This window comes from Sprattus sprattus, assembly GCF_963457725.1.
Source record: "Sprattus sprattus genome assembly, chromosome: 15".
NCBI classification, from domain to species: Eukaryota; Metazoa; Chordata; class Actinopteri; order Clupeiformes; family Clupeidae; genus Sprattus; species Sprattus sprattus.
In genome coordinates, this window is record NC_137913.1 from 17399205 (window position 1) to 17471293 (window position 72089).

Here is a 72089-nt window from a genome sequence, read left to right on the forward strand (position 1 = left end):
GTTAAAGATAATTTGAGTTAGTTTGTTAACAAAAATAAATTTATAGATTTAAAATATCCTTCTGTGTTTTTTATTTATTTGTTATTATTTTAAATTTCATGAATAATTTTGGCGATGGGTGCCCTTTTTTTGGTTTGAGCACCTGCCCAACAAAATGTCTGTGCATGTGCCTGTAATACATAATAACAACACTACTACTAATAATAATGATAACACACTGTATTTGTAAAGCACCTTTCATACACAGAATGCAGTTTAAAGTGCTTTACATTCGGAGCATTAAAAACAAGTAGATGAAAAATGGTAACAGAAAAAAATGCAAGAAACAGAAACAAACACAGAAGAAACAGAACAAAAAACTGAACTAAATTCAAGCAGCCAAAAATGTAGACGAATAACTGAGAAAGTAGAGCAAAATTGTACAAAACTGTAGGAATAAATTCAGCAGCAGCAGAAGAAGAAGAGAAGGCATGAAGTGCTTTATATTTGAAGTAAAGAACCAGGACAAAATAGAAATTGTGAGAGTGAATAGATGCTACAGCAGAGATTAATATTGTCATACTGACAGCTTTCACTGGCAGGTGAAGTGGGAGACTGTTCTGGATGAGTTCCAGTTTCTTTGTATACTGTTTTTGGGAGACAAGTCAAAAATGCATTGCATTGCAGTAGTCTAACCTACTAGTGATTAGTATCTCAGCATCTTGTCTTAAAAAAGACTGCACCTTGGCAATGTTTCACAAGTGGAAGAAAGCCATCTGGGTAACTTTACCAATATGGGGTTTGAAGTTTAACTTTGTATCTAAGATGACACCCAGGCTTGTTACTTTTGATTTGACTTGGTGTGATCAGTGTCAGATCCAAAGAATCCACACATCTGACATGGTGAAACTGCCCTCTGGCCCACAGTGAAGTTCTTGAGTAGCTTAAATTGATGCACTGAAAGTCCTTTCTGTTTACTGCTTACTATTGTAAAGGAAAACTTGGAATGGGATGATAACAACGGTAACAAGTATCAATCTGACCACAAAAAGCCAAGCGAAGTAAGTATAGTTGGCAGTTACATGTCTAAATCATTTGAAGTAAAATATACCAAGTGTTTTATAACAGAGTTAGAGCACAACACTGAATATATAGAAATCAGGAGAATTATTCTTGCTGCTCTCCCAACTTGACACCAAATGACCAAGGGGATGATACAGGAATATCCAGAATTTACACTTTACTTACAATTCCCTGAACTCTATCTAAACTCTGTTTTGTTCATCATGAGTTGTGGAGATTACATCACTATAAAGGTTATGCTTGAAAAAGGCCGTTACCCAATCTATTGCAACATAGATATTACAAAACAACTGACCAATCAGACGGTTATGTATCAATACTGTCATAAGAAATTGTGGTGAAACAGAAGAGAATTTCAAATCATTTATCGTTGGATGCGTTGAAAACAATAACAAAATGTTGCCAAAATACAATTTATTTTACTTTTCATGGGTACTTTCGTTGTGTAAAGTTTTATTTTGATAGGAGTAAAGGAAAAGAAATACATTTTTGAGGTGTATTTCTGCCATGCATTATTAGCGCACATCTCAGATTGATGAGAATAAAACATATTTCCTCAACTAGGATTTGTTATGACTTTTAGTATGTGGTTCTGGACACCTCATAGGAATGATCTATAGCTGAAAAAAAATCTTTTACAATTAATTCTATTTTTTGCTCCAAAATGAGCTATTTTGCCTGGCCTAGAATGGCAAAAAGTCTTACTTTGCAGCTTTAAAAGGAATATGAAGGAATGGGGCTTCCATGCCTGTTTGTTGAATATTACTATGCAGTTCAATTTAGGCCTCTCATATGTTAATCCTGGATACTCTGCCAGGTGGAAGAACCTTTAAATGACAATGTCAAGGATCCCTCTTCAGGCAATTATTTCCAATGTTGCACTAATCAAACAAACATATCTTGGAGAAGGCAAATCCAGTCATTGGTCTATCTCTTAAAATTGGGAAGCAAACACAGAAATTGTGCAACATACAAAAAACTGCTTTAATATTAAAATGGTGTGCCTTTGATACTGATTTCAAGTGATGAAAGATTTAAGACATGGGCAAAAAATGGAGTCACTGCTTTCTGTGCTCTGAACCCTACCTGGTTCAGAGGAGTCCATCACGGATGAGGAAGGGCAGACAGAGTGTAGGACTGAGTTATGTTCAAGATAATTTGAGTTAGTTTGCTAACAAAAATAAATATATAGGTTTAAAATATCCTTCTGTGTTTTTTATTTATTTGTTATTATTTTAAATTTCATGAATAATTTTGGCGATGGGTGCCCTTTTTTTTGGTTTGAGCACCTGCCCAACAAAATGTCTGTGCACGTGCCTGTAATACATAATAACAATACTACTAATAATAATGATAACACACTGTATTTGTAAAGCACCTTTCATACAAAGAATGCAGTTTAAAGTGCTTTACATTCGCATCATTTAAAACAAGTAGATGAAAAATGGTAACAGAAACAAATGCAAGAAACAGAAAGAAACACAGAAGAAACAGAACAAAACACTGAACTAAATACAAGCAGCAAAAAATGTAGACGACTAACTGAGAAAGTAGAGCAAAATTTTACAAAACTGTAGGAATAAATTCAGCAGCAGCAGCAGAAGAAGAGAAGGTATGAAGTGCTTTATATTTGAAGTAAAGAGCCAGGACAAAATAGAAATTGTGAGAATGAATAGATGCAACAGCAGAGATTAATACTGTCATACTGACAGCTTTCACTGGCAGGTGAAGTGGGAGACTGTTCTGGATGAGTTCCAGTTTCTTTGTATACTGTTTTTGGGAGACAAGTCAAAAATGCATTGCATTGCAGTAGTCTAACCTACTAGTGATTAGTATCTCAGCATCTTGTCTTAAAAAAGACTGCACCTTGGCAATGTTTCACAAGTGGAAGAAAGCCATCTGGGTAACTTTACCAATATGGGGTTTGAAGTTTAACTTTGTATCTAAGATGACACCCAGGCTTGTTACTTTTGATTTGACTTGGTGTGATCAGTGTCAGATCCAAAGAATCCACACATCTGACATGGTGAAACTGCCCTCTGGCCCACAGTGAAGTTCTTGAGTAGCTTAAATTGATGCACTGAAAGTCCTTTCTGTTTACTGCTTACTATTGTAAAGGAAAACTTGGAATGGGATGATAACAACGGTAACAAGTATCAATCTGACCACAAAAAGCCAAGCGAAGTAAGCATAGCAGTAACATGTCTAAATAATTTTAAGTAAAATATACCAAGTGTTTTATAACAGAGTTAGAGCACAGGACTGAATATATAGAAATCAGGAAAATTATTCTTGCTGCTCTCCCAACTTGACACCAAATGACCAAGGGGATGATACAGGAATATCCAGAATTAATACTTTACTTACAATTCCCTGAACTCTATCTAAACTCTGTTTTGTTCATCATGAGTTGTGGAGATTACATCACTATAAAGGCTATGCTTGAAAAAGGCCGTTAGTACCCAATCTATTACAAAATAGATATTACAAAACAACTGACTAATCAGACGGTTATGTGTCAATACTGTCATAAGAAATTGTGGTGAAACAGAAGAGAATTTCACATCATTTATCGTTGGATGCGTTGAAAACAATAATAAAATGTTGCCAAGATACAATTTTTTTTTTTACTTTTCATGGGTACTTTCAGTGTGTAAAGTTTTATTTTGATAGGAGTAAAGGAACATTTTTGAGGTGTATTTTTGCCATGCATTATTAGCAGATTGATGAGAATTAAACATATTTCCTCAACTAGGATTTCTTATGACTTTTAGTACGTTGTTCTGGACATCTCATAGGAATGATCTATATGCTGAAAGAAATTCTTTTACAATTAATTCTATTTTTGGCTCCAAAATGGGCTATTTTGCCTGGCCTTGAATGGCAAAAAGTCTTACTTTGCAGCTTAAAAAGGAATATGGAGGAATGGGGCTTCCATGCCTGTTTGTTGAATATTACTATGCAGCTCAATTTAGGCCTCTCATATGTTAATCCTGGATACTCCGCCAGGTGAAAGAACCTTTAAATGACAATGTCAAGGATCCCTCTTCAGGCAATTATTTCAAACGTTGCACTAATCAAACAAACATATCTTGGAGAAGGCAAATCCAGTCATTGGTCTATCTCTTAAAATTGGGAAGCAAACACAGAAATTGTGCAACATACAAAAAACTGCTTTAATATTAAAATGATGTGCCTTTGATAGTGATTTCCCCCCCAATTTAAGTGATAAAAGATTAAAGAAATGGGCAAAAAATGGAGTCACTGGCTTCTGTGCTCTGATATTAAAGGGGTCACTGAAGAACTTCCAGACTATGATGGAAGAGTATGGTCTTGAACATCAATATTTTAAAAGATTCCTTTGAATGCGACATTGCTTTGGCACACTTAAGACATAGATATGTCAAATTTAGAATGATGAAAATCTTCATATCTGCATACAGCTTTGAATGCAACTCTAAAACAGTATCCAAGATATACAACTGTTTCTCACATAGAAAATCACAAGAGTCATCAGAATCAGAATCAGAAATGTGTTTATTGCCAAGTAGGTTTACACCTACCTGGAATTTGTTCTGGTGAGTAGGTGCATACAGTCAGTGCCGCTGCTAGCCATGTTGGTGCCCTAAGCATAACACCTTTATGATGCCCCCCCCCCCAAGTAGATGAAAAATGGTAACAGAAAAAAAATGCAAGAAACAGAAAGAAACACAGAAGAAACAGAACAAAAAACTGAACTAAATACAAGCAGCCAAAAATGTAGACGAATAACTGAGAAAGTAGAGCAAAATTGTACAAAACTGTAGGAATAAATTCAGCAGCAGCAGCAGAAGAAGAGAAGGCATGAAGTGCTTTATATTTGAAGTAAAGAACAAGGACAAAATAGAAATTGTGAGAGTGAATAGATGCAACCGCAGAGATTATTACTGTCATACTGACAGCTTTCACTGGCAGGTGAAAACTAGGAAGATTTTTCAGTTGCCTATTTCTGGTGCCCCCTCAGGACTTGGTGCTCTACGCACAGCGCGTAGTGCGCGTTATGGGAGCGGCGCAGTAAACATTAGAATATTCAGACACAACAAGTATTACACATAACATAAAATATACAAACAGAATAAGTACTATACATAACATAAAATATACAAACACAATAAGTACTGCACATAACATAAAATATACAAACACAATAAGTACTAGGGTTAAAAAAAAACACAATATAAACCATACAATACAAATGTATAAACAATCTATATAAGGAAGTAAAGTGGAAAAGTGAAAAGCAGAGTGCAAAATGCAGTGCGGATGTGCAATGTGCAATGTAGTGTGTGATAATGTAGACAGACTTAAGGTGGGGGGTGGGAGAAGAGTCCAAGTCAGTTGGGGGTCTTGGGCCTTGTTAAGTGCTTTAGAGTGAACTAAATAGTCGTAATAGTTCTTATTATCTTCTCTTTGTTGCAAAACACAATAATCTCTTTTTGTCAGATACAGAGATTCAATTGGGTGTAGTCACATGTTGAGAGAGCCACATATCTGTCTGTCATCTGAATAACTATATCAATCTTTGTTGTATGCATTTTATTGTATTGTGCATTAAGCATTCATTTTGGCTGTTGATATATATTGTATGTCTCTGGAGACTGCAAGCAGTCCTTTCTGTGGCCTCTCCAACAGTGGCGATCGATAGGAGAGAAAGAGAAAGGAGATGAGCTGGGCGGAGGAGATGGACCTCGCAAACCCCCTTAGTGAGTTCAGAACGCAGATTCAGGAAGGACTGGATTTGGTGGATGGGATGTTCTAGTATTCAGACAGAGAGATAAGCTATAGCTACATTTCAGATTTTCCAGTATTTATAGAATTTGTAAATCTGGGGACACCCACATATTTCAGTAATGTGCCAGTAAAGTTTTACTTTGTCATAACAGCTGGTACTATACGTCATCTACAGTTAAACGTTGTTGGGAACCAATTGCTATATTGTGACTAATTATTGTGAGCTATCTTATGTTTCACAGATTGGTGTGACTCATGCTTAAGACCTCCTTGTGATTGTACGGATGGCCACCAAAAGAAAGAGAACATGACAAAAAACATATAAACCTTGGCTAGTGAGGCCAGTGATGATGAACAGGAGAGAAAGAGGAAGGATATGAGCTGGGCAGAGCAGGTGGACCTTGCATACCCCCTGGAGGAGTGTGAGTTCCAATGGCAGATAGAGGAAGGACTGAATCTTTTATGAGACAGAGTATGGCTAAGTTTCAGATGTAAAGTTATATATGGAATATGTAAATTAGTAGGAAAGATGCCCATTTGTTTCAGGAATGTGCCATCAAAGTTTTGTCATAACAGCCACTACTGTACACAGTCTACAAATAAACGTAGCAAGTGCTATATTGTGACTAATTCCTGTGAGCTATCTTGTATTTCACAGATTGGTGTGACTTATGCTTAAGACATCCACATCATCATACAGATGGTCACCAAACTCCTGAGAAGCAATCACCTAGGGGCGTATATTATATTCATTTATTTTTATCCTAAACTGTTGTGATAAACTGCATATTTTCAGTTTAAGTACATTGAGAGCAACTTAACATCAGAACAATTTCTTGTGTATGAAAATGTACTTGGCCAATAAACATGATTCTGATTCTAAAGGGGAGGAAGAGGAGAAGGTGTCCATAAATGACGCCTAGGTCCACTGGAACACATTTGTCTTCAGTGAGCAAACAATGAGATCTTCTGCTTCATAAGATCATGTTTTGAAAATTACTTGGTTATCTAAATAGTTTACCAGAATTTGTGATTAAGAGGTTTAATGTTACCTTTACTCTTCATAGACACACAGGGTATTGATTCTATCTGGCTACAGCTGATGTCTTCATTTCCTACATCATGTGAATGTTACAGAGTGGCTGGACTCCAGGCCACCAGGGTGGCTCCACAAGGCCCAGGAGGACATGAGTGCCTCAAAACAGATTCACATCATATCAAGTCATACAGTATGAGTGCCGTAAATCGGCCGATGCCGAATAACTAAAAATGCCAGATATCGGCCCCATTAATCGGCCCACCGATTTATTGATCTAACACTAGTTAGCGTGTTGTGTTAACTTAGTCAATCATTCTTAAGATAAATCTTACCAACCCTACCTTTCTTGGGGGACAGACTGTCAGCCAGATCTCTCCAGGCATCCCTGTCTTTGTAGTGGGTTCCAGGTGTAGGCAATTCTTGTCTGGTCAGTGCCAAGGTCACGGCGCCAGCTGTTTCATGGCTTTCCTCTCCTTCTATTTCTGTGAGGGTTCCATGGCAGGGCTTGTTGGTTGGTGTTATCTACAGGCTTGTGCAGGGTGTGACCGATTCGGTACCAGCATCTCCTCATGGTACCTTTCATTGGCTAGAGTCTAATCTGTCTTCTACCAGAGGGACGTTGTTGCTCATGGTGCTTGGAAATTCTGGTGAATTCATCTAAGTGTTGAAAAAATGTGTGTACTTTCTTAGAGGTGGTTATTGTTGTCATCCACATCTCCACAGTGGGGTAGCCAGTCCCATGCTAAACCCTCCTCCTTTTGCAACCGGTCTTGGGACCGGCGATTGCAGAGTTCAATATTGCATTTTGATGTGTAATAAATAGCAGTTTTCCAATCTTCACCATGTGTCTGTTTGTCTATGTGTTTGGAGGTTAAGAGTTATGAAGTAGAGAAAGTGGCCCGTGTGTGTGGCCCGAGTGTGTCTGTAGTGCTGAACATACCTGCTGAATGTCAGTTTAATGAAGGCACACCCAGACAGGTACTCCCGTCTGGCACTGTGACATTCTCAGACTGATTCTTAGATGGCCTGCAATGCCTACAAAACACTCTCATCTCATCATTCATCAAACAAACCACATACATTCTGTGTAAACTAACTAACTAAAGAACTAAACTAAAGATAAACTGAATGACTACAAACAACCAGGGGCTTTTTTTAAGGAAAACCTCTAAAGCAAATGATGTTGTTAATAAGGTATCCTTCGTTCAATTACCCACCACTATTTATCACACAAAATACCTCACATACACACATAGCTATGTCTGAAATACCATATTGCTTGCCTTCTTTTTTTACATTGTTGTGAACTTACACCATATTCATTTGAATGAAATGGACACAACAAAGAAAAGCAGGGAGGAAACAGCCCAACAAATATCTGTATCGGTAACCTAAAGGTAAGACGTGAACCAACTGGAATAAAACATTTAACATGGGACTTTCTTAGTTTATTTGACAGCTGTAATGTGTCCATGGTCCAAAAAAAGAGAGCCTAGCCACAACTGCTTTAAATACATGGGATGATTATCTAAAATCTTTGCAATGTTTCAGTTACTGTTGTTTGAGACCTGGCCCTCTCTGACCTCTCGGAACTTCTTAGTCCACATACTTTAAATGTAATGTTCACAGTATAGTCTATATCTGTAGCCTATACTTGTGGGTTCACATTGACAATAGCATATTGTATTTTGGAAGTGTATTACAGAGTGGAGCTTACCAGATGTTTTCATTAAATCACTAACACTGAGGCTGTTTACATGAAACTGGACATTCAGCTTCAAGTGAATTCAAAGTCCTCTCAACTCTGCATTTCCCTCATCATGTTTAAGACACTCAATTAATGAGGCATTTGATTGACACACACCTAACATAAATGACAACCGTTTTGTCATGACAACCATCTCTTCCAACAAGAAAACCTTTGTAACAGCATGTAAAAACATACCAGTGATTTTTATTTTCATATGCAGTAACAAAACCAACCATCATTACTTTACGAGCATCTAATCAGTCTCTCTTGAGAGAGGACATGGCAGTTACATAACACCACAATCAGACACAGAAAAGGGGCCAGCCGGAGTTGAGTATGCAGTGCAATCAGGCCAACCAACATCAATGAATAAATTCCTCCAGTATACTGTCTTAGATAATATATACTGCACAAGTACATTACTCCAATCGATAGTGGTGATAAGAATATCAGTCACATATACACGATCCTTCTTTGCAAATAAAGAATAATATTTATTAATTTATTTAATCATATATTCATTTCAATACTGCATGACACTTAGGTGTGGCTCCTCATGTCCCATGGGTATCTGACATCTCCAGAGATTCAGTATTGCGATGAAAAATGTGTGTGTGTGTGTGTGTGTGTGTTTGCATTTGTATATGTAGGCCTGCATAAGTTTGAAAGTAAATATAAAACGATAATAAAGCACTCATTTGTTTTAAGGGAATGTGAGTGTGTGTTTGTGTGTGACCAGTGTCATGTCTAAGGAAGAACTACTGAATCCATCTGACTTAGAGAAGCTCATTACTCATATTCAGCTTTAGGTCTTTTTTGCAGATGTTGAACCGTTACTGTTACAAAGCCCTTACAGAAGAAAGGAATCAAATGAATGTGGTTTTCTTTTTCCTCAGTGTTAGAATTATAATATGGCTATCCATGAGTATGGAAAATTAGTCCAGGTGTGAAGCAAAACTGCTCAATTAACCTTTCTTGAATACAAAAACCATCATAACAGAAAATGATTGATAAAAAAAAACTATAAAAGTGAAATAAAGTTAAAGAGAGACAATGGGCAGAGTAATGTGAGAAGGATTACTCAACTGACTTATTATTGTCATTCAAACTGCATGTGTCTTTAGCATGTCATATAAATCACACAACTTTCTGAACACTTTACAGTGTGCCACAGTGCTAGAGTTCAGAGGCTTTAATCCAATGTAAGATCAATGCATCAGCGAGGAACAAGTAGAATCTCAGAGACCTGATCATTCATGAGCATTCATGAGAGGAACAAGTAGAATCTCAAAGACCTGATCATTCATGAGCAATGCGTGTCTCTGTACAGCATAATGAGGTTGACTCAAGAACTATTTAGATTTCTCCTGACCTATGGGTGGTCCAGGTGTACTGGTGAACACGGGGTCTCACTGCAGAGTTGTTAGCTGTCACCTTCAACATGCTGTATAGCAAAGGCTAAGTGTGATGCAGTTCAAAGTAAAACACAAATTCATATCAGATATAATCACCACTTGTACAAGGCACATGTAGCCTAGCGGTCACACACTCTCCTCTTTTTCCTTGCCCGGGAACACATATTATCATCAAAGAATTGAACATTTTTAATCACAGCATTAAAATCATCAGGTCATTTTTGTATGATTGAGTTTTGAATCCATTGGTTTCGAATGGACATGTGAAGGCTACTTCTTCTAACAAACTGTTTTGTTAACTGACGTATGCATAAGTGAGGCTTTCTGTAAGGCTCAGATCTCTGAGATTCTATCTTAGCTGGGCATTAGGAGAAGAAGGGAAAGAAAGTGAGAAAGCATGCTGTATACTGCTAGGATAACTGTACTATGTTGTATATCTATTTACGAAGGCTATGTGAAATAGTCAGTTGTAAACCTGAAGGCGACTTCTTACACTGATGATCTTTTCTAAGATATTCAGAGTGCATTGTGAGTTGTCAGTACAAAAAAAATGCATCAAATTGCAGATGGGGGCAGAATATGGCAGTCAGCTTGCGGCATAACCTTTAACCTGGAACAATAAGCCTGCAATCCAAAGCAGGTGCTCAATTTACATTCCACACAAGGATAAAGGGCTCTTTAGAAAAAAGCAGTGCTCATCACAACAACAACAAAAAAAGAGAGAAAATTCAAGACCTATCAATATGTCAACACGCCACACTAAATCCTTGTGGCTCGTGATTTTCTTTCTGTACATTCCTATTGCAGTGTATCGAGAACAGAGCCTGTGAAGTGCAATCGATAATAGTGGTCCTATGCAGCCCATAATAATCAAAACAATAGATAAAAACAATCTGCAAGTTGCCGTAGACACAGTGGAGTCTATCCAGGCAGGAGCCAGCTCATTGGACGAGGGTTCGTGAGGCTCTGCCCTGTACTCTGAGTCGTATTGCAGGAGGTTTTTACTGGTTAAAGTGACAGCGTTGTGATTCCATTGGACAGCTGACTGTTGTCCTGAAGCTGTGAGACGGTACTGGAAGGCCAGGAAGGAACATTGAGAGGTCGGGGACTGTTGCAGGCAGGTCATTCCCCGTTCCCTCAAGCACCCTTGGCCAGCATATGTCCCACGATGCACTTTGACCTCTGCAGTGTGTGGGCTATACAGGAGGTGGAGGAGGGGGTCTCTGAGGCACAAGATGTGTTGCTGCAGGATAGGGTCTGGATAAAAGACAGACAGACAGACAGAGACAAAGAAAGACAGAAAGACAGGGAAACGTGTTAATCATGAATAATGCTGAAAAACTGTTACAAATATTCCATATGTTTACAGTCTAGTCAGAATTAGTAGACATTACATAAGACATAGACAAACCAAAGTGTTTAACAGCTGTATCTACTGGGCGATAAACTTACTTGACAGGTGGCCGAGTTGGTCTCGGGGCATAAGATGGTGAAGAGGTGGTCCTATCCGTCTGAACAACCTGCAACACACACACACACACACACACCGGGGCAAACACAAACGTTAGCAATTCAATTCCATTTCAAAGCCAAAGCCTGATTCTGTAGCTTTCTCATTACAAGATATTGCTATCATTGAGGCACAGACCACAAGGGGTCTTCTCTAACACCCTTGATTTGGCAACATAAAACACGTCTTGACCACTATAATGTTACTCCAACAAACCACTAGGCAAGTAATACAAGTCAATAGGCTAATAAAAACTCTCAGTTCTTTCATTAAAAACTCAAAACTCTTATTTTAGCAAATAAAACTGAACAGTAGTGAGGTGAAAAGATCTATAAACTGACAGAGTATGAAGAGTTTCGCCCATCAACATTAATAAGGAGAGTAAAGGAAAAACTGGACACGACTAGCATGCTCCTGCCACCATCACCAAAAAAGCCCTCCATTCAAAGCATACGTCTCACTCCAAGCAATGATGAATAATATGCTCTTAGGGGACATGCCAGTGCGACATGCCAACAGAATTAGTCTGAAGCGCCACGGTGAACAACCAGATGCACATTTTGTCCCATGATTCCTCTCTTCACATGCACTATGAAACACAGTGACATGCTGGCATTTAAAAATAATAGAACATGTTGGTTTCAAATAAGTATTGGGGGAATTCAGCAAGGACTTACATTCAGAAGAAATTAAACTCAAGCCATAACGTTTCTAAACATTGATCACACACTGATGGGCTGCTCACTACGGCGATGCTTAGAAAGGTGTGAAACAGAGAACAGTTCAGTAGGATTTCTAAGTCAGGGTTTGGCCTTAAAGCCCATGAATGCAGAGCAACCGAAGTGAAGAGGAGAGCTGAAATGGACGGACAGGCCAGGGAAGGGAGAAGTAGGAGGAGGGCAGAGGAAAGAAGCAGGCCCCTGGAGGAAGCTGCAGTGATGCTAAAAGACAACCTCGAGGAAGAATACGTGGGGATTGGGGAGTGGGGAGTGGGTCGTTTACCTCTTCTGGTGGTAATAACTGAACTTGGTGCTTTTGATCAGATGCAGGAGAGAAGAGAGAAGCTCAGTCAGATGCTTACATAGAGGGTGTTACTGGTTATTCATGACATATGGAGACATGGGAGATCTCCAGTCAATGGAGATGCCCTGTTGTCCTGTCAATGATTACTGACCAATATCAGTTTCTTCGAAGGCAGTTAGTATAGTATTATAGGCAAGTTAACAAACATGTACATACAGTATCTTGAACACATTAGTTGTAAAAGGAGCTTCTGTTAGATTTGAAAAGAGTGATAGCTAGATTCTTCTTTTTATGACTCTTGTTCTGATATTAGCTTGACAAAAATAGTGCCAGTGTGAGTACATTGATGTTAGTTTGCCCAAATCCCGTGTGTGTAGAGGTAGATGTGTGTGGTAACTCACTCCATTTTTAACAATGTTGGGATTTCCTCTTTGGGAGGGTGGGACTCGGTTGTTGACCTGAGGGACCGGTTCAGCCCTGTTGAATAGAGAGAACGAATGAAAGATTCCAGTTGGCCAATGCAGGAGACGGTCACACATAGCTCCCACATTTGTCATAATTCTGTTTGCACCATTCATATATTTACCTCACTTCATTGCATTAACAGTAGAAAGAGTGAGATAAAGTTAGTTGCCTTATAGCACACCAATTCACTTGCTGAGTGAAGAGTTATATACGTCGCACCCAAGCGGTATATTTAGTACAGACATGCTATAATCTACAGATGAACAGTGTCTTTTGTGACAATGTCTAACCGCTGTTGCCCTAAGACACAACTTGAGATACTAGGCTTATATAAAATAAGATAAGATTAGATAAACTTGTATTAATCCTGTTAGATTACTTTATATGCTACCTAACAATGTGATGTACTTTATCTCTACATTGACAATATTCTTTGACCTCGCGATGAAATGCATCTATAGAGATAACCATAATTACTTCAGCTGCTGTCAGATCGTCTCAAAGTGAAATGACCCGGTGTCAGCAATAAGAGCTAGTCGAATTCTCTTTATGCTAGGTAAAGGGGCTTTAATGCTTAGGTTACACTAGACCAACCTTCATGAAGGGAAAGGAGATAATGCCATCCCAAAAGTCCATATGGCAGCACAATTAAAGACCTGCATCAATAAAATCTGCTTATTATGTTGGCTAAAGTGATTCTCTTGGCACTGCGGTTGTCTTTTCCAAAGTGCTTGTGAGTTCTCCTTCACGTTTTTCCTTGACCTCATGACGTTTACCCACCGAGGTCAAGGGTAAGTGGTTATGAAGGGACATGGGACGTTTTGACTATTGGAACACACCCTCTAGAAAATTCATGCAACCTCAGCCCCTGTTTTACCTGGGCATCACATCACTTCCTGTACTCACTCGTAGCCTTGTGACCGCTTCCGTCTAAAGAAACGTTGCCGGAGCTCGTTCCGTCTGAAGAACACAAACAGACCCAGCAGCAGCAGTGGCAGAATCAGAAAAAAGAACACCAGGAGGCCATCCCTCGTGGAGGTGTCCTTATCTAAATAGAGAGATGGAGAGAGGGAGTGTGAAAGGGAGTGAGAGAGGAGGGGAGGGACATCTACAGTCTGAACAAGCCCTGGAGCAGCTACTGCTAAGGGTTTGGAGCTGTTTTTCTTTCCGCCTCTTATGTTTTTAGGTCTTGGACCTTAGAACCTAAACCTGTACTGGCTAGAACCTAGAACCTGTACTGGCTCAGGCAGCTGTGTCCTACCGTTCCACGTGGGGCCGCTGTCCATGCTGCCCCCATAGCCCTCATCCTTGCAGAAGGGAGGAGCCCAGCCATAATCACAGTGGCAGTTCTTAATGTTGTTACAGACCTGCAACACGAACACAAGCTTTTACATTTCAAAAGTTTCCAAGATTTGATTTTACTAATTCAAAACTTTAAAAAATGTAATAATGTTTTGCTTTCCTGATCTTTTAAAATGAGAGGTATAGAGACACAGGGAGTGAGAAAAGGAGTCCTACCCCATGGCCATGGCACTTATTCTGCATGTCGCAGTCATACTTGAGTTCTGCCACGTCTTTGCACTCATAATTCAAGCACACCTGGAGACAAAAGACTGTGTGAAATCACACTGCGTTGGCAGAACACAGAAAGAGTGCAAATCATGAACTATATTCAGAGTGGAGCTGTATTTATCTGGCTCTACCGTGCTTAAATATTATCACACATCCAAACAATGTGCCCCCTCTATGGAATCAGAGCCTGAGCAGTGCACTTCTTGTCAGGCAAACTGGCACTGAAACTGATGAAAGAACCACAAGACTGAATAGGAAATTTAACCAATATTCATCCGAAATGTGCCATGCAAACTCCTCATCTATGGTCTTCAACAAATACTTAATTTTTAGCCTGCCTTAAGGTCTACTGTAATTTATTGCTTACAGCCTTCAAAATATAATTCTTCCCTTACTTTGCAATAACAAAATTGCATTATTTCAGTTAAAGCCTGCTGATGTTTACAGCTGAATACACATGCAAAAAAAAAAAACAGGACACCGTTTCAGTTGAAATATAAATACAACTCCATTATATAGCTCCTGGAGTTATAAAAGACGTTACATTGTAAATATATGTTTTATCAGAGGGTATGTGGTAAAGCCATATCAAAATGATGAACAGTCCCATAGGCCATTGCAATGGCAAAATGTTATGGCTTATCTCCTATAAGGTTTAGTATGCCTGATTTACAATCTCTCCATAGTCTTTTCTGCTTTATTGGCGCAAGCTTCAAGTTGATCCAACCACTTGAAATCATATTGATTGATGCAGCAAAGCTACATCCTAGCCAAGCTGGAATCCAGTAACTGAAAAAGTTACAGGCCAAAACAAACAGAATGGCTGTAATTTCATACCAAGCCAATGAAACCTTTCAAATTGGTCAAGTATGCGACGTATAAATGACATATAAAAATACATATATGAGGTATAAAATGTACAGGTGTTTTTGACAGTGTGTGTGGTGTGCCTCTGGCGTCTGTGTGGTGACGCCACCTCACCTTGTTCTCCCCACACTTGGTGCCCTCGCTCACCATGCCCGGGTCGGGCACGTCTGGCCCCAGCATGAAGTCCACCCCCCAGCACTTGGTGCTGGCGATGGGGGTTTTGATGATGGAGGGGTCGATGCCAAACACCGTACCCGAGTTCACATTCTCACACTGCAGCTTCCCACACTTGGCATTTCTGCAGGGGAACAGGTACACACACGTGACTAATACCCACGCACACTGCATACCCTATGTCCATGTGAATGCGTCTACACACGTCTACACAAACAGCTTAACACACATGTTGGTACTGAAAATAAAGTATGAACGTGAGGAGAACATGAGTACGGGTAATATCCCCCTCAAGGAACACATTATCTCTTAAGTGCATGCAATGTCAAGTCCACACAGACATACCAGCCATGACATGCCTCACTGCACATGTTCCCACTGGGCTATGCATATTTATAAGGGAGTTTGAGCTAGGGTAGGTGTAGTTTTATATTCTGACCTGGTCTCACATTTCCTGTAACCCCTGTCGTGGTAGCCACAGTTCCCGAAGCGGTCGCCTTTAAAGTTGACAAACTCAAAGCATGCATCTGGAGCTGACTTTGCCTCTGTGAAAATACAAATGCACAAGTGCACAGCGACATATGAACAAAATCCTGTGTGCTGTGCGAGGTAAAAAGCATGTTAGGGTGAAGGAAAACGTTGTTGCCAGAAGAGGGCGCCAAATTACAGTTATGGCACAACATAAGCACTGAACGAACTAAACTCTGACAGGAACAAACATGAGTATAATAATACTAGTGAGTATACACAGCATATGATTCTGAGCATTGTTTTACAGATTGCACAGAGGACATTTTTAATTTTTACTGTCTAAGACATTATTATTGTACATATACATATAATATAGTCTGGACACTGACAATTTTTTCGACGCTGCCCCCCCCATTACAGATAACCAAATACAATAAAAAGAGGATTTGGGAAGGTATGAAATGACATGGCAGGACTCACTTTGGCCAAACAAGGTCTGGCATTGACCATCGTAGTGCTGGCACATGCCGTTGTAGCAATATGATTGGCTGTTCTTGCAGAGGTGTCCGTTCTGCAAATACACATCAGCCTGACAGACAGGAGACGAGCCGTTGCAGTACTCAGGTAGGTCACACTCGTCTGACCGGCTGCGGCACTCGTAGCCACCTGGCAGGAACTGAAAGAGATGGAGAGGGAGGAAGATGGATAGAGAGAAAAGAACCCACAGAAAGATCCGGGAAACAAGGGACAAAGAGTTAAACAATTGGACACAAAGTCGCTGGAAGAAAACACAGACGAAGAAAGAAAGACATAGACAGTAATAAGATTAGAGGAGAGGAGAAAGGAAGGGAGGAGAGGTGAGAGGTAACATAAGGGAGCTGGTGGTTACTGACCTTGCAGTTCCTGCAGCATTCACCATCGGCACACTGAGCCCAGGACTTCAGCTTACAGGTTTTTGGCTCACAGCACGGGTCCTTCTCACACTCCTGAGAAGGAAGAGAGAGAGATAGAGAGAGAGTGAGAGAGAGAGAGAGAGACAGAGAGAGAGAGAGAGAGAGTGAGAGAGATGTTAAGTTTCCCCCAGGCCCGATCAGATAAGTTAACCAAATGGCATCAATGTGAAAACATCTACACACTGAAAATCACACACACACACACACACACACACACACACACACACACACCTGCTCAGAACCGCAGTCACACTCCTCGCCCAGGTCCACTAGCCTGTTGCCACAGTAGGGTGTGCTGTACGCCTCGTCTGGCCGGGGCACGTTGAGCAGGCAGCTGCGCCCCATCCGCAGAACCATCTTCTCAAAGTCATCAGCACTGCAGCTGCTGAAGTTAGTGGCCCCACTGTGGAGACAGACAGAGAGAGATACTGATTCTGGTTTTCCTCCTCTTAGAATGATACAAATATGTCCTTCATCTGTCCCTGAATCACAGACACACACACACACACACACACACACACACACACACACACACACACACACACACACACTCATATCAGCAGTCTGCATGTATGCACATAAAGACACACTCACGAGGCACCAGAGCCCATGATGCAGTTCTTTGCTGGGCAGTCGCAGTGCCGGTCATCGTCGTGGTTCATGCCCAGGTTATGGCCCAACTCATGAGCCACAATAGAGGCGAAGGGGACCACCTTGTGGTTGGTGAACTGCAGAGAGAAGCAGTGTCATTTATTTAGCTAAATGTGCCAGATACACTGCCTCATTATGTCATCAGAGACCAAATAATTATATAATAATAATAAGACTAATAAATATATTACTTGTGAATTACTTTAACGTATGAAGTTACACGAGCCATTAGATACAGTATTAAATACATATTGAGCAATTGAAGGAAGCTGGATGCAGTGGAGGAGTATGTTTGTATGTCATACAAATACTGATCCTTCACTAAAGTGGAAGACATTCCTTAGCTGTTTTCATATCACAGCCAATTTATGTGTATGTTAATGTCAATGTGGGTATTTGGATTACTTTTGGAAGGGGAGGAATTACACTAAAGGAGTTGCAAAGCATCCTGCTCATCATGACCTGAGGCCATGTTTTTCAGTTCCTCTATGGGCAACGTGTCAAGGCACTGATCTGCAAAAGCTCCGGTATGCAAACTGACTCTTTGCTTATGGCTGTGCAGTTAATACACGACCAACTGAAAATGTAACAATGGCAAATAAGGAACCTCCTGAGACGGTTGGTGTACGCAGCCCTCAGGTTAAGAGTACAAGCTGACAACAGTCTAACTAAGGAGTAGAAGGAAAAGCCTGGAAGATCGGGTGGCACATCTTACATGGAATTGAACATAAATAACTACATGGCAAGGCACTTATTAATGTATTATAGTTGTCTTTGTAGTGTTGCGGGTTCTTTAGAATAGATGATGGGCTGGCTAATGGTCCAATCAGCACTTGTTACATTACCGAATTGATGCCTCCTCCATGGTTACTGGAGCACACCGCACTGATGAAGGCCATTCCTACTGTAGCTCCAAAGCCCTTCTTACTGCAACAGAGAAGAGAATAATAGAGAACAGAAAGAAAAAAAAGAGAGGGGATGACAGGAGAGTAGCAAAGTTAGATAAACAATGATACACAGGAAGAGATATATGACCATAGCCAAAAGATGTCTTGTTGCACAACCATGCTAACACACGTACAGGATGAGCTGGGCACTGTCATGACGTCGGCGTGGCAACAGATGCTCCTTCCTCCAGTCGACGAAGCGACCCAGGACATCCCCAGCATTGCCATCCATATTGATGGGGTTCCCTGCGGTCCAGATCTCCAGCCCCACCAACACCACACGGATGTTCAGCTGCTCATACATCTACAGAGATAGGGGGAGAGAGAGAGGAGGAGGAGGTGGAAAAAACAGATGATGGTGGCGAAAAGAGCAAGGTTATTACAGGGTCTCAGAGGTCACAGAAGCAAATCAAGAGCAGAGTTTATATCACTAGAGACAGGAGACCATGAGATAACTTCAAATATTCAAATACTTTCACACACACACACACACACACACACCTACACAACATCTCCTCACTTACACTATCAAGGTGGTTGGCTAGCTGGACCATCTCCTCTCGAACATAGGTGTCGTTCCTGTTATTGAAGTTAAACTGTGGGCGAGGACAGCAGATTAGCACAGGGTGCAGGGAAAGACAGAGGAGCAAAGAAAATGAAGAACGTGAAATGTGAAAGTTTTTTGTTTTTTTTTGCAGGCAGTAACGTTGGTAACAATTTCTCACCCAACAAAGCTTAAACCCCAAATCCACCACACATTCCCACCCATAAACCCATCATCTGTGCAGGGGGTCCAATTATCAGTTCAGCTACTGGGCTCCACCATCCACACTAATCCCATTGCCAACTGAAACAGGATCTCAACAATCTGCTGTGCTCTGTTAACAAGACTGAAGAGCCTATGATTTACCCATAAGCCCTCTGACAGGGGAAACAAAGAGAGAAACTCTCCAGCAACTGCAACTGCTTGGCGTTGAATCAAAAAGATGATAGACGTGCTAAGTGTGGTGCAGAGGATAATAGTGGGTTGTGAGAGAGAAAGTGAACAGTGCTGGTGATGAGGGGAGTGATAGGGTGGTGTAGGTGGTGATTACTCACTCTCTCTACATCAACCACCAGCATGAGCTCCACATAGTGGGTCTGCTGCATTATGGCCCTCTTGCTCTAGGAGAAAGAACACACACACATACACACACACATTATACATCTGAAATCATACACAACCAGAGAAATACACAGGCAGCACGTTACACATATAAACAGATACACATCCAAGGGTTGAGCACACTCAGTGCAGTATTGCTCTGTACTCTCTCTCTCTCTCTCTCTCTCTCTTTCTCTCTCTCACACACACACACACACACACACACACACACACACACACACACACACACACACACACACACACAGATTAGCATCTAAAGACTCGACAACACACCATCCTATTCATTTTAACATACACACACACTCACTCTGATTAAATGACTGACAGTGTCCCCAAATAAGTCACTTTGGGAGTGGCCAATGGTCTGGTCGGTGGAAGAAGTATTGTTGTCGTCATGCCGATGAGCATGAGTCGTTCCACAGCTGAGAGGTTCCGTCTCCTCATCCTCCAAGCGGTACACCACATGCTCGAAGTCAGAGGAACCCTCCAGAGGCTCGATCCCAAATGTAGAACTGCCAATAACTAACCGCCCGCTAAATACAGAAGTACACACACAGACACACACACACACACACACACACACACACAGAAAAACAAAAAAGTTTCAATAGTATTTAAATTAAAGATGGGTTTCTTACACTTTTCACTTTGTAATATTCAGTGAATGTTTTCACTTTGACTGTGAAGGTAGGCTGTAGTGACGTGGTGTGGGGTGGTGATGTGAATTCACAGTTCACTCTAGAAAAAGAGGGCACTGGGGTTTTGAGTAAAGAGGTCACCGAGTGGTGTGCTAGCGGAGGTGAAATGGAAACAGTATTCAAGTATTACTTGTACTGAAAGAAACATTTTATCTTATACAAATCGGTACTGGATATAGCCCTTTCACAGGGACTCTTTTTAAACTGGTCGTTTTAAAAATGGGCAAACTTTGATGTTCATACCCTTATTCCCTCTTCATAGGTTTTTCATAGAACCCTTTTACCCATTAACCATTTGGGTGGCAACTCATTTCCTTGTAACCTAAAAGTGTTACAAAGGGAACAACCAATGAAGCATCAGAGAGAACAGCTGGCTTTTAGTTGACCCCTTCAGAGCTATTCGGTGTGAACAAGCCAGTGAGCCCTTAAAGGTCAAAACTCTGGCTACTTAGACAAACACATCAACATCGCTGACCAGCGGGCAACTCTGCTCTTTAGTGTCACTGAAGCAAAAGCCTGGTCTCATGACTCAGGACAACCAAGCTCACTTCCTGTTACACTCACTGGATCAAGACAAAAAGGGGGGAGGGGAGGTAAAAATAGAAAATCCTAATTGCTTTTGTGGAAAATGGAAGACAGCTCATCACTCTAAGATCGAATTTACATGATACTCAATTTCCTCTCATTATTTTCGTCAGAGGGTGGTAACAACAAAATGAAACACTGCACAAACTACACACACACACACACACGCGCGCACACGCACACACACGCACACGCACACACACACACACACACACACACACACACACACACACACACACACACACACACACACACACACACACACACACAGATGCAGTGCAAGCCAACAGGAAAACATCAATCAGGCCCTTGATAATTCACTTGTGCAACTGTGACAAAAGGGCAGGTGACCGTAAGATAAACATGAATGAATCAGCAGTAAATAAGTTACCACGTCTTCCGGTCTTTGACATGTGATAGACAAAAGAACCTAGATGCCAAGCTAACTCATTTCCCTCTTAATTCCTTGTTTCTTTGGTTTCCCCTTGCTGTGTGGAGTACAGTGAAGAGCAACACAGTCCTCCCTCTGATGCTTTCCCCTCAAAACACTAAGGACTAAAAGCTACTGGCGGGAAGCCCTTGGAGCTTCCAGACAGTGACTGCCCGACAGTCTCCCTTTGATGTTTGTTACCTAAGAGGTGAACTGCCGTGTTGGCAGAATTGCTAATGGCTTAGCATAACTAATTTGACAAGAAATGTGGCACTTGTAGCCATCCATAAAAAAATTGACTCTTGGCAGGCTTGAGGAAGCTGTGACAGGATACCCCTGACGTGATGAACAGCGTGGAGGCCATGATGCTTTGCCTTGGGGGACTGAGACGGAAGAATGAGTCAGGAAGGAGCAGCGCTGTAATGGCCGAAAGCCTATTCAGCTTCTTACGGTTAGCCGTTATTATTTACTGACCACTGAGATCACTTCCTGCCATATGAGGATTTACGTGTTTGTGCACAAATAGATAATTCCTCTGAGCTCTTCCTGTCTGTCCAATTATACGCCCCCTGTGGCTATCAGCCTCTTGCTCTCTCTTCCTCTTTCTTTCTTTCTTTCTCACACTCTTATTCTATCCTCTACTCCTTCCATTGTCCACCTTTCTGCTCTTAGCGGCAGAGCTGCCATCAGCTGCCCCCGAGAGACAGACCAGTAGCCAGTAATCCACCTGCTCTTTAACTGATGGTGGCAATCCCCCTACACTCCACAACACACTACAGCAGCCCACCATGTTCTCCATAGAAGAAGAGAAATGCCATGCAAAGTGGGTAACCACAAGATCATGCATCCTCATGTTAGCTGGAAGTCCCACAAAAAGTAGCTTCCCCACATTCTAGTTTCATATCTTTTAGCTCTGTAGATTCAGTTAGATTACAGGCAGCCTATTGTCTCTCAAGCTACAACAGATGCCGCAGACTAAAAGCACTTTCCTATCAAGACCAAGGACTGTAGATGAAAGGCACTCCTCATCAAACACAACAGCAGCAGAAGGTTTGTTAGGAACACTTTACTTGAGTCCGGAGCAGAGGCTGAGAGAAGCAGACGAGCCCTCCACGTCCTCCACGTAGCCTCTGTAGTGGCAGTGATTCTGAGGAGAAGAGAGAGGGGGAGAGATAGAGAGAGAGGGGGAGAGATAGAATGGGGATGAAAGTGAAAAAGGACCATTAGTTCAATCACAAACTAAAAAGACTTCTTAAGACTTCAAATGAAAAGATTCCTGTAGTCAGGGTTAGTTCTACAAAATACATTTCAGCAAGGTTTCTGTCCACAGCTTCCATCTGCTTTTTATTAAATTCTGTCCATTTTCATACACAAAGGAAACCAATAATAATTAAAACCTCTATATAAACCTCTTTCTGTTCTACCTACATACGTATATTTGTTCCTAACAGTCAATTAAATGCAAATGCCATGTCAGGGTAACAGGCTTTCATTCTTGCTCGTACACACACTCATTGTGTTATTTCTCTATTTACTTCAAGCACAGCTGGAAACCGACAAATGATGCATACATTAACATTTTAGCAAAGATTCTGTCCACGCTTCCATCTGCTTTTTATTTAATTCTGTCAATTTTCATATACAAAGGGACAAAATTAAATTAAAATAGACCTCTTTCTTTTTTGCGCAGACGCGTATGTATTCCTGTAAGTCAATTAAATCTAAATGCCATGTCAAGGTAAGGGCAGTTTGTTATTGCGCTCTCTCTCTCCCCTCCCCCTCTCTCGCTTGTTGTTTCGGCGCTTGAGATTTAATAGTCTCACTCCATCATCACATGTAAAAACAGCCTCGCCTCACAGCCAAAGGCCTGTTCCAGGCTGAAACAAACACAAAGCCTGAGCCTCCATCTCACCCCTGAGGTGATTATAGACACTGCTCTCGTCCCTGCGTCACCTGTCAACAGGCAGATTACATAACGGCATCAAACCGGTGTGGGAGTTAAAGATGCATGGCGGTGACTCGGAGAGGCAGCCTATAAATAATGTGGCTGAGCGTGAGGTGAAGTGGTCAGCTGATGTGTGAGCAGGGCAGTGCAGAGGAGGGACAGACAGATAGACAGACAGATAGACAACAAGGGGTCTGAGACTGATGGTGGGGACGAACTGGTAGTGTTGATTCTAGGACCACTGAAACACATGTGTTTGAATGTTTCCATATGTGTGCTGAAATGTGACCATCTACACCTGTGCACTCACTCACACCTCATTTCTCTGCGGAAGACACTAGACCTCACATGTATTCTACATAAACACACACAAACATGGACATGGCACTAAGTGTTCCATAACAGCTTCCCATAGCCCATTACATTCTAGCTATCATGTTGGATGAAGCAGGCCCAGGTACCCTACCTTCCTCCATAGAGCCTCATAGGCAATGCATGAAGTCAGCGGATGATCTCATATTTTGTTTGGAAAGCCCTCTTCATTCATCGGTCATTTTTCAAGTTCACAGATGGTGGTATTTACTTTGCCTACTCAGATTCTCTAACCCCCCCCTTCCCCCGTGTCCCTTGGGAGGATCACACAATTATCCAAAGCATTACTCGTAAAATGGAGCATGTGTGTATGTATAACAGAGTTCCCCGAAATTTTAATGAGCAGCACACACAGAGACAAAGGGGGTGGATGTGTAAAACCAATTAATTGATTGAGACTATACTGTACGATAGATCAAGAGAGTGCTGGGACAGAGAGAGAGGGGAGGGATATAGAGAGAGAGAGCGAGAAAGAGAAAGAGAGATAGAGGGGTGAAGAGGAGGACAGAGAGAAAACAACGACCTTAAATGAGACTGTTCTCCCTTGAGGGCTTGGGTGCCACTTATCTGGGACAAAAGGCTTGTGTCCGAGCGGACAGTGAAAGCCTACAGCCTGTTTAGTAATGAGCACTGTCCAGCCTACCCTAGGTTTGAAACACTGTAGTAGTGTGTAGCACAACAACATGACATGAACATGACCATGACCGTCACTCGACCGCCCCAGCTAACTGGGAGCAAAATACTGCACCAGGCCAGGGCCACAAGCAGACTCATGTCTATTGAACTCAACTTTAATTGCAGAGTGATTTCCTTGATCATTCCTCCCCAGAGTCCTCTGGCGTGACTGGAGAAACCAGGACTCCGGACTCCTGCTGCCTCGCCCCAGAGATCAAAATGCACACAATGTTTGAGGAAGCTTTATTACTCTCTGGGAAGATGGCAATCTGCGCTCGGAGGAGTGTCAGATCAACACAGACACGCTTCCTGCCTGGTCCCAGGAGCTCCTGAGTAGCTTCCTTAAGCCCTCCCTCAAATTTGCTCTTCCTTCCGGCACTTTCTCTCCTCGTGTGTCAGGTTGGAGGTATGTTTTCTGGCCAAACCTTGATAGCTGCACACACTGGGAGGAGTTACTACCCCCCGTCATCACACACACATAAACTTGTACAATGGCTTCTCACTCCCAACTGTGTGATTGCATCTAAAAGTATTCTCACACGTTCTTTAACACAGACCATAGACCAGAAAACATCACTTTTCCTTGTCCTGCTTTTCAGGATCCATAGCATTTTCTTATCCTTCTATTTGTCGTTTTTGCAAAGGTTTCTGTGTTGCAACTCTACGCTATGCTTATTGTGGACTGCCACGTCTCTCTGTTTGTCATCAAGTGTTGGCATCCTATATGTTGCTGTAGCGCTGTCTCACTGGTGTGTGTGTGTGTGTGTGTGTGTGTGTGTGTGTGCAGTCTTCTTCATCAAGACCCGGAGGCTTGTTTCCACCACCATGTACTGGTCAGAGTTATGTCCATGACTTTAAAGTGCCAAGCGCTGGTGTGTGTGTGTGTGTGTGTGTGTGTGTGTGTGTGTGTGTGTGTGTGTGCGTGCAGTGTGTGTGTGTGTGTGTGTGTGTGTGTGTCTGTCCAGACTCACAGCAAAAGAGCTTTGGGACCAAATGCCAGAAGCAGATGCCAAGTCATTCCATCATTTGGCCTGAGTGTAATTTTGTTCATAAACAATATGGCAGGACTCACAGTCTTTTCCAGATGCCTCAGATGAATTCCCATGTCGTGAGTTTGTTAAAAAACATTTAATTGAATAGCTTATGTATTTTTTGATAAATCTGTATGTGCATACAGTGCATGTGTGTGTGTATCTGTGTGGTGTGTGATTGTGTGTGTGTGTGTGTTTGTGTGTGCAGTCTTCTTCATCAAGACCCGGAGGCTTGTTTCCACCACCATGTACTGGTCAGAGTTATGTCCATGACTTTAAAGTGCCAAGCGCTGGTGTGTATTGATAGGCATCCCTCCCCTCCCCCTTCTACACTTCCAAACTAATATTTCCTTTCCAAGGTTACCCTCTCATCTCCACATGTATCCTCAGTGTTTCAGGTGAGCGCCTGCCCTGCTGAGGGTGACTCTGACGTGGAGTTCTGTCTTCTCTTCTGTCTTCCCATTCATCGGCTTTTTAACACAATCTCCATATATGGAATGCTTCCAGATTGTTCTTGCATGATTCATTTAAACGTCCCCTGAGTATGTAGTGAAGAGCTTATGAGTGATTAGTAAGCAGATGTGTTTAATCACAGTGAGTATTGACGGGCTCTCAAGTCTGGAATGAAAAGAATGTTGGGATTCCTACAGGAGGCAACCAGGAACACTCCTTTATCAAACACGTCTAGACATGCACACGCACACACACACGCACACGCACACGCACACACACACACACACACACACACACACACACACACACACACACACACACACACACACACAAACACACTCTGAAGGGCCTGACCCTCTAATCACCTTGCCTTAGCTCTAGAGACCTCTCCATGGTCTCATCCAGGGGAAGCACTGAGGCTGTTTTCAACTGACAAAAGCAATTATGCCACAATGTACATCACAGATGACCTCAACACACGAGAGTGAGAGAGAGGGGGGGGGGGGGGGACCAAGAGGGAGGCAGAGAACGGAGGATAAAGGACATTTATCTTAATGGCTATACCTGGCGACTGTCCTACTAGCACACAGACTGTGGCACAGGGAGGATGCGGTAGGCTGTTGCTGTTCATTTGCAATATACCGATGTTGGAGTCAACTGATCCCTCTCAGTTGAACAGTGAAAAAACATTAAAATACAAAATCTGTAAACTGGTAGGCCTAAGTTATTCGGACCCAGCTGGTACAGTGTAGCATTCTGGTTGGTTTCAGGAAGTTCTGGAGTTCTTTCCGTCCCAAATCAGAGGGGTTTTCATGAGTAATGTTGGAAACGTCCATGGTATGGACTTTGAAATAAACAGTACGCTGGCGTTTGTTTGTTTGCAGTCATAGGGGAGGCCTGATCATCAGATGGACATCAGATTAATGGCTCTCCCACCAACCCACCAACAGAACTAACAGAGTGTCTGCACATTAGCAGGGACCCTTTCAACATAAAAATCTACAGGGGCCATCTTTTGAAACTGAAAGGCGTCATGCTGACATATATCAATGAAGCCATGGTGGATGGTGTTTACAGTTAAAGAGTGACCTGAACTGCCACCTTGTTTTTGAAAGCCTGCTGTTGACCTGCATGAGTGAAGTCTATTTAGTGCAGGGTTGGCATCTCAACACAATTGCAAAGCATTTTGTGTGACTGGAATGTGCACTTCTTGAGGAGAGCAACAATGTGAGTCCACTGACCACTTAGTGACTCGTTCTGCACGAGCAGCGGCATTCGGACCGAAGGATGGAGCACAGGGACATTTGTGTCTGGTGGCATTCCTCGTCTGAAATCCATAGTCGCCTGTGGACTCTGACATTAAACCACATTGGCTGAAATGGCAGGGTAGGGTGCTGCTGTCAATTCCACACTGCTGGGTAGGCCAGAGAGGGACATGAGGTAGCCACGAGGAGTGCTGAATCAGCCCTTAGAGAGACTTATAAGGAAGGGCACAGGATCACCATGAGGTGAAAAAAACAATCCACCATTGTTTCACAGCAAACATAGTGTGCACGCTATCATCAGTCTGCTACTGTTTCATGCGTTTGTCATCTTGATGAGAATCCTTGAGAAGAACACAAAGCCAACACAAATTCAAAACCCTGATCATAGTATTTGTAGCTTTAGAGTTGTTGAGTTCACCTCAGGGGTTTAAAACCATCATTGCAAAATGCGAGCCGAACCAATTGTTTGTTTTCCTGCAATATTTCCCAAGAACACCAGGCCCTTCTGTCTCTTTCCATGAGAACACTGGCTGAAAAGTCTGCTTCGGGTGACCCCAGTCAAGAACGCGTAGGCTTGGATTTTTACAGGCTGTAGTTTATAGGGATCCCATCAGAGACCCATGAACACTGACCTGGGAATTGAACAACTACAAAAGCTGAGCTTCATGAGTATAATACCTTCCAACAGTGGCAAATGCAATCCTAGCAGAGGGAAATAAAAATGATTTCTTCTTTATGGTGTTTCACAGAATGCAGGAAGTACTTGCCACTCCAAGACACTTTTAAAGGTTCATTTCATACAAACTATGATGATGTGTAGAACACTAACTGTTTTTACACAGGAAGTTAACTCTAGACATGTGATTTATTGGGTTCAGAATGCTAGTGCCCTAAAGATTAATTTCCTCCGCCTGGTCTATGTGGTGGCCTGGGAGCACAACAGTGTTGCCAAGACATCTGAAAAGAAATGTCAACTGTCTGGCCAAGGAAAAAGTCACAGCAATGAGTTCACAGAAATCACAAACAAGAAAAAACAACAAACACAAACACAACACACAGCTCTGTCGCTGAGACAACTCCACACCCATCCTAAAAGTCTAAGTCACATAAACCACCTGCAGTGACTAGAATGAAAGCTGTACTAAAGGGTGATGTTTTGATGTTTTATAGGGGTAAGTGAGATTTCCCCCTCATGTTAGGCCTTGTTGGCCCTTTATTAAGTAAGGGATAATGTATTGTCCGGAGGTCATTCTACAAAAATAATTCCCGACGGGGCGAACAACACCCCGACGCGCAGCGGAGGGTGTTGTTTCGTCCTGAAGGGAATTATTTTTGTAGAATGACCGACGGACAATACATTATCCCGCTTATTATACGGGTACTTGCCAAAAACGATAGAAGACATTCCTCCAACATACCTCTTTTTAATGATTTAGGTGCCGTTTCATGTGTCCCGTTTAGAAATAAATAGTTCTTCAAGCAAATAGAACTTTGAAGTTTCAGGTGTTGCATAGCAACCCATTACTTGCTGACTTCAAATTACTCTCTATTGTTGCGTTAAAATGACTGGACTTCTGGCGGAATGATATGAAAGATGTGAATTAATAGTACAAAACCCGTTGCCAATGACAGCGGTGATTATCTTTCGCAGAGGTCTGTTAGCAGGAATTAATGTATGGGTATGACGTAGGGATGGCCCATTCAAATCAACGGTACTTTTTGGAACATTCTGAAGAGCCGTATAATAATCACCAATTAATTATTATCTCCATCTGTTCCATCACTTGTGTAAACATATATTGTATCTCTCATTTTCGTAACTCTTTATATTTCACAAGGGAGCGCTAACCTAAAAACTAGTTATTGATTAATCAAATATCTGACTCACAATCTCACTACACTGGAATGGTGATATTTATAACTTTATTTATAACTTTATTGCTGGTCTACTTACACAACAACACAATGTTAATGTCTGCTGTTGCACATTCTAATAATGAGTCAGCATGACGAACAAGATTTCAAAGAAATGATCAAGGTTCATCTCAGTGTGAGAAGTGTAATGCACATCTGCATGAGGAAGTGTCCAATCTGTAATCTAAACACGTCTTCCAGAGAAACACACAGTAATAGGTCAACTGACGTACTCAAGATAGTTTCCAGGAAAAACAATGCATCTTAGTGCTAGAAATGACCTCACAGCGGCCCTTATCTTCTTAACTGTTCAGATGCACATTTCCTTTCCTTTTCAGAGAACTCTGCAACCATCTACCCCCAAAGATCGGGGGAAGGCCTCTCCTGCATCTGGATCCTATTTTCTGCGAGAGGGATGATAGGGCCAGCTGTGACCGTCTCATACAACAACCTTCTCATACTACACCCTTCTCATTCTACACCCTTCTCATACTACACTCTTCTCATACTACACCCTGGTTACTTAGTAGGATACAGCTCAGGGTAATGATTTTAAGGCAATGAATGAGCCATTGATCAAGTACAAAGCATAGCTGATACTAAAACAAGGTTAGCAAGGAAGCCCCAGGCTAGGCTGCATGACAGACATTTGCTGCATGACAGACAGACAGACAAGCTTTGAGCCACAGGTACATCGGTTTGGTGGTCATGGATGATGGACAGGAGAAAGAAATAAATGTGTGTTGTGGATTGGCAAGCAAGCTAGACTTAACCAAGATGTATTACCGTAGGGAGGTCTGTTAGTCCTCTGGACTAAAAAAGACCCTTTCAAGTTTTATAGAAAGCAGCTGCTATAGTGGTGGATGAGTTCATCAACTGGCAATGTCAAAATAAATGCCAGTTGACAGCTAAGGCGAGAGAGAGAGAGAGCGCACACACCACACAGTTCTAATGAGCAGTGTTCACATGGCCATTAATGGCCACTTAACATAATGACATATTGGAGAAAATAAAGAAATAACACAGCTGAGTGTGAGAAGCTGCGTGCGTGCGTGCGTGCGTGCGTGCGTGCGTGCGTGCGTGCGTGCGTGCGTGCGTGCGTGCGTGTGTGTGTTACCTGCATGTTGGGTCTCTGGGTAATGAGCGAGCCATCTGTGTCGTATGTGAACACAGTGAAATCTTCAGGAAGCAGCAGCCTGAAAACAGAGCATACCCAGCTGAAGTCACACACTCAGTCAGGACACACAACTCTTTACACACACAACAACCACAGAGACGTCTCACAGGATACTTGTCTGGTGATCTCGTCCAATATTATAGCATTGTTGTTAAACGCAACAAACTTTTCTCACAGAGTTCATTCCAGCACAAAGGTCACGTGTTTCAGAGAAGGCTGAGGTTGAGCTCTAGAAGGGAGAGTTTGGAATGTTCTGTCCTTCCACCACCACCCAGCCAGCCAGCCTTTTCTGGTCAGATCATTTCAGTCCATTTCCTCAACTGTCTCAGGGACAGGCGGTGATCTTTTTTCTATAGACCCGGACACACTTCCCCATTCTGTGCCCAGTTCCCAAGTGTGAGATTTGGCTTGATGAAATTAACTGAATGCTCCTACTAACCTCACATGTACATTTTTTATAGTGTGTGCGCACCTGTGGAAAAGTACCTTTCATTCTTTTCGCTCTCTATGTGTGTGTGTGTGTGTGTGTGTGTGTGTGTGCACCTTGCTTTGTTTTCCACTACAGCAACCGCCTTTGTAGGACCTCTTTTTGGGGGCGAAATAAGTACCTGCCTGGCCGGGGACAGATCTCTGCAAAAAGTGAGGGGTAACCCAAAAACTAACTCCAAGTTATCATCCACAGAGAGCTGCTCCTCATCAACCTCCAGGACTTTTCTTCCGATTTCCTCATAAGGCATTCGAATAGGTACTTCTGTGTGGCCGTAAAACTGCTGGGTGGCACTTGCATGTAGTTGCCCAGCACCAACACCAGCTCAGGTTGCACACCTGCTCCTTGAACTACTAACTACTCATCACCACTCCGAACTGCTCTGGTTTAGGCAGGCAGGTGTATTGCTCTTGTACTTGGGCAGCGAGTTCAGCTGATCCTGCTCTGGGACGTGCTTCACCAGGTTCTGGATCACGGGTTCACAGAGCTGCTCCTCATCAACTCCAGGATTATTCTTCTGATTTTCTCATAAGGCATTCGAATAGGTTCTTCTGCTTGGCCCTAAAACTGCTGACAGGCGCTTGCAGTGAACAGTTGAAATAAAAGGGCTTTCATTTATCATATTGGTGTTGGTTTATTCATTTATCAAGTAATTACAGCTACAATGAAACCAGTTTCAAGCTATCTGACCATTTCTTTTTTCAGCCAGCTATTCGTAGCTTTACAGTGTCCATTGATTTCAATTCACTCAACTTGAACTTATTAGTATGAACTTCCTCTGAATTGTGTTCATAGATTTTATCAATCTATGAGTATTTCATGTGTGGTGTTATAAAAGTGTAATGGTGAATCGGAGTGAATTGAGATCAATGGAGACTGAAAACCTAAGAATACCTGTTCCAAAAGAATTGCTGGATAGCTTGACACTGGTGCAATGAAGCCATTCAATTAATTGTTAGCAACTTTACAGCAAAATTCAACTGTGGGCTTGACCTTGAGGTGATCCCATTGTTATCTTGAAAATATATCTAATGTTAGTGCTGCCTGACATTTTTTGTCTAAATTGACATCGCGATCGGAGAGCAAAATATTACATCTTGCTGCACCGCAGTGGAAACAGAAATGCTGAAAGGGACCATTAGGGGGTCGTTCCTGAATACGTTCATGCCACTTTGTAAGTGCCCCTTGTTCCTGCAGTGAAAAAGCACCTTATACACACAATATACACAGTGGGTCCATACTGAGTGTTGACACTCATTTGTCATACCTACAGTGTACCAGTCATCTACTACCAGTAGTTCTTATTGTACAATCATTAACATGTGGTTTACACACAGTTATTTCGTTTCATGTGTACTTAAGTGGCCAACTTAAGCTAGGGTTGGGCAATGGGACAATGTTAAAAGCTTTTTTTCTCGTCAAATCCTGTGTTTTGAGCAGGCACCAGAGCAGGACTTGGAGTGGGAGTGACCCAGTTGGACGTTGCAATACTCTCTGAGTTATGCAATGTATTCCTCATTGCTAAATTGGCTTAGATCAACTTTCTCTTAATTTCTTCATTAAGGGCATGTCGAATGATCATATTAAAGACTAGATGTTAAAAACATACATACAAACTCACTCTCTCTCTCACACACACACGTCTCTGAATCGGCCCCATCTCCTGTTAAGCGTTCTGTGATCGCCCCTCTGGCCTGAACCCAGCAGCTCTCCACGAGCCAGGCTGATGAGAACAGGGAACACAGCTGGAAAAGATCAATCCATCTGACTTTTCATCATCCCTGGAGAAGCTCAAATCCCCAACAACACGACTCCCTGGATCCCGAAGAGGGCCTCATGTGAGAGTCATATATTCAGTGTCATATATTCAGTGTTGGAGATATGAGATCTGTTTGCTACAGACGGCACTTAACCCCTTACTGCAACAAGCTAGTCCCTGGTCTGCACTGTATCTGTTTGTACTTAAGGCTCAGCTATTGACCATGCTTTTAGTCAGCTGTCATGATGCTCCTGATAAAAGCCCATTAGTCTAATGCACCTGAATAACGAGAGTGAAGGGCTCTGGCGTTAGAGGAATTCTAATGAGGGTGTGAGACACACAGGGCGACTCAGCTGCGGAATGGCCCTGTCTGGCCACCCTGGCCTGGGTCTCATCCTCTGCCAAGTCTCTTAAGGAGATGGAGGATGACGTGTGGACGCCTTTCCAAAGCCTCCAAAAAGCAACGAATGATAAACACTGAGAGGAGGCCCACACAGGGGGAATACCCTGGGACTGATATCAAATCTATGGTCGAGTATGATAGCGCTAGAGAGAGGACGTCAACTTCCAAACTGGGATGAGGGATTTATCGAAAACGTCGAAACAAACTTGAATCAGAATCATGTTTATTGGCCAATAAACAATCACAATGACATTCCCGAGAGAACACACATACCCACACATTCATATATGCATTGCTTGAGGAGCTCTGCATGTAAATCTGCACGCATGAACATCCGTGGCTGCATGAGAGGACCACTGTGAGCACACCTGAGCAATGTTTGTGCACCCACATCCTTGTCTCTGTGTGTTTCTGTGCATCTGTGAGCTGGTGTATGCGTGGGTGGACTGTGCTAAGAGCTGAACTGACTCCAACTGTAGATTAGCACGACTGCAGACAGGATTTTACTAGGCTGGGGGCTCAGGATGGAGGCGCTAATTGAGCCACAGATATTTACAGTCCGCCAGTCTCTTTTGTTTTTCTCACTCTCAGACTTTCAGACTGGAATAAAGAGGCTATCTTTACACAGGATAAGAAGCAAACGTGTGCAGGAAGACAAATATGAGGAATAGTTAGGTGCTAAGGGGCTAGTGGGGACACCTGCACGATGACCCCAAACCCACGGAGGCTCACAGTGGCTCTAAGGTATGCTATGGGCTCCTCTATACATCGGCTCTGCTCTGTTTCATCAGAAGTGACACAAACACAGTCAACAAAGGGAGATCCCTAGGGGCTTATTTCACAGTGTGTTTGATTAGCAGTCAGGTGGCACTCTGAATTGTACTTCAGACTATTGATGACACACACACACACAAAAACCACAAATAAAACGTTTTGGCTTTGTGTAGGCTCACAAGTAAACAGGTATTACACGCCACAATGTTGTGTTTAGTCATTGTAGTACATTCATCTGCCAGCAATCACTGCCCATAATGGTCAGAAAGAAAAATACTTACTCGTTTTTCTCTAGGACCAGGATGTGCTTCTCTCCCTGGGCTTGGATGACATAAGACACCTTTAAAAATAAAAAAGACAAAGAAAAAATAACGTGAGCTTAGGAAGAACAGTAAAAAATTGAAGATCCTACCTGGAAATGTGGAGGGAGAGAGCAACGATGTGTTTATTTAAGGAGGCTTTTAAGAAGCATTTCCAGAACACAATGCTTGACTGATAATTGCTTTTGAAAATGCCTCTGTATTCACCAGTCACTGGGTTTCTAAAGACAAGCAAGACTCCCGTTTCTTTTGGGGTGGGGGGAACCTGAAGAGAGTTAAATGGGATTTTTACACAAATCACATAGCGGCAGCTTGCTCTGTGAGAGAAGTATCATACACACACACACACACACACACACACACACACACACACACATAGATATGGAGTTGTTTGTTTTTCTGAGAGCACATATGGAGTAATAATGTTTCCAGTATGGCCACACTCGCTCCATTAGAGCTGAAACCTAGCGACCCAGCTGGGCGTGGAGCGCTTAACAGTCATAATGACTTTGGACAGACTCAATGAGTTTCTATGGATACCAGCACCTCTTTTTCTTCTTTCACTGGCCTGTGTACACAGATTTTCCTCCAAGCTGTTTCACCAGCTGGAGCAGATGACTAAGACTGGCTCGGAGCATTACATCTTAGTTTCAGTTTTCCTTCAGAGCAGGAAGAGAGCAAGAGAGGCTTGGAATTTACCCACGGTGCCTTGTGAGGCCGTAAGCTTTCAACACTTTAGCTTAGACATGGGCAAGTCTGGAGCTGAGACTGAGGTCCATGCAATTGAACGCAGACTGAAACAAACCCACACACACAGATGATGGAATACATTGTGCAGATGATTGTTCAGGGTTTTGAGATGCTTGAAATTAAGCACTGAGAAAAACAAAAAGAGGTCAGAAACACGCCTGCTATTAACAGACATTAAAAAAACTGGGAAGTTGGTGAAAGAGACATTTCAATGTATTTGATTTTGGTGCACAATCATCAAAAGAGTGGTAGAAGAGGATTTTATGGATTACAGGTCAAATGCAACACACACATACACGTGTGCACTTACTAAGAGACAGACAGACAACACACAATCAGTTCTGCAGACAGGAAACACACTGGCTTTTAAACACCTTAACATGACCTTAATCATGATAGGAGAGAAGAGACTGCCGCAGCTTCAGGTAGCTCAGGTGATTAGTGTCAGTGTGCAGACACGTGAGGCCTACGGCAACTCACACAATCATCCTGTCACATTTAACTCACACAATCATCCTGTCACGTTTAACTCTACACAATCATCCTGTCACTTTGAACTCTACACAATCATCCTGTCACGTTTAACTCTACACAATCATCCTGTCACTTTGAACTCTACACAATCATCCTGTCACTTTGAACTCTACACAATCATCCTGTCACGTTTAACTCTACACAATCATCCTGTCACATTTAACTCTACACAATCATCCAGTCACGTTTAACTCTACACAATCATCCAGTCACGTTTAACTCTACACAATCATCCTGTCACGTTTAACTCTACACAATCATCCTGTCACGTTTAACTCTACACAATCATCCTGTCACGTTTAACTCACACAATCATCCTGTCACATATTACAGGGGTGAACAGTGGAACCCGGGGATACCAAGAAGGTGACCATTTTAACATAATAATATAATGTAATGTAATGTAATTTTGAAAGGTTTTACCTCTACATGTACTGTTTTGTTACTGGTCAATATTTTAAAAAGTGCAAAAAGTTGACATCCCGACACACAGTTTGTCAATCTGGCCATTTGTGAAACCTCAAACTTGTTTCATTTATTTAATTTAAGACCAAATTTTGTACATATAAACATAAAAAAAGTTAGGTTCAATAGTTCATCAAGAAATAACGTCCTTCATCAGGGCACAAGCGTGTTTGTTCGTGCTTGCATATGTCAGTGTATTCTTCACAGCTTGACTGAGAAGTTAGCTCAAGGACATCAGAAGGGGTCCGGAGCCAGACCCCGGGCTTGGCAGTCTACCTACTCATGTGGCACCTGTTCGTCCTCTCTTTTGCTGTCTGTCTTCATTTCCTGATCACGACCTTCCCAACACGCAAGCCCACACACACACACAGACAAAGCCAGTCTCCCTCTTTGTATCCCCCACTTAACACACACACACACTCACATACACACGCACGCACGCACGCACGCACGCACGCACGCACGCACGCACGCACGCACGCACGCACGCACGCACGCACGCACGCACGCACGCACGCACGCACGCACACACACACACACACACACACACACACACACACAGTCTACCTCTCCACATCCTCCTCTCTCACACAAAGACACAAAGGCGAACATGCATAAAAGCAGTTTCTTGCCTTACTGCCCCTTTATATGGTAAAGGCACGATCCCATTATGACTTTATCAACACTGTACGGTACAAGTCAAGACCTCAGAGGCCATCCTCACATATCAGCACACGTGATGTACATCGCTAACAGCCTGCCCTCCGTGAGCCTGCCCATGCCAATGACAGTGGGGTGAGAGCCAGCTTGTTTGTTTGGGCCATGCTGGTGCCCAGAGCTACGCTGGCTCACACCCCTCTCTCTCTCTGACTGGACATCCGCTCCCCACCAGATGCTTCTGGAGGGCTTTATTTTCAAATCACCACTGGAGAGAAAGAAGCCAACAAAAGATGGAGAACGAGAGAGAGAATTACAAATAGAGGGAGCGGGAGAGAGAAAAAGATGGAGAGAGAGACAGAGAAGTAGTAGTGTTTGTGTGTCTGTGATGAAGAGAGCTCGGAGAGCAGCATGAATTATGAAACGAGTGAAACGGGGTGATACAGTCAGAAATAGTGTGGAAAGAGCAGGACATTTGCAAGTGTCTTCCCCTCCTGCACATCTCTATCACTCAGGTACATGTCATGAAGTGTACCTAAATTTGCCCTCTGTAGTGAAGGCTGAGACTTGGGAATGCCTGAATGACAAGAGGAAAGAGAGAGAGAGAAAGAGAGACAGAAAGAGAGAGATAGAAAGAGAGAGAGAAAGAGAGAGAGAAAGAGAGAGAAAGCGAGAGTCCAAACTTGCTGATTCCTTCTCGAAAGGCACATCAGTCTGTACAGGAAACAAGCTAGCCACTTCTGACAGCACTGCAGTGTGTGGGAGCTTCTCAGGAGATCACACACACAGGCCAGCCAACCCCCTGAGTCACCCCTCAGATAGACGTCAGGTGTGAGATGATCATCAACTTGTGCTGCTACACTACACTGAAAGCCTGGCTGGTAAAGCCTGTACAGAAGGGTAGAGAGAGAGAGAGAGAGAGAGAGAGAGAGAGAGACAGAGAGAGAGAGAGAGACAGAGAGAGAGAGAAAGGGAAAGGATCATCCTTCTTCTTGCTTCTGAAGTACACATCCTCTCATTCCGCCCACTGTCCTCGTGTTTGCCTTTGTTCTCCTCATGAGAGGGCCACCGTCTGTGCTTCTGCCGGCGCCGCCTCCGCTGAGCAAGTCCGCACTCGCATGTTGCTTCGGCAGGAAGGAACGGAAAGAAAGAGGAGGGAGGGAGGAGGGGTGCGTTCCAGAGCTCAGCTACATTCCAGAACGTAAGGAACAATCTGTAGCTCGCAGTGCAGAACTGGGGCAAGTGCGGAGTGACGCGGCGCAACGGAGCAAAACCAAAACAATGGCAAACTGTTGTGGCGTGAGAGGATTAAGAGTTTGTGAATGAGAAGGTGGTCAGGTTCCGAACTGAAAGTTGCGCCATGTTTCTCCACATCCGCGTACTGAGGAGCTCATCTTACCCAGAAATCCCATTGGATTCCGGTAAAGAAAAAAAAAAAACAATGCGTAAATCCCAAAGGGTACCAAATACAAGAAGGACTTTATTTCCTTGACCTGGAAACCCCCACTTCTGAGAACTTCTAAAGTGCACATTGACCCAGACATACGCATTAATGCAAAGCCACACACAGGCACACGCGCACACACACACACACACACACACACACACACACACACACACACACACACACACACACACACACACAAACACACAAACACACACACAACCATAAAACTACTGTCTGTTTTAATTGTGATGGGGTCAACCACAGTGTTTTGTGAATGCTGACATTACAGTGGCCTTTGGCTTGTTCTGACTCTCTGACCCTCATGTCATGTGAGAGGATGCTGCTGCTGCTGCTGGTGGGGCTTACACATCAGAACTCAGTGCCCTTTCCTGGCAGCGCCTGGCTGTCAGTGGCCCCAGGGGGAAAGCCTACGGTGCCCAGCGGTGGGAAGTGCAGACGAGGACAGCAGGGGGGGGGGGGGGGGACACTACAACAGTGGGCACACACACACACGGATCAGCAACAAGGAAAGGGTGGGGAAGACATAAAGAGAGAGAAAGGGAGAAAGAGAGATGGAGAGATGGCAAAGAAGTGGCGCAAGAGAGAGGAAGTTTAGCTACTGTAGGAAAAAAAGCTGCTGAGATCAGCGATGACTAGATGCTGGCCTGAGGTTGACCTGCTACAGATTATGGAACTCCCTCAATGTGATCAACACGAAAACATAGTCTCTGTAAAAAAAACAAGCAGAGCTCGGGGTAGCTACCTCTAAATATCTACAGTATCTTTCAATAAAAAAAGATCGGATCCGCCGGTCGTAACGACCAAAGGACCGACAGAGGGCAGAGAACAGGTGTGGCCACTCTCGAAGCTGATGGAACATGGGGCACAGGGTATTTTCTTTTGCTCACACTTCAAATGGGAAAGGGCCATTCCATTCAGCACTGCCCTCACCCTGATCAGGTGCCTGTGAGACGAGGAGGAAATTGAACGTCTGAGCAAAGCTTGGTCAACAAGTATGGGTGATCAACAGCACTGCTTTTTCACAACGGGAGAGATGGTAAACTGGGATGGCTGTAACGGTAGAAGGTCATGAAGGCCGGAAACAGTTTTCCATCACCTCAAAGGCAGCATTTGTCCCTTTAAGATGTTGGCAGCATTTGTCCCTTTTAGATGTTTAGATGTTTACCTTGTTAGTTGCTTGGCTGTCCTGGTCTCTCCTCTGTCTTGTTATGCGTTTGGGCACAGTCACCTCAAAAGTAGAAAAGCGGGAGGTTTGCTGGGAGGCTGAGCCTACAGGGGGAAGACATGAGAGGAGGATCAATCACTGCTGTAAAATATGTCCTGTACACAGAGTGACATTCGTGGCATATGAGTAATCTTCTTATAGGCATAACACATTACAACTATACAGTTCCTAACCCACGCGTTCATTTGTTAAAAAACGGTCTTTCCATCCATTTTTATTTTCCACACATTCATCAACTTGCAACTCGCATTCATCATCCCCAGCCCCCCCAACCATTCTTGTGACCGTAGTCAATCTTTTAAAGTGCTATCGACTGCCTTTCTTCTGGGCTGACTGTGCCATGCTGTCTGTGATCTACAGGCAGCAGGCAGGACGCCACGCTGAAGTTGGCATATCACTAGACCCATGCAGTAGGCCTCCCCTCACCCCCTCTCCTTGCCTGTCCAATCTATCCATCCCTCCCACTCTCTCTCTCTCTCTCCTTCTCTCTCTCTCCCTCCCACTCCTTCTCTCTCCCCCCTCTCTCTCTCTCTCCTTCTCTCTCTCTCCCACCCACTCCCACTCTCTCTCCCCCTCTCTCTCTCTCCCACACTCACTCCCTCTCTTGTCCTGCGGTCATCAGACAATCGGGCTGTGCTGTGGTGCTTTTCCTGAGGACAGCAAAGAGTAGATAAGAGAGAACACAGAGGGTGGTAGCCTGGCAAGCACACACAAACAAGCGGATCTCCAACAGATGCAAGCATACGCAGAGGTAGATAAAAACAAACACAGGCAAACACACACACACACACACACTCACACACACACACACACACACACGCGCACACACACACACACATATCAGGCAGTCCATGTCATGAGTCAGATTCTGCAGCTTGACAAGCCAGCCTTGGGCTGCCTGCCAGATGCTGCCCACTGCTGACATTCCTTCCCTGCTGGCGTTGCACCCTCTCTCTCTCTCTCTCTCTCTCTCTCCCTCTCTCTCTCTCTCTCACACACACACACACACACACCCACACACGCTTCTGCCCTCACAACTGATTGCAAGGACCACTCCCAGCCTGTGCCCTTCAAACATCCTATAAACACTCAAAACACACTTTTACTCTCATTCAGTCTAACACGGCCTGTCAGCACAGTCTATACTGTGCATTTAATGCAAGAGTAACCTGAAATCATGTTAATTTATTCACTGACATGAAGAATAACCAAAGCAAAGCATTTCCACACAAATCACCTATCACGAAGTTACACAGAATGAAAAATATTTTCATAATAATAGGTCCGGATGCACTGTTTTTATAGGTATTCTTTCCCTATAGCCAGATGATGTGTGGGCTTTTTGTCCTTTCAATACCATTCAAATATTTTGACCTACACATTAGACTTAGTATCGTAGGCATGTGGAATGTGTAAAAGCTATGACCTATGTTCTACATAATCAATAAAAGCACATATTTCTTATCCACCCTCTTATTCTTTAATCATTACGTAGCTGCGAGTCCTGTTTAACAACATGTGATTTCATATGTGATTTCATATGATTTCTGCTGGATCTGTTGTCTTACCCAGTGGGCGCAGTTTCTAACTGCTTTCTGTGTTCTATCTGTGAAGAGGCAACAGTCCAAAAGTAGCCCACAAGCAGGCTAACTGCTCTGTCTTCAGATTGTCAAGAAGATATTATCTGTGAAAAGATGATCCTGACTGAAAAATATTTTTCCACATAAGACCCTTACATCAGCTAACTGATGAATCATGACACGATAAAGCCTGAGGTTTAAAACTTTGGTCGACCAAACTGAGGCCAATTCCCCACTTGAGGTCGACCCACTCACAAGAGCTACGAGTGGCCCAAAGCCAAGCTTGCCTTTCTGTAGCGCGCTCACTGAGGACAAACCAAACAGACGTGGCGGGGTTGGGTTTCACAGCATCATTCCAAGTGGGGGTCAGGTCAAGCAACCAGAGGAAATCTCAGCTGTTGCACAGTACTGACCCATATGCTAAAATCCTGAAGGGTTATCACAAAAAGTGTGATTAAGAGCTTTCTGTTGGCAGCCCAGGGTAGGCAAAATAAGCATTTAATTGGTGTTTCGGTGGACAGCCAATACTTGGTGTAACATTTCTGGAGATCAGGGAGTTTTGCTATGTCACACACAATTTGGTCACTGAAAAAGATGTGTGGCTCTAATCTCTCAAATTTGACAATAACTACATTAGTTAGTTTGGATTTGTTGGATTTGTTGATTTGTTTAAAGCATGTCCGAGATTTTGCCACTACATTAGTTAGTTTGGATGTAAACTGATTGTTTGGTTGACAATGCAGTACAACCTCCTTTTACTGCATCAAGGGGGAAGATTTTGACTGTATGAGCAACGAGAATATACTGAAGACACCAGGTTGGATTTTGTCCAAAAGCAACAATGTTGCAATATGTTTCGGAGTGCATCATTCTGGAAGATCTCAAAAATAAGTAGGCTAACATACCCAGAAAACCCACAATGCTTTATTTCAATTGCTTCAAAATTTCCTTCCACGGAAAACATGGTCAGCGTACAGTAGCCTAATCTCACAGTCAAAGTGAGAATTTGTACGGGAAAACAATGACCTTCTTTGTCCAGGTCAGGTTTGTTTACCGACTGAATTACTGAATTTCTTTAGTTGCACACAAATTTAACATTTATACACGTTAGATTCAACATAGCACTGTGAAGCCACAGACTTGAATGATAAACGCTGAATGATATGGCTACTATCAAGTAAGCGAGTAATTAAAGAATGAGAGCATAATCTTGATGAGGAGTCTGGAGAAGGAACCCTTTGGGCAAAGGTCACACTCTTATTGGCATACAGTGCTCCATCAGCCATGGCCAACACAGCTTTGCTATTTAGCTTTTACAACAGGGATAAACATGGACAGGGATAAAAAAAAAAAGACAGGGATGGAAACCCTGCCTAATCCCAAATATGATAACAAGTTCATATTTTGATACCAAAAAAGATAATAAGTAACTTCAGTCCAAAAACAGAGCTATACAGAACTAAAAACAGAAAACTGTATTTCTGCACAGCCCCTCTACAACTACCTGTATAATCAGAAGCATCACCACAAATGTTAACAAGTGCCACATATGAATTTACAAAGAGGTTTTACTACAATATGACACTTAGCCAACATTCAGTCAAACACCAGAGCAGGAAGTAGTGATTAGAAATAGTAGGCCTATGCTATTACACAGATATTGTCTGTGCAGAACATTTCACTCACTGTCAGTCTAGACATAATCAGCTGAATGCAGCAATAATAAAGTTGGACAAGGCACTGTGTTTCATTGAGGTCTGTGGTAGTTACGATATGCTGTCACAGCGGGCTACAGTGTGATCAGTTGAGACTCAAACCACAGCTTCAGTCAGTGAAGCCTGTTAAGACTGACCACCATTTCCTCATAAAATCTCTTCTGACAAACACAACACCCAAAATGACAAGGCAGGGCTGCTTATGGCTTTCAAACAAAAGCAACGGACCTGTTAGAAGACAAAATACAATACCAGAACTTTCACTCTGAAGATTATTCGGTTGTGATCTCAATGATTGAGTGAAAAAAGGGGCAAATGTGAGATTAAATCAGTCTCAGTCTGTTTCATCTGTCCTTTTTAATCTTCCACAGAATAAGAGTGCCAAAAAGCTGAACAGCAAGAAGAGTTTGACATATGTATAGAGCAGATCCGTGATTTAAGGACCAGGATTTGAGGTTACAGTTCCACAGAATACATTGCTATGTAGATATTGCTATGAACGGATAGATACCTCTTTTTGCTGACACGAATATTCACCTATACATGTGTGCATTTTCCCATGTAGGTTTACAAACATCTTCAAATGTATGGATACAAATAATATAATTGCACAAATTTGAATTTTTTTAAATAGTGAAATAATATGAGTACTGTTAACTCTCTGTTCTTCTCTCCATCTCCATCTGTGATGCATCTATCCATCCATTTGTCCGTCTCTCTTCCTCTACCTCTCACTGCTTAGTTGTTTGAGATGCTGAGATGTTTGAAATCTTTTACTGTGATAGTTGTTTGACAACAGTTCTCTCTTTTGGCTCAGGGTGCCTGGCAGAGTGACTGTTTACTCATCATTAACAAAGCTTCAGTCCAAGCTCACCATCTGCATATAATTCGGAGGGAGATGGGTCCAAGACACCGTAGACACTTGTATGAGATCTCACTAAGCAGACCAGGGATTCAGAAACGGATGGTTGTGAGAATTAGGCCTGACTCGAATGTGCCAAACTGTCTCACCTCACCACAAGAGCGTCCATGAACGGCTCACTTGTGGGGGTTTTTTATAAAGAAAAATTAAAAGAGGAAATGTCCTCATTCTCACATGAATACTTCTTTACAGTTTCCAGAGGAAAGTTAACGGCTCGGATATTGATGAGACAACAGTGGACTGAAAGGTTCAGTAACCACCTGGAAATATATTTTTTAATTTGTATTATTCAGTTACACTATTTGTATTATGTTATAGGCCTAGGTCTTGAATAAGTAAGATAGCAATTGAACAGGCATCCGAGATAAGATAAGAGCTGAGAACACCTTCTCTAATTTATGACTTTTTAACATCTGGGCCTGTGTGGTGGAGGATAATCTTTCAAAGTTAATCGGAGGAAATGGAAAAACCTTTAATATCTAAGGGGATATTTACTACTGAAACACAGTTCCCGTGAAATAATGCAGACTTTTATATTGAAAATGATTAGGCTATTAACCTTCACACAACAATGTGCAGAGCAGTGTAATAACCTATTTAGAGCTCATTTCAAAAGGTTAAACCTAAAATATTTTCGGTGTTGGGTACAAAATCGTTAGAGATCAATAGTGTGTAAATTGTACAATGAAAGCAAACTCTTGAATTATTGATAGAGCCATATTGGCAGAAGTTATAGTCTACATCAGGACCATGCTAACGACTGACCTATCTCCGTCGGACATGGGGCAAGGTTCAGCAACGGAGATCTAACGGAATTATAAAGCTGCTTAATGCCTTATCCAAACAAGCTGTGCCCCATCAGTCTCAAAATGTGAAATGGTAGTTAAATGGCAGCCCACGGTCTTTCACTACACCTATAACCACACGTAGGTACATAGAAGCTGTTAAAGCATGTCCGAGATTTTGCCAGACAAGATGTATGGCTAAATTAGCCTAATTTATATGTAGACTTAATGAAAAGATAAAGCAAACCAGCTGAACAGTATCAAACATCTCTCATTTCCAACAGGGAGTTGTCAATTACATGTTAAATATATAACTTTATACACTTCAGACAGGTGAAGGGTGTCACTAATAGGAACAGGACACTATCACAACACACAATGATAATTAGTGGAATTGTCATTCTCAATATTTTGTTGTGAAAAGCGATTTTCATGTAGCCTGCATGTGGACTGATGGTTTAACATCCTACATTGTGAAACGCTTTATTGTAATGGCAGTTGTTACGTTTAAATATTCACTTACTTTCGCTGCAGTCGCTGAGCTCGTATAGTAACACCAGAACACAGATGATCTGGTAGAAGCGCTGAGCCAATGTCCTGTACATGTTTGCAAAGTTACCAAAAGCGGTGGAATTGAAAGCTGTAGCCTACTTTACTGTTATCCTTAGCCAGGCGTTCCCTTCCAGGCAATGACGACGTACCTATTCCACATACTGTAAAAAAAAAATCAGTAGGTTTGGTACCTAGTCATATCTCACACATTTTACACATTCGGAAGTTAGATTTAGATTGCTAAATCATCAGTTTAGATAGAATGTTTCCGATATTGAAAGCGATTAACAATAAATGTAGCTGTCCGATGTTTCGGCAGCCCTACAAAGCAGCATAACCATCGAACCCGACTGAAGGTAGAACAGAGCATGCGTGAGTAGAAAAGTGTGTTTGTGTGTGCGAGTGTGTGTGTGTGCGTGCGCGTGTGTTTGTGTGTGCGCGTGTCCTTAGTATAGTTTTTAACCCTTTCTTTAGCTTTTTGGCGACAGAAACTTTATAAACTTAAACAACCTGATAAAATGTACCAGAAAAGTTTATTCTCGATCATACTGTAAATGTGGAAAACAGCTTCTTGTATAGGCTAGTTGTCAGGGTCGCACGTTTGGCAATTTTGTTGCTTACAGTAATAGTGGGCTTGTAGACTACACGACTCTTCCAGCATACACCTCACCTAAAAAGGTAACATCTTAATTACGCTACACATAACTTCAGTGGCATACTACAGTTTAATTACTCAGTTCACAACCTACTGACATTGGAATAATAAAGACGTTTAAGTAAATTGTAAAAACGAAGAACATTTTTTCGGTTTTGTTTCGTGGAGTAACTTTTGTCACACTGCCTTACCAAATTCAACCAATGAACGAGACGATTACTGTCAGTGAACGTTGCGTTGCTATCCATGGTGTTGTCAAACTGGGTAATGCCAAAGAAAGCGCTATCTTTGGCCTGACTGCCAGCAAGGTAGTCAGCTACCCCTCTTGAAAGGGTAAGTAGGCAAACCTCGGTTGATACATTATGATGACTAAGTCGTTACTATCATAGCATAACATTTAAAACAATCCTATATTCGATGTATTTGCTAGCCCATTAAACTGATCAGTTATCTGAGCTAGCTAGCTCTCCAACTAACAACAAAGTTAACAGTTAGCTTATAATACCTAACGTAATGCTGGTTAACCTAACAGTTAGTTTGTTAGCATCTAAAGCCGTGTCGTTTCTGGAATGAGTGATCATTTACAGGTCTGTTCAGGTAAGTTTGTTGCTGTTTGCTTGTAAGCTATAAATTAGCTCGCTAACTATGTTGCTGAGATAAGATTATTCTTTCACAATAATGTAATGACAGTGCTCGCCTAACTAATATTCAACGTGTATGTTATAGTTGATGTCAGCCAGTGTTACATTGTTGGCTGCTTGTTTAACTTTTGTATGAATGCAAAAGTCGTTCCTTTCATTGGATGTGGGATCTAACGATAATATAAAATGCCATGTAGTTCCTGTTAGTAAATATATTTGCCTAAGACTAAGTATTAATGAATAGTTTGCTGTGTTATTCAGCTATCTCAGGTGCCAGGTATCATAACGTCCCCTACATCACTCTACCCTCTGCATTGCAGTATTTGCCAGCAGACATTGTGGCATCTCGTGTAATGGTCATTATGGGGTCCGTTGCTTTCAACTTGGAACAGAATGTGGAGAAGATTCTTAACGGTGAAGGGATGGAGGTCACGGGAATCGATTCAGCTCCCGAACAAATAAAACCTGTGGCTTTGAAGAAAACGGTTTGCTACATTGTCAGCGCAGTGATCTTCAATTCAAAGGTAAGATGACTATTCGATTCTTTCCTTGATGCTAATACGCTTGCTGTGACCTGAAAGAGAGGCCGAGGTCTATATTCCCCTGTTAAGTAACGTTGTGCGGCACAGTAATGACATTAGCTCAGTGGTTGGATAACCTGCCTAACTGTCACGGACCATAACGAGGTGACAGGGCCAAGAGTAAAGTTTTTAATCTGCTTTGCACAGTAGTGCATGGCCTAGGCTATTCAGGCTAATGTTGATCTACATATAGGTTGCAAATTGATAAATACATTGTCATTGTGTCAGTGTTATCATTGCGCTTTTTGGTATTTTACGTTATGATGTGTAAAGTGTGTTGGTTATTTCTTTGTATATATGGTCTGAGACGAATGTGCCTCTGCTGACTGTGTGTGTGTTTGTGTTTGTGTGTGTGTGTGTGTGTGTGTGTGTGTGTGTGTTGCAGAAGGAAGTATTGATGGTTCAGGAAGCTAAGCAGGGGTGCTATGGCAGCTGGTATTTGCCAGCTGGGCGTATGGAGATGGGCGAGAGCATCGAGGAGGCGATGAAACGGGAGGTGTTAGAGGAGTCAGGCCTGGAGTGCCAGCCAACCACGCTCATCCTGGTGCAGGAGCAGGGTCCTCAGTGGGTCCGCTTCACCTTCCTGGCCGAGGTCACAGGTCTGAGGATTGGGAATTTATAGATTTCTTGTTAATCTCCTTTACCGAAATCCCCTTTTGCTCTGGTCTCCTCACTTTCTCTGCCTTTTTCATGCCATTTCTGTCTATCTCCCTTTTTGTGTTTCCCTCTTTTGTATGTAATTCCACTCTCTCCTCAGTCCCCATCTTCATTTTTATATCTCTCATCTCTCTCCCATCCATCCATTTGGTCTGTATCTCTCTAACCATCTACAGTACTCTCGCCCCTGTCCCCTCTCTTACTCTTATCTCCCCTGCAGGAGGTACTTTGAAGACTAAGGCCCAAGCAGATGCTGAGTCTCTGCAGGCGTGTTGGTGGGACAGGGAGTCCCCTCTTCCTCTGCGTGGCCAGGACATCCTGTCTCTGATTGAATCGGGGCTGCGCTACCGGGAGAAGCCCTGGTTTCCCGCCGTGCTGCCTCTCGACCTGCCCTGCCCCGTGGTGTGCCAGCGTGTGGTGCTCACCTTCGCTGCGGGCATCTACGTATGGCTCTTGGTGAGCAACGGCCCAGAGGGCTCAAACGCAGTGAGCAGCGGCAGCAGCAGCAGCAGCAGCAGCATTCAGGAGGCAGAGAGGGGCAAGAAAAAGAGCGAGGCGGACATGACGGAGGCTCACCTCCCGGTGTCGCTGTCCACCAAGACCCACACGGCGATGTGGGCGGCCCAGCGGCTGGTGCAGGAGTGCATGCCGTCGCGTTACTATGATCTGGACGTCAACACACACGGCCTGCTGGGAGTGCAGCACAACGGCCGCGTGCCGGGTAAAACAGACGGGCTGTGCTTTAACACGCTGGTGTCGCTGACGCTGGAGCGTCGCGGCGGGGGCCCGCCCATGGACATGGGGGGCGAGCCGTCCGATCCTCCGCCCGTGGAGAATGGGCAGTACCGCTGGCACAAAGTCAATAACTCTTGCCTGAGAGATACCATCCTGCGCCGGATAAGGCAGGGCACTACGCTGCCTGTGGTTAGCTTGTACTGAGGGGGAAACAGAAGTCAGACTCGGAAATAATTTGCCTCTGGAATATACCTCCTGGTCCTCTGCTATTTTTTTAACGTTATTTTAAGGGCAGAGTGCACAGGAGTCTATGGAGGAAGTGCATACAGAAAGCTATGCAATAGAGCCTGCGTTTACATGACTTATAGGCTCACAAGAAAGCCATATCAGAAAGTCTTCCTCTATGCACTGTGACGGGATGACGTGATGATGCTGCGGGACAGAATGAAGGGCATGATGTACAGGGTCTCCCTTCTTGCTGAGCAAGGGCAGACGCTGAGGTCATTTTAATCCGTGTAGCATGGGTGTGTTTGGAAGGACAGTGATGGCTGGTAATGTTCAGACAGAAAAAAAAACTGTTATATAATTTTTAGCAGATTGCTATGTTGCTAAGTTATGTTGAAATTGTTGCAAGGGCATCGTCTGACATGCAGATGTGAACACAGATGTAGAAGTATGTGTGAGGGACGCCATTTGAAAATACTTGAAATAGCCTACCTGACTTGAATTCTTAGGATGAGGATCTGTATAGTTAGTGCATGGCAAGGCAATATTTATATATATTTAACTTTTAATCATTACCGGAGAATGCATCCTAAGTACAGCACTGTATCACTCATGACCAAATACATGTATGAGCAAGAATCATATAGTTTACTTTACTTTGTAAGATGGTCATGTTTCCAGCACTTCTATTTTAGAGCTTATCAGAGCCCATATGTATTACTTAGTCTATTAACGCTATTGCTACGGTGAGAGCCATGAGAGGTTAGGTTACTTCTCTTCTGATAGAAGAGAAAGCTGAAAAAGGAGTATTTTTGCAGCAAATAATAATTTCTGAGTAAACACAAATCTAGCTACACTTTATTTTATTGAACTAGACTGATTTATAATAAATCACAAATTATAAAACGTTAATGTTAGTAAACGGCTTTGCCTTGTCTTTTCACTTCAAAATTGTACCTGAACAGAAAGCTGTATGTCCAAATCTGTCCGCTTCTGATCAGTAAAGAGACATCAGAGGAGTGTGTAACTGTATGAAACAATGGGTTTGTCATTGAATTTCAGCATCCTTTGTTCTTCATCTCATTGAAAAGTACAAGCCAGTCCTGTGTTACATAATCCCTAGCCCAGCTCAAGAAGGCAGGCAGTGTGTTTTACTGTACTGTTCTGGTCTGAGCACCAGTGCAGTGATCATTCTTGCAAAGAACAGATGATCACCAGCCTAGTAAAGTGATGCGAAATCTGGTGACTGGTGCCCTCTGCTGGTGAAAATATTCCATCAAGGTTTACTGATTAGCCAATGAACTCTAGAATGAAATAAATAAACAAAAATAAACTTGCTAAGCAAACATAAGCTGTTGTTTGTATATTTTAGCAGTGTCATGTTTGGGAGGAAATGCCAGGTATAATTCCAAGCTCTCATGCTTGCTCTACGGTTCTTGATTTGTGACTCAACATTAGCTCACTTGGCTGGACAGCGTTCAAGACATCTCTTAACTCAAAACTCTGACAGTCTGAACTGAGATCTGCAGTACCACAAATCAGTGCAGGCTTAAGTGTTCTCTTAAGCTTGGAAACAGTAACTTCTTCTTTGGAACTCTTTCCATTCACAAGACAGATTTACAATGATCATAGGAAATCTTTTTTTTTCTTGTAAGCTTACTGAAATTAGGAACAGTAAATGTTTTAACTTCGAAGTTGTAATGTTACACTCCAAAAAAAATATCACTGGGTGGTTACAATGGCAAAGAAGGGAGTCAACAATCTCATCAAATCTCCTTCTCCAGGAGTTTAATGTCTCGACACAGTAGAAAGAGCGAAGGCTAAACAGTGACCATCTTGTACATAACAAACCACATAAAGTGGCATGTCCTTAGAAAAAGAAGACACACAATGTCCAAAGCTCCACTTTACATTACATTATTAGACAATCAGGTCGTCATGTGTGCAGCTGAAGATGAGTGCACTTTTAACTCATAGGTGCAAGACACGCATTTGATTAGAAGACCTAAAGTATAAATTATTAAAACAGATAAAATAATTGATAGTTTAAGATAAATAGGCATTTACACAGATACTTAAACACACATTGAAATAATATGCATACATAACTGACAAGTGAGTGTCAAAAATGTAGTGTTCGATGGCTTAAAGTCACTCGAGAGCAACCCTGAGGGATGTCTGTGTAGGTACCGGTATGTTATCTACAAAAGCAGAGCACAAGAGAAAGGACAATCTTCTTGCTTCAAATTCTGGGCGGGATGCTATCAGTCACCTGTGAAAGCAGGTTATGAAAGCTAAACACTCATTGTATGTCTGCCTTTTGGAAGGTGAAAGCAGTTCTATTGATCTGTGCAGTCTTAAAAGCTGTGCAATGTGTTGTGAAAGGTCAGGTTACCCAAAACATGTGCCACTGTCCTTCAAAAGTAGACAGGTCATAGCAGGTCTGGCAAAGTTCATTCTTTGTCTTCTCTTTCATCGAAGCACAAAAACAGTCGTCCAGTCTTCAAGGCACAGAAATCTCCATGTCTTCTCTGGATCCTGTGAGATCCTGTGGGTTTGTGTAATCCCATGGAGTCCATCTGGCTAGCACATCCCACAGTACCATCACTGCTCTTCCATGGGAAGTTTGACAAAAGCGATGGCTGCCAGCTCCTTACAGAACTCCTCCAGAACAATCACGCCCCTCAGCAGCACCACGTGGTCCATCCTGCAGAGGAAATCCAATTAGGCCCGTTTGGAAAAATTAGACGGCTAATATCAGCCAGATCAATGCAGTGATTATGTCTGATTAAATGGGGCCCTGTGAGTACAACTGAGGACCATGAGTGGATGGGTATGAATCTATCTGGGTGACAGGGTTTCTTACATGCTCTCGTCCTCAAGGCCCATTAGCTGTCTCCTCACGTGGACCAGTTTTTCTGTAAATTCAGGGATGTGCTGGATCCTCTGCATCAGCTCCCCAATTACCTACAGAAAATAGAAAAAAGACAGACATTCATGTGAAGGTGTACATAGAGGCTTGAGAGCAAAACAGTTCCTACAATAAACTGGTTGTAAAAAAAAGACTGACAACAAAGACACAACAGAAAGAGGACTACACATCCACCCTGACCAATGATACTACAAAACTGGGGCAATACAGGAATCAACAACAGAAAATACAGGACTCCACAGTCCTTCCGTGATCATTAAGAATCTAAGAACAGGACACCATAGCCACTGTGAGACCAGAGAGAACACAGGACTTCATACATACCCTGACCAGAGTGGAGAAGAGAGAGCGTGCTCCTGGGGTCAGGCTGATGTAGGGATCCAGCAGGTACTCATGAAGGAGAGGATGGGGAAACACGGCTAACTTGGACAACACTGAGGTCACCTGCAGATTCAGCTCGTAGGGCTGAGAGAGGGACAGAAAGAAAGAGAGGATGAAAGAGAGAGAGAGAAAGAGAAAACATCAAACAAGGTTTAAACAAGCATTAAAGGTACAATTACTTCTTTTCAGATTTGAGTAAATATACAACATAGACGTAAGGCACGATAAACCCTCACAAGAGTCATAACCCTGTTCTCAGTAGAGCGACAGCACCATGCAGCCAGCTACCTGTTCAAGTATTCTGGCGATTCTGTCAAACAGCACTTGAAGGAAGTGTCCCTCGTAGAACTCTGAACTGGGCGAGGGGTTGTCTGTGGCAGTGTCTGGCCAGGCAAAGTCCAGAGACAATGCTGTGTAGTCTTTGAACTGGACAAGGGGAATGGTCAAGATAGGTCAGCTCTTTATGCTTACACAACAATATCTTTTAATGCATATTCATCTCAAATGACAATGACAAATTCGTTTTTAAGTGGACTGACACTGGGGTTGTTTAGATAAGTCAGATTCTAGCAATGTATCCTTGCCTCAGGTAATTAGAAGAGGGCAATAATGACAGCAAACCTAGTACCTATTATGATTCATTGTAGGAATAAAAACGGTTAAATCCTACGTAGGGGGGACTTTCTCACACCAGTTACTCCATTCTGATTACTCAGATGTCTCCACTCACCATCTTGTGTGCATCATGGACGTATGTGTCATATCCTGCTCCCTGTACTTGGTGAGAGGACTTGGCCTCTTGGGGGACCAAACACAGGAAACTAAGAGCACAAATAGCCTGATTAGATCTGACACCAACCGCAGCAGAAGTACTTTATTTACAAACCAGGCACATTCAGATACATGCACATCTATCCTAAGGGGTTGACCATAGATTGTTGTTTGACTAGTTCCTAGGCTCATTGTGAAACTGGCCCATGACTCCGGACTTGATATTGCAAAACTCTTCCAACTAACTGACTGACTGGAGTAAACAACATAACCATACAGTAAGTTACAATCAAGTAATGTGATGAGTTTCAAGAGTGCTGGTATTCAGTATTCATATTTCATATGAATCACTTCATAATCCTTTCTGATAAATCACCTTCACTGAAAGCTGTATTACAGCTGCAGCAGGTCAAGCTGTTGAAGCTGGGGCCTTGTAACTATAATCATATCACAGCCAAGTTGATATAAGTGTACAACGACATATCTTTAGGTTAACACTGCTACATGCAATTCAAGATATAATGGGAATGTCTGGTGATCAAGGGGGAAAGTAATATAATGTCTATGAGGCCATCCTTGGAATTTTGTTGGTTTGCCTTAACATCAAAATGTAGAAAACATTGGGCAGGTAGCAAGCATGTAGTTAAGACGGCTGATTAGAAGACTGTTGTGCCGTCGCTGAAACTCCTGTCCTGTTCAGGAGCAACAGAAAGTGAAAGTCGGCAGGTCTGCAGATCAAACACCGTGATTGAGTCGGTTGACTTATGGCAAACCAGCATAATTTTAAGGATGGCCTGACTGTGACAGGATCTCACTGATAGTATATGAGGGAGAGTGCACTGCCTCACCTGTTGACCGTCTCGGACACCTGTGTGTGGTGTGTGGAGGGATGGGGCTCCTCCTGACGCTTGGGCAGACTGAGCAGAGGCTCACAGGCCCCAAACTCACTGTCTGAGAAGAAGGGATCTTCCTCAAGCTCTCTGAAAAAGAGAGAGAGAGAGAGAGAGTGAGAGAGAGAAGAATGAATAATGAGTTTAAAAACAGTGCAATGGGGTAGGTAGACAAAGCACAGACGAAATAAAAGAAGAAAATGTTAAATTAGAACAGGAAGAGAAAAAGTGAGCAATACAATGCTATGAGAGGCATTACATTCACAGAACAAAAAAAGTGAGAACACTATTGGAATAGACAGGCTCCCACATGACTTACTCAGACTCATCCAGTGCGTCCACATCGGCTAGGTGCCGCTCATCTCCAGTGCAGCCGGCTGCAGTGGGTGTGGCGTAGCCACGCTGGGCGAGGTTCCGCAGAATCAAATTTCCCAGAATGCTCCGGTCAGGTTTCTGCAGGAGCTCCTCAAACAAACGCAGCGTTGCTATACTGATCTGGAGGAACAGATGGAAAGGTTAGAAAGGAGAGGGAGGAGTAAGGCCAGTCAGGTGAAAGGATGGACAGAAGTGAGGAAAAGATTGAGAGAGGTAGGGAAGGGGAAGGAGATATTGGAAAAGTGAATGCTTTTATTCACTTGTGGCTCTGCAATTATGTTTAGTTACCTCATCTGATATATGGTCACAGTGCTGGATGAGCTTGTAGCGCAGGGTGGCGTGTGCGTCCCTGTGTGTGTCTGCGGGCTGCTCTGGGTGTATGGCACTGCCCAGCAAGAATGGTACCATCTCTGCTAGCAGTGCAGAAGATTGTGTGTGCCGCACAGAACAGGAGAGCAGGGCTGTGTGCAGCAGGATCCCTGCCTCGGACCTGCAAACATACACACATGAAGAAGATTGGTTGCTTTTTGTATTTTGTAGTTATTATGTCCCGAGTAAGCATCCTGAAATTCTTCCCTGTTCTGACAGCACAGGTCATTTCAATATCAAGCTTTTTTTATGATATCAGCTGGAGTATGGCAACAATATTCCCAAAGCTATTAGAAGTCATGTCAGAAATATCAACATTGCATCCCACCTCATATTTATAAATGAGCACCATGTGATGTTAAAGCTGTTGCCCACATTGCAAGGTAAATCACCCCCCTCCCTCTCACATTGGCACAGCGTGAGAGTGTATAAGCTCCATGTGACTCACATCTGTAGTAGCTGAGGCTGCAGGAGTCCTGTAAGCCACTGACGGTGAATCTCTTTGGCCAACTTCACAGATAGAGTCTGGAGCAAAGGTAATGCATACACACAATGCCTTTATTTCATTATAATACAACTATGCTTTAAACATGCCTTTTGACAACAAAAGACAATAAATGAAAGGCCATGAACGTGTGAGCACTCCTACCTTTGGTGCATGGGTGAGAAGCTCCTGGCAGTAGTCAAACCAGCAGAGGAAGCCAGTCAGGTGGTCACTGCCAGGGAAAGATGGCCTCTCTTCCTCACTAGTCTGTGTGAACTGCTCCCTAAGTGTGAGCCAAAATCAGCCAAGTGCTACATGTGGATCTATGCGTTTCGGCACTTTACACTTTACACAGCACAAATACTCAGACACATCAGCAGACACTACCATACACCTTTCACCATTGGATACTGCACAACGAATACTTCCAAAAACTTTACCAGCATTCTCTTAGCCAATCCTATGTGGCAGATTTCAGGTTCAGGAGCAAACACACACACTTAGGTACATTCACACAGACACACCTCCACTGTGTGATAGGAGAGCCCTGCACGTCTGCGGGGTCCAGTGTGGAGGGGATAAGGGAGTAGAGCTCACAGAGCCTCTGAGCCAGCAGCTCACACAGGGGGGAGCCTGAAGCCAGCAGAGCCCCACTGTCCTCCCCAGGCAGGGCAGCCAGCAGCCGCACACTCTCCAGAGCCCTCTGCCTGACACGGCTCTGCGGAGAGGGAGACTGAGAGAGAGGGGGAAGAGAGAAAGAGAAAAAGAGAGAGGGAATAGTATTTCAGGGGCTATCGTTGGATTATATGGATGGAAAAAGTCTCACTCACAATCTCTGACACACACACACACACACACACACACAGACACACAGACACACAGACACACAGACACACACACACACACACACACACACCTGGCTTTGACTGAGGTGCAGAAGGACTTGGATTAGCCCAGAGGTGGCTTGAGGGCCAGAGAGGTCAGGGGTCATAGAGGATCCCTCATTGACTCCCACCCCTGCAGCAGCAGGCTGGTCAGAGGTAGAGCTGGACTTGGACGTGGGGGCTGTGTTTACCTACAGGGTTGAAATTTATAATGAAAGAAACAGAAAGACACAGAAAAATATATTTGGATTCACACTGTTCAATATAAAACCCAGCAGTCAGCATTCAAAACTTCCATAATCTGCACTCAGCCTTCATGTGAAGTCATTATGTAACGCTCAATTGGTAAATCATGAGGTGCCATGGCCAAAGGCCAGGCACCAGGTTAAGAAAATACAGAATAATACAAATATAATGCAAATACAATACAGTAGACATTTTGCAATCATAAAAAAGGTCAACTACAGAGTCTTGCTTCATGATGAATGTTATTTAGTATGGTGCCTTACCTCTAAGATGTAGTTGAGCACATATGGGTCTTTGTTCACTCTGGAGCAAACCGTAAACAAGAAAAGGGCCTCCTCCTTCTCTGCCTTCTGATCTGGTAGTCCACAGAGACGGATCAGCTTCTGCATCAGGAGGGGTAGCGGAAGAGGGTGATGTCGGAGCGACAGAGGAGACATATAGACAAGAGTTACACAAGACATTGCACTGCATCATGCAGAAGGAATATTCAAGTATTACGGAGGTGCAAGTTCTTCTATTTGTCATAAACTCATTGACACAAACAACAGCACACCAATAGAAAACCTCTGTGATGTTGGTCAACCTAAACCTGTGCCATTTTACATCATTCAATTCATCTAAATTCAATTCAATGTATTCATATTGCAACAGGGTCTGCAGAATAAAAAACAAGAACCAGGACATGCCAACATTAGCAATACAAAACAACCTCCTAGGATCAGCTTGTGGCTCGAGAAAGGGGTGAGAAAGGAGGGTCAAGGACTCAGACAAGGTCGTTCTTAGAGTTCTTTAACATAATCCTACTTCATATCCTGCTGAAACTACACTGATGGACAAGTCTCTTGCTTAGACGCTGTGTCATATTCACAGACCGCAGACCAACACTCTATACAGTACACTCTGAAAGGTTTCATAGATGTTTAGAGCTTACCTGAACTGGCCGGTAGACGTGAATGATGTGGAGCAGAGGCTTCTGGATCAGGGTGAGGAATTTGGAGAAGAAGAGCAGCACCTGCCGACTCATGCCCGGAGGGTACTGAGCAGCAGGGTATAGAGAGACCAGTTTGAGGTCAATGTCAGGAGCTCAGCCAGACAAATAATAAGGATAAACTAGGCCTTTCTTTCCTCCCTAAAACAAGAGGACAGAGCAGACTACCCCCCCCTCCCCCCAGCCCCCTTATTCATTTCAATGATATTGCACAGGATTAAGCAAACTCATCCTGCCAGAGTGTTGCTGTCTGTTTAAACACATTAAGTAAATTAAACTACACAAGAGTTATAAATGTCAACAAAGTCCTCACAGGTCTATAAATATCCTCTCTTGATCTGGCACAATATCCATATCCAATAAAGTACATATAGGAAAAACCATGTCACAGACAACCTCACAAGCTGCATGTATACAGAAGGTCCAAGTGTCACCTGTGCTTTGCCCAAGGTACAGAGCGTCTCCAGTAGCTTGTGCTGCAGCAGATACTCTAAACACGGGCCAGTTTCCTCAACTGGCTGCTGCTGCTCCTCATAGACCAAGATATCCAGCATCTGCTTCAACCTCCAAGGGATGTCTGTTTGCTTGACTGGACGGTATTCATCTGGAAGACACATAAGGGAGAGTGGCAAAAACTTTACACAATTAGGGTAGCTCAGGTGGACTTTTCCAGAAGAGTGTACATAATGAGTCTTTGTGTTAATGTGCTTGTGTTTGCATGTGTGTGTACTCATTGATATGAATCGCTGGCTTTATAAGTTAACTGCATGTGTGCATAGTCTTCCAAGTGAATTAGGTTAACAATGAAAGTGATGGGTAGCCTATTTAACTGCACAGACGGTTTACCTGTAGTTTCGATGTAGTAATTTGTAATCCCCTTCCAGTGGTCAACAAAGGAGTCCAGTAAATTCACTAACGGCTCCCTCTGCACAAAAGCAATCAGAATGAAAAACCGACTGCTTTCTCACTGTGCCTGGCATTCACAATATAATAATATAATAGAATGTTATATTTTAAGTGAAGTCGGTCATATGAACAAGCAACCAAGAAAGAATAACAAGAAAGGGGACTTTGGATAATCAGGTAATAACTAGTTTGGGACTATCTGTACGAGTTCCTAACCCTAGAATGCTGCCCAAACTTGCAGGAATGCTGTTCCTTGCCCGAGGAGACACGTGAGCTGAGCAAGCTTCAAAGCGATACATGTTTATTATGTTACTTGACTAGCAATGTACTCGACGTTTTGAATATAAGTTGTCTAAACGAACTGTCTGTACAATGCCTTGTTGCCAAATATATGTTATTACTTAACATAGCGAGTTCCCCATACAACGATTAAGTAGCTGAACAGTTGGCATTTAGGGAAACAACATAGTTTGCAGAGCTAGTCAGCTGAAAGGAGGACAGGAAACTCAAGTAGGCTACCTACGACACGTCACATAGTGGTACACAGAACACTAATTTTCACCCAGCAGGACATGACAGTAGAAACACTATATGCGAATTGAAAGGACACATGTTATAAGGTTAATAGGTAAATAGGTATGGAGACAGTGCGTTACAAAATAGAGCCAACTAGGGTAAGGCCGACAAGTGGTACAGAGAGCACAGTTAGCAGCTTGCTACCAGTCAACCAGTTAGCAGAGATGTCAACTCTTGAAACTCGGCATCAACTTACTGTTTCCAACGCTTGTTGAAACAAATTCGTCAATTTACTGAGCATGTCCATGACTGCTGTACTTATAAGTTAGGCTCCTGTGGTTTCAAATGGAGGCATTTGTCCAGCCAATGTCCTGCTTCGAAGTTTGTAAACATTGCCTACTTGCTAGCTATCGTTAGCGACCTTTCTCCATACTGCAACTGCCCACTGTGTTTTCCTCTTGACGGTTCTCTGACGAAACCGAAAAGTTGTCGCAGCTGGCCAGACCTACTGTAGGGGGAGTGCCTCAACAAGATAAACAAAAGCATCTGTCTTCTGGGCCTACATAGTTTGCCTTCTGTTTTATCAAAATACAGAAGATACATTCCAAATAAAAAGGCTTTTTGGTGTGGAATGGCGCATCTTTTCCACACGTTTTGGTTATGTGATGTGATGTAAGTTATGTTGTGTCCGACGATTTTTCAGTTGTTAGAGACAGAGGGTCCCACTTCACCAGAGCAGAGGGAGATTGGCATAAAATAGAACTAAAGGGGATTAGGCGGATTGTAACTAAAGCAGAGGTTTGTGCTTAAAATTGATTACATGCTTCTAAAAAAAATCCATATAATATAATAATGTCTCCCTATAATGGGATAATACAAACAATGGTCTACAAAAAAAATCCGAATCTTGTGTTTATGTCAGGCCAACTGCTACAGTCATCCAATGAAACTGAAAGCTCTGTACTCATAGTGGTTGAATGGAGTACCTGGATGACACCACCGCCTGGAGGACATGTCAATACAACACTGTCAACAGGAAATAAATGTTATAGTAATTGATTTTTTTTCTGTCAACCCTAAATATCGGACATATGATCAAGCTGTTATTCTATTCTGGTGTTATAAGCATATCTTTAGCTATACATTAGGCAACATATTCAGATGTTATGAAGGCTTTGAACACATCCTAGATAATCACAAATGACCACAAATTTGTTAAGAGATTGTTATGTTATGGCCCTCATACATAATTAACTATGCTTAATAAACTAGACTACAATCTATGTTTTTTGAGCTTGAAGCAGATTTAGGTCTGCATTAATTTCTTTTTATGAGACATAGGTCTGTGGGTACTGCCTGTAGTTTCTGAGTCAATTGCATTTGTAAAACAGCTGTTTTCATTTATGTGGATCTTGGATTGGTGACAGAAAATCAATAACTAAAAATAAGTACTAAATGAATGACAGGTTTGCTTCATCCAGCATTGGTTTATTTTATTGAACAATACAAATATGCCAAGTTAGTGTATGCACCTTCTTTTGAAAAAACAAAACAAAAACAAAAACACAAAGTCATCAGTTTATACAACAAATAATATTACAGATTAGCCCAACCAGAACATACATACTCTACATACATTATCTCCTTGTGTGACAGCTAATGTTACCATGGTAGAAACACTTGAGCAGTTCTTAGTTCATTTCAGTGGTGATCATTTCAGTGAAGTAATAATAATATAGCTCATTTAAAAAAGACATTTCAAAAGAAAGGTCATTATATAAAAATATGTGCACTGTGTTGCTGTAAGTCAGATAAATTACACCACAGAGTTTAGGTCAAAAAATGAAATAAAGAGGTAACTGCTCCGCAATCATTTCTGCTTGATTTTTTACACTCATATTCTACTTCCTGATTTCTCATGTTTTTTTTTGTCATAATCATAAATATGTATTTCCACTCTAGGTCATAGCAGTGCAAAGTCAAAATGCATTGATAAACTGTACTTTAAAAAGTTAAGACGTGTAAAACCAGTGAGAGATACCTGATAATGACCGACCTGAATTGCAAAGTTATTTACCAAATTTACATGTTCATAACATCATATACTCAAAACAAAACAATGGTGGAGCTCTGACATAACTGGCTATGATTTCACAGCAAAAAACTGCTCTGACAAAAATCAGACATTACATGTAGGGGTGTATGGAAGGATGTATGAAGGGACTGTAGGAGAACTGAAAGGGAACAGAGAGAGGGACCGAGATAGAGTGTCTGTGATATAAAATTAAAGTACCAATTGAACCGTAAAAAATTATGAAAGATTAAACCAAACCCAAATCAAAACAAACAAACAAACAAACCCACACGAATCCTAAATGCATGATCCACACGCACAGTAATAATATGTCCAGTGCAATATGTACTGCTCTAATGGGGAATGTGTACAAAGTGAGTTCTAGGTAGGGTAAGCGGAGGTCAAACAGAGGCCTTTGTTTCCCACTCCTAAAGAAACAGAAGAAGAACTTATCAGATGAGACCGATCATGCAATCACCAAACAGTGCTGTTTTTTAAAAGCTATGCAATGACAAGATTAAAATGTTTGTTTGCAAAGATTTGTGAATAGATTGGAAGGAGCTGGTAATGAGTCTGGTATAGCTGTGTGTGTTTGTGTGTGTGTGTGTATGTGTGTGTGTGTGTGTGTGTGTGTGTGTGTGTGTGTGTGTGTGTGTGTGTGTGTGTGTGTGTGTGTGTGTTGTGTGTGTGTGTGTGTGTGTGTGTGTGTGTGTGTGTTTGTGCGTGTGTATGTGTGTGTGTGTGTGTGCATGTGTGTGTGTTTGTGCGTGTGTATGTGTGTGTGTATGTGTGTGTGTGTGTTTGTGTGTGTGTGTGTGTTTGTGTGTGTGTGTGTATGTATGTGTGTGCGTGTATTTGTGTGTGTGTGTGCGTGTGTGTGTGTCTTTGTATGTGTGTGTGTGTGTGTGTGTGTGTGTGTGTGTGTGTGTGTGTGTGTGTGTGTGTGTGTGTGTGTGTGTGTATTTGTGTGTGTGTATGTATGTGTGTGTGTGTGTATGTGTGTGTTTGTGTGTGTGTATATATGTGTGTGTGTGTGTGTATGTGTGTGTTTGTGTGTGTGTATGTATGTGTGTGTGTGTGTGTGTGTGTATTTGTGTGTGTGTGTGTGTGTGTGTGTGTGTATATTAACCTTTCTCTTCTGGAAGACTTTGCCGTGTTCTATGAAAAGAGAAGATGGAGCGTGTTTCAGGGAGTTTTTCGCAGAGGCAGTTCTCCTTAGCAGTGGACTAAAGAAACCTCCCTGCATGGAATCAAAACAAAAATGTACACGATAAATTGTGTGCAGGTCTATGTCTGCATGCATACTGGATGTGTATGTCTGTCAAGTCACATTTGCTATGTTATGTTTTGTGTGGTTAGCTTTGTTGAGTTGGAGGACAGGTACTTTAGGCATTCATAATGCATTTAGTAGTTTGACCACACATTTATGTACAAAGACACAAAAACTAAACTTGAAAAAATACATGGAAGTAGGTTTATGAAAAATAACAGACAAAGAATAAGGCGTGTACGTATACTTTCAAAATGTCTCTATCAGGAAAGCTCGGCTATACATCCTCTCTACAGGAAATAGAATTATGGGTAAAACAAGCGACTGTTTTATCTTGGAAACCCTTTCCCCTCTGCTCCTGGGGGAGGAAGTGTCCTCCATTCCATTCCTGTGTAATTCAGAGTGATTATATTTCAACTAGCAGAGGCCACTGAACCTCTTCTACATGAAAGCACTCCGGTTTCTCAATGGGCAGTCATGTTTTTCCCTCTTAACTCGAGAAATGATAAGCTACTTCTAACAACATAATTATGCCACAGTTGTATCTGGTGGATATATTATCCAAAACTCCCTCACCCCTCAGCTATATAGACTGAGATGTGCGAAACAATACGTCTCTGACACAATAACAAGTGTACTTGTTGGGAGGTTATAAACCTTTAAAACTATAAAGGATTGTCACTTTTGAGCAGCAGCTTTCATAACTCATTCCAGACAAAGGGGGGCAGTGCATCCTAATAAAACAGTCTGGCCTGAGACTAACAAAAGGCAAAGCTTACAGAAGGGCCCCACTGTTAGCTGGGGGTACAAAAGCCCAGGTGTGTTGTTTTTAGTGAAAGGCCATGGGTGATTGAATTAGATTAAACTGTCAGTTAAGGCATTACTGTATATGTGACCTCATATTGCATATTCTCTGACTTAAGTGTGAGGCGTTCTAGGAACAGGTAGAGAGACAGCATGTTCTTATATTTTATAATATATATATATTTATTACATTTATACCATTCATCTTCAGAAAGAAGACTGACACTGGTTTATGTGACTATCATTAACAATTTGATGTATTTTTGTATAAAGACAATTTGTTCTGTGACTAAACTGTGTTTTTGGTTAATGTGCTAAAAAAATATTTTATATTTCAAAACGATCTGGGGAGGACCATAACAACACTATATTTATGTATTTATTCCCTGCTCCCTCCTTTCTCTCTCTCTCTCTCTCTCCCCCTTAGTGCCTTAGTGTTTCAGCCCACACAACCTGTGTTTTTCATTTGGGCATTGTGTGACATGAGTACTCATCACCATTGCTTCTCATCTACGCATATTGACACATGCACCCATCACCAACATACTGCCGTACACTTATTCTACCCCATACTCTATGCTAGCATTTATATGCAATATATATAATTGTCACCACCAACATGTGTTTCTGTTGCTACTCTACTTACCCTTGTAACAGTAACCATATGAGCAGACTGTATACCCACTAAGCAGTTTTTGTATGTATCATGTATATATCATATGGTGTTTGTATATATATTATGTACATCTACCATATGTGCCGTGGTTCTGCTTAAGATGCCTTCCTAATTAACAGGGAATTTTTTTTTTCCCTATCGCTATTGTGCTTGCTCTAAGGAGGTCCAGGCATTGGGCTCTGTAAAGCGCCTTGAGACAATTCTTTTGTTTTGTCCTATATACTTTTTTTTTTATTGAATTGAATTGAATTGAATTGAATTATTGATTATTCTGTATGCAGGTGAGTGTATTTTCAATATACAGTATGTGTGTGTTTTTGGATGAAATTGTGTTTGTGAGTATATGCACATACCTGCACTCTCTCAGTGCAGAAAGCCAGGGACTGTCTGAAGGACGTGCGTTTGGCTGGCTTCCCTGCATTGAAGAGGTTGACCTCTGACCCTGCTCGGAGCTGTACTCGTCTCTTCCCTGTCAGGTCCAGCTTCTGAACACCCCGCTCCACCTCAAACACTCCCTGACCTACAACAAACACACATACACACACTACTTAAAAGGGTCAACAGCAGAATCAGAATTCATCTCAAGCAACCACAAAATCATTTTGAATTAACAAATTCAAATCATCTTTGAACAGATGACTAGGATAGTATGCAGTAGATTAAGAAATACATAATAATGTCATGCAAACCTTTGAACCTTTGAAAATGCACACATACACACAAAGACACATACACACACACACACACACACACACACACACACACAAACTCTTAGAAGCCACATAAGTCATCCCCTGTCTGCAAGGGTGTGTCCTAAATGACATATAGCACTACTGCCAATATGGAAGACAGTGGTTTCCATGCCACTAAGTAGGACTCCACTATCTCTGGCACAGGAAATGGTGAACATGTGAGTTATGTGAAATGCCACCTCAACTTTCACATGCTGTAGACCACACACCCTATGGCCTGCGCTGCACAAAAACCTACTACACTCACGTTTATCAAAAAACTATCAAGGACTTATAAACTTCTCTTCACAACATAGTAGTGGCAGGTCCTGGATTTAGAGTAACAAGATATTTGGGGAGGGATTAGACTTAGAGACCAAGCCAAATGACTGCTGTGAGAAAATGACACTGTGCTTTCACAGATCATTAAAATAGTCATAGTCATAAAATGAGGCAAAATTTTGAGGCAATGTTCAAGGTTACAAATGGCCCCTTAATTCATTTCAGGCTCACTCTCTCACTTTCATTTCTCTCTCTCTCTCATTTGAAAGAGAGAAGGGGGAGCGAGTTATTTCTCCCTTTTCCTTATTTCCCCTCTCAAAAATGAGTGGAGTGAAGAGGGAAAAATATGATAGTCTTTATGTTTTTGTGCCATGCCCATGAAAGGCCTCACCGCCACGAGGCCGCATCCCGCAGCCGCAAGAGAAACCGCCGTAGAAATGGCAGCCGACTGCCTCGGCTCCCTTTCCCAAAATCTGGGAGCAGATGAGAGCAGCGCTCCTGCTCCTGACACATGAGGCAAGCAAGACGCCCCGCTCCGAGGGACGGCCAGGGAGAGTAACCTCACATGCCCCTCTCGGTGGACTGCAGCCCCCTGCCAGGGACCACCTTAATGTTCACGGAAATGGTGCAATATGGACTCATTAGGTCTACTTCAGCTGGGGTACACAGATGGGGTTTTTGACACCATGTTTGTAGCAACCTCCTGAGAGCTAGTTTCAGCTCAGCCTTCTAATAAATTACAGAAGTTTAAAACCATTCTGAGTAGCAAAAATTGTTTTTGCCAACAGAATTCTGGAAATTATTATTACAATTTTTTTTTTAATACGTTTTTAAAGAAGCCCCAAATAACTTTCTTCCCTAAGACTATGTTGCATATTATGTTGCGCAATATCACCACCAATATAACACCAAATACAGACAACTGCACAGACAACTTAAATAATGCCTTGTCATACGCTAGTCATGCACTAGTCTGTGCTCTGTACAGTATCATACAGTGTCCTTATTGTGCCTTGTACAATTATATACCATAGTGGGGCCTATGTAAGGAACATTATTCCTGTGACATCAACACACCGTCTCACAAACGTACAAAGGCCATTAGCATCTTACTAGCGACACAAAGTTCATCTGAATAAACATTCGACAATATTCAGATGGATTTTTCATTTCTGTCTGCAAAGGAAATGTCCCTAGAGGAACAATAATGGCTTTGATTTGTTCTGTAAAAGACCATGAAAATTGGCATGTTTTAAAAATGGTATGTATTCAAAGCATGCAATACAGTAAATAGTGGCCCTTTTCTCTAAAGGAAGAACATCTTTTAAACACTGTTAACTAGCTGTTGAGATCAGCACTTAAAGAAACACTCTGTGTAAAGAATCTGACAAAAGAGTATAACACAATTATCACTTGTCATACTTCATCAGAGCCGTAAAATGGCTTCTTATTTTTGCATTACTTTGTAATCCTATTACAGGAAACCTGCCCTCAAAAATGTCCCCTAACTGTTTACCTCAGCATCTTCCATGACAGTCACCTGTAATTACAATGTCACCACTATCTCATAATGGGTGTCTGAGCCACAGCTCCTCCCTTCACTACTCCTGACTGATGTCCCAGTACCTCCGACACACACATATCTGTCCGTGTTCCTAGCTGGGACGGAAACATAAGGACCAGCCTGCAAGTGACTGCAGTAACCACCCAGTAATGAATCGGGTCGCGTTCCCAATGAGAAGCAGATGGCAAGAGCGGCACGGCTGTCAGCCCTCCACAGGCTTCTGTGCATAAGAATGCGAGGGCAGTATCCATGTCAGAGCCGCGCATTTTTTTGTAATAGCATGCTTGGCGCCGTAGAGGATTGTCACACACAGGGAGATGCATGCATGCACACATGGCTGCACACACACAGATACTAACGCACTGATTTTGACTTGCTTTTGTGACACTATTTTGATCGTATCTGATTTATTTTGCAATCAGATACTTATGTCCTTCCTTTCTCTCTCCTTTTCTCTTACACACAAACACACACACACACACACACACACACACACACACACACACACACACACACACACACAAACAGATACTGAAATGCTATCACTTAATGCTCTCTCCAGACTTCTCCTCTGCACGTGTGCATGAATTTCGCACCCACAAGCTATGCATAAATGAATAAGACAAACACAGCGGTGAGCGGTTGGAGCAGAGGAGATGAGACAGATAATAGGGCAGACAGAGGGTCAGACGAGGGCAACAGTGGGGCTGATATCTGGGCACACGGTGGTCCGAGGCCTTGGCCTGATGTCCAGCCTTACTGTGGTTGCTGAAGACCTCAGTGTTGCCGTAGTTCACCGAGTTCCTCGATGACACACAGTCTCTGCTTCCTCCGACATGGGAGTTCTGAAACTGAACACATTTCATTTCAAAGAGATTGACTTTCTTAGGCGAAGTGCTACGACTACTCACAAAATAGAAACAACGTGTTGTTACTGAATGCGCAGTTCTTTGGTTTGCTTCCATAGGTGGACCCAGTCTGGTTTACTGAGCACAAATCTTTCATTTACAAAAAAGGTCCACCCCTTATGAAAACTCTAGTTTAGAAAGAAAAATATATAATTTACAGTACAGATAATATTGCAATGAGGCTAGTTGCTATGCCTGCTGGGCCTTACCATGTGCTCTAGTATACATGTGTTAGAGTAGATAGGTTGAGAGTGGACTGAACCGAGCTGCTGGAAGGGGTCGTCCATATACATGTTAGAGGTGGGGAACCTTCGTGTCTTCAGCCCACTGGAAGAGACAAAAAGCATTTGTGTCCTTCAGGTCTTGGGAGCAATCTGCATTGCCTGTGTGTATGTATGAGTGTGTGCAGAGTTAGAGTTTTGTGTTTGTGTGTTCGTTGTGTGTGCACATGCATATGTACCTCAGCGGCAGGGACTCATGGCTGGTGTGATGATGGTAGGGGTCGGCTGTGCTCTGACCCTGTGGAACACTCCCATCCTGCAGGAGTTGAACCCACTGCTCTTTCTCATCAGAGCAACTAGCCTACACACACACACACACAAACACACACGCACACACACACACACACACACACACACAAATCAATAAATAAACATGTCAATCATAGTGTTGTCATACAGTCGACCCTGCAACTTCATTCACAAAGACATTCCCAATCAAGGTCACAATACCATAATGCGCACACATGGTGCACATTCTTCACAGAGACACCCAATCAAAGCCATCTGATTCATGGTCTGGTATTTAGGCCGGGCCTCAAAATAAAATGCGTTTTATGGCATTTTAGCACAACTATAAACTAGACAAAAATCTTTGCTCTGTATGGCACTGAGGTACTATTTAAGACATCCCCATAGGAGGAACTCACAACCATTTGCAAAGATTTACTATGAGAGGTTTCATGTCGCATTCTTATTCTTGGCTTTTAACTGCGTTTTTCCTTGGTCTTAAGTACATTTCTAAGACTACTTTTTTACTTATTCTAAGAAGCTTTATCCACAGTGGCTCTGCGCCTTTGGTTATCAAGCTTCTCAGGGTAGGACATTTCCCCTTTCCACTCCACTGAAGCTAAACAAACTCAGAGGTCCTGGAGAGCCTGTAAACCTTGCTGCAATGCCTGCTACCGGCCACTGGTTTTCCAAGTAATCGAATTCCATTCACTATGTGAATTCTAAGGAAAAACAGTGACTTCTGCATATTTCTGGAGTGCCAGAAAATCGTTGATCTATTCATCAACTGTGTAACACACTTTAATAGAAATGCAAAATAGCCTGTTAAAGATTTTAGCATTATTTAAAGTACTCAAAGGTATGTTAATTGAAAGGATGTCCTTGTGGCATTTTTAAGGACTATGCTAGGATGTTAAAAAAAAGTTACACATATACACAAACACCATAAACACACAATGTAAACATGCACACCGACTGCGTTTCATAAATGTACTGTCCATACACACAAACTCTCAAAATACCCACACACACACACACATATACCAGCCAACTTTCACACCACCCCGTGAGGTCCCCCATGCAGCGTGAGATCGGCGCTTCTCTCCCCTCACCTCCAGTACAGCCACCTGGTCCCCGTGCTGCAGCAGGCTGATGCGGTAGCTGGAGGCGGTGTCGGGGCCAGGCTGCACCTGGGCTCCACGCAACTGCACGCTGTACTGGGGGCTGCTGCCAGCGTCGGCGGCCTCTTCCTCGCGGAACATCTTCAGCATACCGTCCTCCACACGACACCACAGGCTCTGCCACTGGCAGTTCATCAGCACATTCAGGAAGCCAGCTGAGGAGGAGACACACAAACACACACACACACACGTGGAAACAGACAGACTAATTAGCACAAAACTGTGAGAGATTTGTGTTTTGGGTCCGTGTTCTGTTGTAGAGAAACTCACCAATGCAGAAAACAAACTGAAACGTTTAAATGATCAGCAAAATAAAAGAACCGAATGACAACCAGTGAACACAATGGTAACTAGGAGCAAAATGAAGAACCATAATGCCACTACATTCTCAGAGACGAAAGGGTTGAAACCAACTAAACAGCCTGACAAACAGGAGTATCGTATATCTCAAGATATTTAGAAAGTGAGTGTGTTCACACAACCACACCACATGCAAGCACTAGGGCTGTAAGAATGTGGCTATGGGCAAAGTTAATAAGTGATTCCTAAGAGCGGGCAAACACTCATCACTGGTCAACTGTTTTCTCCCCCACCGATCGTGAATTTAAAGTATTTTCTATGGTGAAAAACGGAATTGCAGACAATAATTTGTCTGTCATGTGTCATGTAGAGCAATTGTCATGAAGTAATGAAGAGCGATTCTGAAAAGCAATAAAACCACCAAAAATGGTAAAATGCCAATGGGTAGCACTGCCACAAATCAGCATAGCCAAACTGAGCTGCAGTTGTGAACCATGCACTGGCCTTGTTGTGCTTTAATATTCAAGTGTTTCCCACAACATTTGGTATATCACACACACACACACACACACACACCACACACCTCAACCTTTATCAGCGGTAAACCATCCACCCCCACACTTCTACCAAGTACCGTTCTACTGTATGACCTTAACAACCCTCCCACACACACACACAAACACACACACACACACACTCACACATCATTCAATTACTGGATGAAGCAGTCAAAAGAGGCGACACAGGAGTAGGTCGTCCTTTTATATAAATCACCTGATTCAGCTTTTCCCATTAATTAACCCTTTAATGACATTCCACCGTCCACACCTTGTGACACACACAACCTCTAACTCATGTCTTTACACCAATGATCACCTAGCATCTTAATTATTTACCAAATACTACTTACTTATACTCAAGAGTTAGTTAGAACTAGAGTTCTGATGAATGCATTTTCTGACATGCTTGACACACTTCAGAGAATCCTACTTTTCCTCTCACTGAGTACCTTTTCTCTGAAGGAAGCCATGTTAATACTGTTAATGCAACCTGGTTAATATCATTAAAATAATACACAAACCACATCACATGGCTCTATTTATAGCCACCATAAAAAAGTAAGTGAGGCAGGTCCCTAGGGCCCCCCACACATCGCTGCCAATACGACTGAGTAGAAAAGGTTTCATTTTTCCCCACATCTACCAGATGTTTGGATGTATGGTCGCTGTCCATCCTGGTTTTCCCGCCCATGTTATTGTTTGTTTGACTATCCCAGGACTGTTGTCAATCCCACTGCCATTCCAAATTTCATGATTCACTTATTTATATGTCATGCGGTGACTCACAGGAGGTAACCCAATGTCACCAGGAACGTAAACAAACACAACTGTGCCTCCCAGACGACAGTCAGCATGCCATCCCTCTGGGTCCTCCCTGCACTGCTACGCCAGAGGCGACAATTGAATTGAGCAGGAATTTGAGCGCAGGACAATGCAGCAGTGTGGCATCCACAATGCTCACGTCCTGCCTGGTATGCCACCATGCCCCGCGCCGAATCCTCAATGCCAAAAGACAATGCCACGCTTGTACCTCTCACTCAATACCCAAACAGGTCTTTGCTTTGCTATTGATAGCATCCCTCTCAGATGATGATGTACAGGGAAATGCAATGGATTTTCCTTGAACTGCTAGGACAGTAATAGTTTGGGGGTGTTTGTACTGGTTAATGGTTGGCTTGAGTAGCAGGATGGTCATCAAGTTTAATCATAATGAAATGAGAAAAGGAAGTCGGTTGTTGGTGTGGAATGGCGTTTGGTGTGGTGTGGAATTTCGTTGTTTTCCAGCTGGAGGAATCTGCGTCACAATTGCGCACCAAACTTTCACTTGTATAGCATTCAATACTACTCAACGTCTCCAAGAACACTAACTGCATTCTGCTCTTTAATACCGCTACAATCATTTTCGGGAAGGGTAGTCAGAAAAAGTTGTGTGTCAGTACTTTTTGAGGGAGAGTTTAAGAAAAATGGACACGATGTGGGATGATTGGGATGTATATTATTGTGTGTGTGTGTGTGTGTGTGTGTGTGTGTGTGTGTGTGTGTGTGTGTGTGTGTGTGTGTGTGTCTGTGTGTGTGTGTGTGTCTATGTGTGTGTGTGTCTGTCTGTGTGTGTGTGTGTGTGTGTGTTTGTGAGTGTGTGTGTGTGTGTGTGTGTGTGTGTGTGTGTGTGTGTGTGTGTGTGTGTGTGTGTGTGTGCGTGTGTGTGTGTGTGTGTGTGTGTGTGTGTGTGTGTGCGTGCATACAATCACCTCTGTCCTTGCTCTCCTCCGGGCTGGGTGCTGAAGGCAGAGCAGAAAGCCTGTCCTCATCTGAGTCTGTGTGCAGGACAGTACTCGACTGCATGGGAGAGACACAGACGGTTAGTGTGTGGGTCCGAGAAGACGAGAGGAGAGGATGAAAAGAAAGAGGGTGAGGGGAACAAAGCAGAAAGGAGAGAGGATGTGCGAGGGACAGACATGAGAGGACGACTGTGGAGAAGAGGTATGGGTGGGAATGAGTGGAGAATGGACCAGAAGGCGAGAGACTGGAAGGGAGGAGCAGAGAAGAGACCAGAGCAACAGGAGTGGATCTCCTTGTGTGAAGTCCACAACAGAGCACTGAATTATCTCTTCAACTAGAACTCAAATTCAACTCATATTTACATTCACAATACTCCACATGATCAAAACACCTGGAATGCCGTTAGGCTTCCTAGTGGCCTTGTGGAATGCCACAGAATTAGAGTTGCCACTGATCAATTTACTCTAATCAATCCCAATACCAGCTCCACTATGACAGGATGAATGGGGCCGTCATCTCAGAGATGTGTACAAACAGATGAGACCCTACAGGCAGTACAGTGGTGACTGTTGTACGGGACCAGCGACTCATCGACTCACTTAAGCAGGATGGGTCGCAGTCATAGTGGGTCACCACACAGAGAGGCCCACTCATTAGACTTACAGAGCACAGAGCTGAGAAATGAAAGGGAGACTTTCAGAGAGGGGCAATTAGATGAGGCCCACTTAAAGCTTACATGAGCATGGCCAATGTACTGTAGCTAGCTCAGATAGTATGCAGAGACTTTCTCTTCCTTAATCCCTTTCTCTCTCTCTCTCTCTCTTTCTATATCTCTCTCTTTCCCGCTCTTGTGGTAATGTTGTTATGCAGGGTAGTGGTGTGGTGGTGTGCTGAGGATCAGTTAATTCAGGAAACTGCAGAGAGTTTTTACCCTGCAGGAGTCCAGCCTGTCAGACTTCAGCAGGGACGAGGAGCCGTGGGACTCAGGCTCACAGTAGCTGGAGCCACTAACCTCTTCAATGATCTGCAGAGAATGAGAGAGAGAGAGAGAGAGAGAGAGAGAGAGAGAGAGAGAGAGAGAGAGAATGAATGGATGTTTGTGGACCTCTTGAGGATGCTTTGCATTTGAGTTTTGTGTTTCACTGTCACCTCCTTTTTTATTTCTTTTCTGCCCACCTGACTGTGCTGATGTTCAATTTCAGTCCACTGACAATATCTTCTGTGTCTTCATCCCACCTGTCTATCTCTTATTCCCTCTAGTCACCTTTTCTCCGGAATTCTCTGATTTAACTTCTCTCTCTCTTCAAGCTTTTTGTGAAAGTTAAAGTTATTTATTCTGTTTTATCTCATTACCTTCCTTCTTCCTTAAACCTCCCACCCCCCTCCCTCTCACAATTTTTTTCTTTCCCTCTCCCTCTGGTGATGTGAAGATAACTAAAC

The 72089-nt window shown here is 42.7% G+C and overlaps 3 protein-coding genes across 4 annotated transcripts; 1 reads left to right on the forward strand and 2 right to left on the reverse strand.

The window, feature by feature from the left end:
• Positions 1-8921: 8921 nt before the first annotated feature.
• On the reverse strand, positions 8922-45102 carry LOC308376638 (disintegrin and metalloproteinase domain-containing protein 9-like). Its single transcript, XM_080853048.1, has 23 exons — positions 44747-45102; positions 39162-39265; positions 34084-34142; positions 30320-30398; positions 22618-22694; positions 20142-20367; positions 19768-19833; positions 19194-19265; positions 18804-18973; positions 18568-18649; positions 17666-17799; positions 17303-17474; positions 17012-17104; positions 16599-16794; positions 16087-16192; positions 15588-15771; positions 14553-14633; positions 14296-14401; positions 13941-14082; positions 12971-13046; positions 12549-12578; positions 11489-11556; positions 8922-11293 (listed from the first exon to the last, which is right to left on the reverse strand). Exons 1-23 carry the CDS (start codon positions 44826-44828, stop codon positions 11233-11235), a joined length of 2466 nt encoding a protein of 821 aa, XP_080709174.1. The 5' UTR covers positions 44829-45102; the 3' UTR covers positions 8922-11232.
• A 113-nt stretch (positions 45103-45215) lies between these two features.
• nudt18 (nudix (nucleoside diphosphate linked moiety X)-type motif 18) lies at positions 45216-49468 on the forward strand. 2 transcript variants are annotated; one of them, XM_080852194.1, is made up of 4 exons: positions 45216-45763; positions 46342-46595; positions 47038-47251; positions 47530-49468. In XM_080852194.1, the coding sequence occupies exons 2-4, from the start codon at positions 46425-46427 to the stop codon at positions 48246-48248; spliced, it is 1104 nt and encodes a 367-aa protein (XP_080708320.1). In that variant the 5' UTR covers positions 45216-45763; positions 46342-46424; the 3' UTR covers positions 48249-49468. The 2 variants fall into 2 exon arrangements, with proteins under 2 accessions (XP_080708320.1, XP_080708321.1); XM_080852195.1 differs by having other exon boundaries at positions 46392-46595.
• A 602-nt stretch (positions 49469-50070) lies between these two features.
• Positions 50071-58444, reverse strand: fhip2b (FHF complex subunit HOOK interacting protein 2B). The gene is made up of 17 exons (XM_080852127.1): positions 58268-58444; positions 57436-57514; positions 57024-57193; positions 56533-56637; positions 55865-55984; positions 55388-55546; positions 54996-55204; positions 54637-54754; positions 54436-54512; positions 53907-54108; positions 53563-53738; positions 53202-53333; positions 52313-52403; positions 51871-52008; positions 51526-51666; positions 51136-51236; positions 50071-50976 (listed from the first exon to the last, which is right to left on the reverse strand). Exons 1-17 carry the CDS (start codon positions 58316-58318, stop codon positions 50874-50876), a joined length of 2172 nt encoding a protein of 723 aa, XP_080708253.1. The 5' UTR covers positions 58319-58444; the 3' UTR covers positions 50071-50873.
• Between the last annotated feature and the right edge of the window lie 13645 nt (positions 58445-72089).

What these genes read in the sequence shown, in the direction of transcription:
- fhip2b (XM_080852127.1), bottom strand. Translation starts at nt 58,318, where the DNA reads ATGGACATGCTCAGTAAATTGACGAATTTGTTTCAACAAGCGTTGGAA. An exon ending in ACGTCTACCGGCCAGTTCAG is followed by an intron (nt 55,985 to 56,532) that starts GTAAGCTCTAAA and finishes CTCCTGATGCAG; the next exon opens with AAGCTGATCCGTCTCTGTGG. An exon ending in GGCCTTGAGGACGAGAGCAT is followed by an intron (nt 50,977 to 51,135) that starts GTAAGAAACCCT and finishes TTTCCTCTGCAG; the next exon opens with GATGGACCACGTGGTGCTGC.
- LOC308376638 (XM_080853048.1), bottom strand. Translation starts at nt 44,828, where the DNA reads ATGTACAGGACATTGGCTCAGCGCTTCTACCAGATCATCTGTGTTCTG. An exon ending in GTGACTGCGGTTCTGAGCAG is followed by an intron (nt 17,105 to 17,302) that starts GTGTGTGTGTGT and finishes CTTCCTTCTCAG; the next exon opens with GAGTGTGAGAAGGACCCGTG. An exon ending in CAGCGGCCCCACGTGGAACG is followed by an intron (nt 14,083 to 14,295) that starts GTAGGACACAGC and finishes CTCTCTATTTAG; the next exon opens with ATAAGGACACCTCCACGAGG.
- nudt18 (XM_080852194.1), top strand. Translation starts at nt 46,425, where the DNA reads ATGGTCATTATGGGGTCCGTTGCTTTCAACTTGGAACAGAATGTGGAG. An exon ending in CAGTGATCTTCAATTCAAAG is followed by an intron (nt 46,596 to 47,037) that starts GTAAGATGACTA and finishes TGTGTGTTGCAG; the next exon opens with AAGGAAGTATTGATGGTTCA. An exon ending in CTTCCTGGCCGAGGTCACAG is followed by an intron (nt 47,252 to 47,529) that starts GTCTGAGGATTG and finishes TCTCCCCTGCAG; the next exon opens with GAGGTACTTTGAAGACTAAG.